This window comes from Triticum aestivum, chromosome 3D (genome assembly GCF_018294505.1).
Source record: "Triticum aestivum cultivar Chinese Spring chromosome 3D, IWGSC CS RefSeq v2.1, whole genome shotgun sequence".
NCBI lineage: Eukaryota > Viridiplantae > Streptophyta > Magnoliopsida > Poales > Poaceae > Triticum > Triticum aestivum.
This window is the reverse complement of record NC_057802.1, coordinates 505,804,811-505,876,899: the sequence shown is the minus strand read 5'-3', so window position 1 is coordinate 505,876,899 and position 72,089 is coordinate 505,804,811. Positions and strand designations below refer to the sequence as shown.

At 44.1% G+C, this 72,089-nt stretch overlaps 1 protein-coding gene across 1 annotated transcript; it reads left to right on the top strand.

The window, feature by feature from the left end:
* The first annotated feature begins 44,863 nt into the window (after positions 1 to 44,863).
* LOC123075105 (protein SENESCENCE-ASSOCIATED GENE 21, mitochondrial) lies at positions 44,864 to 45,711 on the top strand. The gene is made up of 2 exons (XM_044497782.1): positions 44,864 to 45,076; positions 45,193 to 45,711. Exons 1-2 carry the CDS (start codon positions 45,033 to 45,035, stop codon positions 45,419 to 45,421), a joined length of 273 nt encoding a protein of 90 aa, XP_044353717.1. The 5' UTR covers positions 44,864 to 45,032; the 3' UTR covers positions 45,422 to 45,711.
* Positions 45,712 to 72,089: the final 26,378 nt, after the last annotated feature.

Here is a 72,089-nt window from a genome sequence, read left to right as displayed (position 1 = left end):
TTGGCCAAAACTTAAGTCATATCGATGCACATAGTGGCAAAAAAAGGTACATGTGAAAAGTAACACATGTGTGGGGCCTAGAGCCCGGAACGTAGCTATATCAAGCTTCTGTATAAGAAGCCCCCAGGTATCATGAGCGCAGCTAGCGCGTCAATATTGTGTAGTCGAGACACATTTTAGCCTTTGAAGGCCTTAAAGAAAAAAAGAAAAGGCAAGAAAGAGAGAAAGAAAGAAAAGACAGATAATGAATATATAAAAAATTGACAGAGGTAAGGAGACGAACACCGAGTCCGGCACTAGGCGTAGAACCTTCGGAGTCTGGCTGCGTTCCATGGGTTTGGCTCGAGTCGATTATCCGATGCATCCCGCAGACGGTACGCTCCACCGGTCAGAATTTGGTCAATAACGAAGGGACCTTCCCATTTGGGCTTGAGCTTGTTCTTTTCTTCTCCGGTAGGCGTAGAACGAGTTCGCCAACGTTATAAGTTTTGGCCCGTACTTCTCTGCTTTGATACCTTCGAGCCTGTTGCTGATAGAATGCGGAACGGGCTTTTGCCACGTCACGCTCCTCCTCCAGGGCGTCCAAACTGTCCTGCCGATCAAGCTCGGCTTCTTTCTCTTCATACATGCGCACTCGAGGTGAGTCATGAATTATGTCGCAGGGCAGTACCGCCTCTGCGCCGTACACCATAAAAAACGGTGTGTATCCGGTAGTGCGATTCGGCGTGGTCCGCAGCCCCCATAGTACGGAGTCGAGCTCCTCTACCCAGTGCGTATCGGATTCCTTCAAGGATCGCACTAATCTGGGTTTAATGCCGCTCATGATAAGACCATTTGCTCGCTCGACTTGACCGTTAGTTTGCGGGTGATAGACAGAAGCATAATCGAGCTTGATGCCCATGTTGCTGCACCAAAGTTTTACCTCGTCGGCTGTAAAGTTCGAGCCGTTATCGGTGATGATGCTGTGGGGGACGCCATAACGGTGTACAACCCCGGATATGAAGTCTATCACTGGTCCGGATTCGGCCGTTTTAACTGGTTTGGCTTCTATCCATTTGGTGAATTTGTCCACCATGACCAATAGGTATTTTTTCTTATGGCTTCCCCCTTTAAGGGGTCCGACCATATCAAGCCCCCAGACCGCAAAGGGCCAAGTGATGGGGATTGTTTGGAGAGCGGTAGGCGGCATATGGCTTTGGTTTGCAAAAAGCTGGCAACCGACGCAACGTTGAACGAGGTCCTGTGCGTCTGCTCGGGCCGTCGGCCAGTAGAAACCTGTACGGAAGGCCTTGCTTACAAGGGCCCGGGCTGCGGCGTGGTGGCCGCCAAGTCCAGCATGAATTTCTGCCAAAAGTTTCCGTCCTTCCTCTTCGGAGATGCACCTTTGAAGGACTCCGGTAGCGCTTTTCTTATAAAGCTCTCCCTCGTGGACCTTGTAGGCTTTAGACCGCCGCACAATGCAGCGCGCCTCGTTTGGGTCCTCGGGTAGTTCCTGCCGAGTTAGGTAGGCCAGGAATGGTTCTGTCCACGGGGCGATGACAGCCATTATCACGTGGGCGGAAGGTGTTATTTCGGTGGCAGAGCCTCCGATTATGTCAGAGTGTTCGGTATCTGGTGTTGTGGCCGGGTCCGGACTATTGTTACCGGTCTCTCCTTCCCATACCACGGATGGCTTAAACAGCCTTTCCAAGAAGATATTAGGTGGGACAGGGTCGCGCTTAGCGCCGATGCGGGCGAGGATATCCGCCGCCTGATTGTTTTCCCGGGCCACATGGTGGAATTCAAGCCCCTCGAACCGAGCTGACATTTTGAGGACGGCGTTGCGATAAGCCGCCATTTTTGGATCCTTGGCGTCGAAGTCTCCATTTATTTGAGATATTGCGAGGTTCGAGTCCCCACGCACCTCCAGGCGTTGAATGCCCATGGAGACTGCCATCCGGAGACCATGTAACAGGGCCTCATATTCTGCTGCGTTGTTGGAGTCTGTGTATAGTATTTGGAGTACGTATTGGACTGTATCTCCGGTGGGGGATGTCAGGACGACGCCAGCCCCCAGACCAGCCAGCATTTTAGAGCCGTCAAAGTGCATAATCCAATTGGAGTACGCGCCGTACTCTTTAGGGAGTTCGGCTTCTGTCCATTCGGCGACGAAATCAGCCAGTACTTGTGACTTAATGGCTCGCCGTGGTTTGTATATTATGTCGAACGGGAGGAGCTCAATAGCCCATTTAGCAATCCGGCCCGTGGCCTCGCGGTTGTTTATTATGTTGTTGAGTGGTACTTCAGAGGCCACCGTAATTGAGCACTCTTGAAAGTAGTGTCGTAGTTTCCGGGATGCCATGAAGACCGCGTATGCTATCTTTTGATAATGTGGGTACCGTGATTTGCATGGAGTGAGGACAGTGGATACATAGTATACCGGCTTTTGAAGCGGGAACTTATGTCCGTCCATCTCTCGTTCGACGACGAGCACTGCGCTTACAACTTGGTGTGTTGCCGCTATATATAGCAGCATTGGTTCGCCGACGTTAGGTGCGGCCAAGATTGGGTTTGTGGCCAAAACGGCTTTTATTTCTTCTAATCCGGCCGTGGCCGCATCCGTCCATTCGAAGTGTTCGGTGCGCCGAAGAAGGTGATAAAGAGGCAGTGCCTTTTCTCCTAGTCGGGAGATGTAGCGGCTTAAGGCAGCCATGCATCCAGTTAGTTTCTGGATTTGCTTGAGGTCTGTTGGGATGGCCAACTGTGACAGAGCTCGGATTTTAGCCGGATTTGCTTCGATTCCTCTGTTGGAGACGATGAAGCCTAAGAGCTTTCCGGCGGGCACGCCGAAGACGCATTTTTCCGGATTGAGCTTAATGTCGTATGTTCGGAGATTGTCGAACGTGAGCCTCAAGTCATCTATTAGGGATTCGACGTGTCTGGTTTTAATGACTACGTCGTCTACGTATGCCTCCACTGTTTTGCCAATCTGTGTCTCCAAGCATGTCTGAATCATGCGTTGATAGGTTGCACCGGCGTTTTTGAGCCCGAAAGGCATGGTGTTAAAACAGAAGGGGCCGTATGGAGTGATAAATGCCGTTGCGGCTTGATCGGACTCCGCCATCTTAATTTGATGGTATCCGGAGTATGCGTCGAGGAAACACAATGAGTCGTGTCCTGCGGTAGCGTCGATAATTTGATCGATGCGAGGGAGGGGGAAGGGATCCTTTGGGCAAGCCTTATTAAGGTCCTTGAAGTCGACGCATAGGCGCGAGGATTTGTCCTTCTTTGGTACCATCACCAAGTTTGCTAGCCAGTCTGGATGTTTTATTTCTCGAATGAATCCGGCCTCCAGTAACTTGGCTAGCTCCTCTCCCATGGCTTGTCGCTTAGGCTCAGAGAAGCGCCGAAGAGTTTGCTTGACCGGCTTGAATCCCTTTAGGATGTTAAGGCTATGCTCGGCCAGCCTGCGTGGGATTCCTGGCATGTCTGAAGGATGCCAGGCGAAGATGTCCCAATTCGCGCGCAAGAACTCCCGTAGCGCGGCGTCTACTGTGGGGTTTAACTGTGCCCTGATGGATGCTGTTTTTGTAGGGTCCGTTGGATGGACTTGGAATTTGACTATTTCATCCGCTGGTTTAAAAGAGGTGGACTTGGATCTTTTGTCAAGTATCACGTCGTCCCTGTCCACTGTGGAGCGCAGCGCAGTTAATTCCTCGGCCGCGAGGGCTTCGGATAACGCCTCGAGGGCCAGTGCGGCTGTTTTATTTTCGGCGCGGAGTGCTATGTCCGGATCACTAGTTAGAGTGATGATTCCATTGGGCCCGGGCATTTTGAGCTTCATGTACCCGTAATGGGGTATAGCTTGGAAGATCGTGAATGCCTCCCGCCCTAGAAGGGCGTGGTATCCGCTATTGAACGGGGCCACTTGGAATGTGATTTCTTCGGACCTATAATTCTCCGGCGTGCCGAATACCACATCTAGTGTGATTTTCCCAGCACATCGTGCCTCCCGACTAGGGATGATTCCTCTGAAGGTCGTGCTGCTTTGCTTAATGTGGCTTCTGTCTATTTCCATTTTCGAAGAGTCTCCTCATAGATGAGGTTTAATCCGCTGCCGCCGTCCATGAGCACTTTAGTAAGCCGGAAGCCGTCCACAATTGGACTAAGGACCAAGGCGGCTGGTGCTCGGGCTGTTCGGAATTTAGGTTCGTCACTGGCATTGAAGGTGATAGCCGTATCGCTCCATGGATTTATTGCTGCCACGTGGCAGACTTCGGCAAGGCTGCGGAGTGCTCGCTTACGCCTATTATTTGAGGCGAAGGTCTCGAAGACTGTCAATACTGTATTGTTGTTCTCCACGGGATGGTGCTCTGCGGTATTGTTGATGAGGAGATCCTCACCGCTCTTGGCCACCTGCCGGAGTACCCAACATGCTCTAAGGCTGTGTGTTGGCATGGTATCCGATGTACTGTGAATTTTGCATGGCCCATTAAGCCATCCCTCCAATACGGTTCCACGCCCTGTAGTGGGCTTTTGCTTCTTTGTAATTGGATCGGGTGACTTACAAGAGTGCACCCTTTTAGTTCGGACTGGGGGTTTAATGAGGGCCGGAGGATCCTAGAATTTTGTTTGGGTTTTCCAGGCGCTTTCCATCGCATAGTACTTTCGTACTATGGCCGCCAACTGAGCGAAGTGTGCTATGTCACGTCGACTTATGGCGTTGAGGATTCCCTTGTCCGTGCAATTATTGCAAAATAATGAAATTGCGTCTTCCTCGCGACAGTCCTTAACCTTGCTCATTACAAGGCGAAATCTGGCCCAATAGTGGTGTACTGTCTCTTGGGGCTCTTGTCTAATGTGGGAAAGATCACTTATATCTGGGTGGGTGGGTAGATTTAGGTCCGAACCCTGACCCGATCTGAGACCCAGGGGCGGAGGAGTTTCCGATCTTGGAAGCTCGGGCTCCGGGACGTTGCCCGCAAGGTCTGGCCCGCTGTCTGATTCTAGGTTCAAGGCTTGGGCCATGTCCTCCCGTAGACGGGTATCCGGCTCGGAGAGCTCAGGAATCTGGACATAGTTCGTCCTCAAGATGGAGGAAGAATTGCTGAGTTGCTCCTCCACCACCGCTATCTGATGGGTGACCGGCGGAGAGTTAATCTCCCTTTGGTCGGGTTTAAGCCCAATCCGATCATAGTCCGTAGCGACTCCCAAAGCGGCGATGCGATCCAAGAGCTCGTTCAAGGAGGAGAGCTCCATTGGATCCATCTGCTCGGCGAATCCCGAGCCGATGCGGAGGCTGTTTTCGATGACCCGAGAAGTCATCGTCGGCGCAGCGGCCGAACGGGCGGTCATGACGAAACCGCCTAGTCGGAGAGTTTGGCCTACAGCCAGGGCTCCCCCAGAGGTGATGTTGTCCTTGACAACGAGACGAGCCATCCAGCCTTATGATGACGCACAGTGGAACTCTCAATGAAAGCACCAATGTCGGTGTCAAAACCGGCGGATCTCGGGTAGGGGGTCCCGAACTGTGCGTCTAAGGCGGATGGTAACAGGAGGCGGGGGACACGATGTTTACCCAGGTTCGGGCCCTCTCGATGGAGGTAATACCCTACTTCCTGCTTGATTGATCTTGATGATATGAGTATTACAAGAGTTGATCTACCACGAGATCGTAGAGGCTAAACCCTAGAAGCTAGCCTATGGTATGATTGTTGTTGTCCTACGGACTAAACCCTCCGGTTTATATAGACACCGGAGGGGGCTAGGGTTACATAGAATCGATTACAAGGGAGGAGATCTACATATCCGTATTGCCAAGCTTGCCTTCCACGCCAAGGAGAGTCCCATCCGGAGACGGGATGAAGTCTTCAATCTCGTATCTTCATAGTCCAACAGTCCGGCTGTCCGAGGACCCCCTAATCCAGGACTCCCTCAGGTTCAGGGGCAGACGGACCAGGGTTGAAGTTGAGTCCGAAAGCCTTCCTGTTCTTTTCAACTGACTCCTTTGCAAACTAAAAGTTGCGCTTGAAGAGATTGTCGTCACGACACCATAACAGAGATGATGGGTCGGCATTCTTAGGCTGAGGTCCTCGGACCATGCAAGGATAGAAACAGCTTCAGGCTTCGTCTTGGGTGGAAAATTCTTGTAAAGAATATCGCCCCATGGGCGCTTGATAGCATTCTTCTCAGCATATTCAGGAGTGACGAAGTTGTACTTGAACCACTTTTCTGCCAAATATCTTCGGATCCATTGGATTCGGGTCTTTCGCTGATTGTAGTTCTCCTTTGGATCGGTCTTGTACATCTCATACAGATTCGGAGGCAAATTTAGAGCAGTATTGCCACGGCGCTGCCTGCCACCCTTCCTTGCAGATTTCTCAGTGGCCATGATATTCAGAAAGATAGGCTTCAGAACAGTGAATGGCTTCCGTCTACTTGTCAAGCAAGAACTGGCTTCAGGGGAGTGAATATGGTGCTGTAAGAATTCTACAAATGAATGCAGACTATGAGAACCAAGGGATTCTCCCACGGACATGTACCTGTGACATCATTAGAGATGCGAGGGAAGGGGAAGAGGTCATATGCATTCTCAGGAGATTTTGAAGATAAATTAGTTTGAAGACATTGACCTCATAGTGCGAAGACATTCACTTATTTGAAGTGAGTTGGTTCCAGATTTGTACGAATCCTTGAATAAGTACAAGTGAGGAATCTAACTAGTTATGAAGCACAAGTGAACATACTTTGCAAGATAGGAGATTCAGAAAGAGACAAATCCAGATTTGGAAGTGTAGAAACCACTTTTGATTGAAGTGGATGGATTTGACAGATCAAAAAGACTGTAAAAAGTGAGATTTATTTACCACAGATGAACTGCTAGACGAGGCAGATGGGAGGCCGAGCAGTCCAATCTCCCGCGCCCTAACTTGGCGGCGGAAGACACCTACGGCGGCGGCGGAGAAGACGAGGTCCGCGGCCGGCGTGAGGACGGCGTCGAAGAGGCCGCGGCAGCTAAGTGCTTCATCTCCGGCATCGACGCGAGCTAGCGGTGGCGCTAGGGTTTGAGCGAGATGGCGAGGTGGAAGAGGATATAATGACCGCGCGGGATAGGTATTTATAAGGTAAAGGGCTGCACCGCACAATTACACAGGTGCCCCTGGCGGTTCACATCTGATGGACACGTGGCATGCATGCAACTCATGGGAAGTTGTTCCATGTTCCCACGCACACCTGGTTTGTCGGGTGGTCGTTCCGGCTTCTCCGGTATTCAGGCAAGAGAGATATAGCATTGAAAGCAATTTTAAATGTGTGTCTCTGTATCTTCAGCTGACAAGGACCAAGTGAAGACATTCGACACATTTCAACAGAATGCATATGACTAGATAGATAGAATTTGAGGAAGAAGCATAAAAGGGGTTAGGGTCCGACCACATTCACTTACTTCAGAAAAAACAAGTTTGAAGACATAGCTATAAATGAATGCTATGGAGGACAGAACACGTATATATATATACATCAGACCATATCAACATTGCGAAGATAAATCTTGAAGTCAAATCAATGTTGAAGACAAACAAAATGCGAAGATAATGCAATCATGACGCCAAATGAAAATCTTCGAGAAAGTTTGGTCGTGGCGTTACCCACCGTATAGGAAGTATTAGACCCAGACACGGTGCACAATTATCGTGGTGCTCCGAAGTCAAATTCCACGTCAATGTATTCACACTTAGAGTGTATGTCTTCAGTGATTGAAGATATACGTTACTTCATGTGTTGCACATCTAAGTCATCAACATGCATAAGCGTTAGGATGTGTGTCCAATCACAGGACATTTGAGGATTCTAAGATATTTAGCTCACACCGTAACTTGCAAAACCTTTTCTCATCCAAGGGCTTTGTGAAGATATCTGCCAATTGCTCTTCAGTGTTGACGTGAATGATATCAATATCTTCCTTCATGACATGATCTCTGAGAAAATGATGACGAAGCTGAATGTGCTTTGTCTTCGAGTGCTGAACTGGATTGTTGGCAATCTTGATGGCGCTTTCATTATCGCAATAGAGTGGCACATGCTTCAGGTGGATGCCATAGTCCCTGAGAGTTTGCTTCATCCATAGAAGCTGAGCGCAGCAAGATCCATCAGCAATGTATTCGGATTCAGCAGTGGAGAGTGATACACAGTTCTGCTTCTTTGAATACCAACAAACAAGAGATCGTCCAAGAAAGTGACATGTGCCTGATGTGGACTTGCGATCAACCTTGTCACCAGCATAATCAGCATCTGAGAATACAACTAGATCAAACTCTGAGCCCTTTGGATACCATAATCCTAGTGTTGGGGTGTAAGCCAAATATCGAAGAATTCGCTTCACAGCTAAGTGATGTGATTCCTTTGGTGCCGCTTGGAATCGGGCACACATGCAAACGCTAAGCATTATATCAGGCCTAGATGCACACAAGTAAAGTAAAGAACCAATCATGGAGTGGTATACCTTTTGATCGAACTCTTTACCATTGTCGTCGGGGCCCAATTGGCCTTTGGTTGGCATTGGCGTCATATACCCTTTGCAGTCTTGCATTCCAAACTTCTTCGGGCAATCTTTGAGATATTTTTCTTGTGAAATGAAGATGCCATTGCTCTGCTGACGGATTTGAAGACCAAGGAAGAATTTCAGCTCACCCATCATGGACATCTGATATTGCTCTTGCGTCATATGCCCAAACTCATCACTGTATCTCTTGTCAATGCAGCCGAAGATAATGGCATCCACATAGATTTGGCATACAAACAGTTCACCATCATATGTCTTCGTGAAGAGATTGGGATCTAGAGAACCAGGTTTGAAGCCTTTGGTCTTCAGGAAGTCTTTGAGTGTGTCATACCAAGCTCGAGGTGCCTGTTTGAGGCCATACAGTGTCTTGTTGAGCTTGTATACCATGTCAGGACGCTTTGGATCTTCAAAACCAGGTGGTTGTGCAACATACACTTCATCTTCAGTTTTGCTGTTGAGAAAGGCACTCTTTACATCCATTTGGTACAGAGGAATGTTGTTGTGGTTGGCATAGACTAGCGGTATGCGAATGGCTTCAAGCCTAGCCACAGGAGCAAATGTTTCATCGAAGTCAATCCCTTCAACTTGTGCGTAACCTTGAGCAATGAGACGAGCCTTGTTTCTGACAACTTGACCATGCTCATCTTGTTTGTTGCAATAGATCCATTTGGTGCCGACATTGTGCTTGCGAGGATCTGGACGCTTTACCAGCTCCCATACGTTCAGCTCGAACTGTTGAAGCTCTTCTTGCATAGCTTGAATCCAAGGTTCCATGAAGGCTTCATCAACTCTCTTGGGTTCAGATATAGAGAAATATGCAAAGTGCCCACAGAAATTTGCTAGCTGTGTTGCTCTTGAATGAGTGAGTGGACCAGGTGCATTGATGCTATCAATTATCTTCTCAATCTGTACTTCATTTGCAACACGAGGATGAACTGGACGAAGATTTTGCCCTTGCTGATCATTGTCTTCATCTTCAGCATTGGCTTCAGGCTGAGCAGTGGCGTCAGGCTGATTAGGTGCAGAAATGATGATTTCCTCTTCAGCCTGTGCCTCTGAAGGTATGATTTCTCCAGTACCCATAAGCTTGATAGATTCACTAGGTGTAGCTTCATCGAGCACATTTGGCAGGTGCTCTCTTTGCGAGCCGTTAGTCTCATCGAACCGCACATCCACAGTTTCAACCACTTTGTAGTGAAAGAGGTTGAAGACTCTGTAGAAGTGCGAATCCTTTCCGTAGCCACGCATAAAACCTTCATGTGCTTTCGGTGCAAATTTTGAAGTGTGATGCGGATCCTTGATCCGGCACCTAGCACCAAATACTCTGAAATAGCTGACGTTTGGCTTCTTACAAGTCTGAAGTCTTCTTTAGAAACTTGTGAAGGTAAACATGGTTGATGATGTGGCATGCAGTATCAATGGCTTCAGGCCGGAACTTCCTTGGAGTCTTGTACTCATCAAGCATCATCCGTGCCATCTCAATGAGGGTTCTATTCTTGCGCTCCATGATGCCATTTTGCTGACGTGTGTATGGAGCGGAGAACTCATGTGTGATGCCAAATGTATCAAGATAAGTGTCGAGGCCGGTGTTCTTGAATTCTGTACCGCTGTCACTTCTGATGTGCTTGATCTTGATGCCATAGTTGTTCATGGCACGATTGGAAAATCGTCTGAAGACATCCTGCACTTCAGTCTTGTAGAGAATTATGTGCACCCAGGTGTATCTTGAGTAATCATCAACAATGACGAAGCCATAGAGGCAAGCAGTGGTAGTGAGGGTAGAGTAGTGAGTAGGGCCAAATAAGTCCATGTGGAGCAGCTCGAAGGGGCGTGTCATCGTCATGATTGTCTTCGAGGGATGCTTTGCCCTAGTCATCTTTCCAGCTTCGCAGGCACCGCATAGATGATCCTTCTTGAACTTGACGCCCTCGATGCTATGACATGCTTCTTCTTCGCGGGAGTGTGCAAGTTCCTCATGCCAGCATGCCCTAGCCTCCGATGCCAGTGCCAGCACTCTGAAGCTTTTGCTAGAAGACATACGGCCAGCTGTGGTCCTGCAGAGAAATCTACCATATACATATCGTCTTTTCGATACCCTTCGAAGACTAGAGATTTGTCAGATTCCATAAGCACAAGGCAATGATATTTTTCCAAATATCACAATCATGTTCAGATCACAAAGCATTGAGACAGACATTAAGTTGAAACCAAGGGATTCAACAAGCATCACTTTATCCATGTGCTGATCCTTTGAGATTGCAACTCTACCTAGGCCCAATACCTTGCTTTTACCAGTGTCAACAAATGTGATGTGACTTTTGTTAGACGGACGTAGGGTTGAATCCATAAGAAGACTTCGCTCACCAGTCAAGTGGTTAGTGCATCCAATGTACATAATCCACTCAGAAGCCTTTGGTGTCGTACCTTAAAGTGCAGTTTGGGGGATAGGCTTCACCAAGGGAAATGTGAAGCATAAACATTTGACGAACAAGCATATTATCAAAGTTCAGATCCTTGTTAGGGTAGATAGGATGTTGTCAAGAAATCCTGGGACGAAATACATAGTAAGACCATTCTGGCATTTTATCTTGCGTCCCACAAGATGTTTTAGGTCCCCAGCATAAGCATCAGAAGCCTTTGGTTTCCGGCTGGAGACCTTTCCCTGCAAAAGAGAGTTAATTTTTCTTAACCACCCACATCTTCAGGGGTGGCTTAGAAGCAATGAGTCTAAGTGCAGCATCTGAGAACTTTGGCTTTGGAGCCCTAGCAAATAGCCTTGCAGGAGGTGAATAATACTCATAAGAATAAGCAGAAAAGTTCTTGGTCTTATGAACATAGCGGTTTGATGAAACAGGCTCATATTCATAAGTCTGAGTATGGTTTCCCTGCAAAACATTGGTGTTAGGGTGACTCTGGTGAGTTCTCTGTCTGTATGAAGCCTTTGGACCATATGAAGCCTTTGGTCTGGAGTTTGTCTTCTTCCCAGGTGGTGTCATGATGACATTCACAGGAAGCTTCTCAAGACAACTTTTGGGCACCCAGATCTTCTTCAAAGGTGGTCCATTCCTGCAGTTAGTACCAATATACCTGGCAAACACTTAAACAGTTTATAGTTTGCATCAAAGGATTCATAAATGATAATTGGGTTAGCACAAGTGAAGCCAGATAAGGTAGATGGATCCACTGAAGGTTCCTTTGCAGAAACCCATGTGGTTTTGGGGTACTGCTCAGGCTTCCAGTATGAACCATCAACATTCATTTTCCTCTCGAACCCAACACCCTCTTTCCTAGGGTTTCAGTTCAGAATCTGTTTCTTGAGGACATCACATAGTGTCTGATGCCCTTTGAGGATTTTGTACATCCCTGTTTCAAGCAATGTCTTCAACCTAGCATTCTCATCAGCAATAGTAGTGGTATCCTCTGAAGAGGGGTTAGTTACCACATCAGCAGTTGAAGATATTGCAACAGTAGCACCAGTAGAACATTCAGCAACAGAGACACCATTATCACGCTCAAGGCATTTTAAACAGGGTGGCTCAAAGTCTTCCTGAGCAGAACTGATCTGTTGAGCGGGAAGTGACTCGTTCTCCTTTTGAATATCTTCATGAGACGCTCTCAGGTTCTCAAGTTCTTGCTTCCTTTGAACATAATCATGGGAAAGCTTCTCATGAGTAGCTGAGAGAGTTTCATGATGACTTTCAAGTTCCTTGTACTTAACGTGAAGATTTTTAATATTTTCAATTAAGGACTGAGTTCGAGTCATTTCCGCGTCCAACAGGTCATCGCTTTTGTCTAGCAACTTTTGAATATGTTCCATAGCAGTTTGTTGTTCAGTTGCAATTTTAGAAAGTGTTTTGTAGCTAGGTTTAGATTCACATTCAGAGTCATCTTTCACTAGATGTTTAAAAGTAAGCATCGCGTGAGTTTACCTTGGCACCACGTGCCATGAAGCAGTAGGTAGGAGCAGAGTCATCCTCATCCTCATCATCAGCGTCGGCGATGAGGCCATTGTCTTCGGTGTTGAAGATGGACTTGGCGACATAAGCTGAAGCTAGAGCCAGGCTTTCCATGCCTGAATCGGATTCCTCCTCACACTCCACCTCCGCCTCCTCGGAAGCAGACTCCTCCTTTGAATCCATCTCCTTGCCAACAAACGCACGAGCCTTGCTGGATGAGCTCTTCTTGTGAGATGAAGACTTTGATGAAGACTTTGAAAAAGACTTTGAGGATTTTTTCCTCTTGTCATCAGAATCATATTCCTTGCTCTTCTTCTTCTTCTTGGTCTCATTGTCCCATTGAGGACACTCAGAGATGTAGTGACCAGGTTTCTTGCATTTGTGGCATGTTCTCTTCTTGTGGTCACAAGTGGAAGCTTCATCATTTCTTGAGCTGGATCTCGAAGATTTTCTGAAACCTTTCTTCTTGGAGAACTTCTTCACGAGCATAGCTAGCTCCTTTCCAATGTCTTCAGGATCCCCAGAACTGCAGTCAGATTCGTCTTCAGATGAGGAAACAACCTTTGCCTTGAAAGCACGAGTTCGGCCATAGTTGAGGTCATAGATATCTCACTTCTCAGATAACTGGAACTCCTGTGTGTTGAGCCTCTCAACTCTCAAGTATGTCAGACGGATCGAGATCTTTGAAGTCAGGACGTTCTTGAATCATCAGGTCCAGGGTGTCGAATGAGCTGTCAAGTGATCTCAGTAGCTTCTTGACAATTTCGTGCTTGGTGATCTCAGTGGCGCCAAGTGCGCCAAGCTCATTTGTGATATCAGTGAGGCGATCGAACATGAGCTGGACATTCTCATTGTCGTTTATCTTGAAGCGGTTGAAGAGGTTGCGAAGAACATCAATCCTTGAATCTCTCTGACTTGAGACGCCTTCATTGACCTTGGACAACCAGTCCCAGACTAGTTTCACAGTTTCCAGTGCACTCACACGGCCGTACTCTCCTTTGTTCAGATGACCACAGATGATGTTCTTGGCAGTCGAATCCAGTTGAATGAACCTCTTGACATCAGCAGCGGTGACACCTTCACCGACCTTGGGAACGCCATTCTTGACGACATACCAGAGGTCGACGTCAATGGCTTCAAGATGCATGCGCATCTTATTCTTCCAGTAGGGGTAATCAGTGCCATCGAAGACTGGGCACGCAGCAGAGACTTTGATTATCCCTGCTGTCGACATAGCTAAAACTCCAGGTGATTAAATGATACGTCTCCAACGTATCTATAATTTTTGATTGTTCCATGCTGTTATATTGTCAATCTTGGATGTTTTATAATCATTTTATAGTCATTTTATATCATTTTTTGGTACTAACCTATTGACATAGTGCCAAGTGCCAGTTGCTGTTTTTTCCATGTTTTTTACATCGCAGAAAATCAATATCAGTCAGAGGCCAAATGCCACGAAACTCCACGAAGAATTTTTATGGGCCAGAAGGAACACAATGGGCCCTGGCTGCGCCTGGGGTGTGCCCCGAGGGGGGCACAACCCACCAGGGCGCGCCAGGAGGCCCAGGCGCACCCTGGTGGGTTGTGCCCACCTCGGGTGCCCCCCGGACCGCCTCTTTGCTCTATAAATACCTCAATGTTCCAAAAGCCCTCAAGGCATCGACGAAATATTTATCCAGCCGCCGCAGAGTCCAGAACCACCATATCCAATCTAGACACCATCTCGGATGGGGTTCACCACCTCCATTGGTGCCTCTCCGATGATGCGTGAGTAGTTGTCTGTAGACCTTCGGGTCCGTAGTTAGTAGCTAGATGGCTTCCTCTCTCTCGCTGAATTCTCAATACAATGGTCTCTTGGAGATCCATATGATGTAACTCTTTTGCGGTGTGTTTGTTGGGATCGATGAACTTTGAGTTTATGATCAGATCTATCTTTTAATATCCATGAAAGTATTTGAGTTTCTTTGATCTCTTATATGCATGATTGCTTATAGCCTCATATTTCTTCTCCGATATTTGGGTTTTGTTTGGCCAACCTGATCTACTTATCTTTCAAATGGAAGAGGTGCTTTGTAGTGGGTTTGATCTTACGGTGCTTGATCCCAGTGGCAGAAAGGGAAATGACACGTATGTATCATTGCTACTAAGGATAAAACGATGGGGTCTATCTCAACATAGATAGATCTTGTCTACATCATGTCATCGTTCTTATTGCCTTACTCCGATTTTCCATGAACTTAATACACTAGATGCATGCTGGATAGCGGTCGATGTGTGGAGTAATAGTAGTAGATGCAGGCAGGAGTCGGTCTACTAATCTTGGACGTGATGCCTAGGTAATGATCATTGCCTGGATATCGGCATGATTATTCGAAGTTCTGTCAATTGCCCAACAGTAATTTGTTCACCCACCGTTTGCTATTTTTCTCGAGAGAAGCTACTAGTGAAAACTACGGCCCCCGGGTCTTCTTTCTCATATATTTGCCTTTGCGATCTACTTTTTCCTTGCATTTATTTTCAGATCTATTAAACCAAAAATACAAAAATACTTTGCTGCACCTTATTTTATTTATGATCTATTTATTCAATCTATTACAACTTTCTCCCTTCCACGCACCGTTTCTGGCGCCGTTACCCAAAAGGGATTGACAACCCCTTTAACAAGTCGAGTTGCGAGGTGTTGTTATTTGTGTGCAGGGGCTGTTTACGATGTGTTGCTTGGTTATCCTACTAGTTCCATAACCTTGGTTTCATTTCTGAGGGAAATACCTACCGCCGCTGTTCTACATTATCCCTTACTCTTTGGGAAAATACCGACATAGCTTCAAGCGACATCAAAAGGAATTTCTGGCGCCACTGCCGGGGAGGATCTTCAACATATACCAGGTTCCTAATCACAAATCTCATCTCCTCGCAATTCACATTATTTGCCATTTGCCTCTCGTTTTCCTCTCCCCCACTTCACAAAAAATTGCCGTTTTATTCGCCTCTCTTTTCCGTTCGCCGTTTTCTTGCTGGATCTGTTTTTGAGTGCAATCTTGTTGTGTGGTCAACATGACTCAAGAGAACACCAAGTTATGTGATTTCTCAAATACCAACAACAATGATTTTATTGGCACTTCGCTTGCTCCTCCCGCCACTAGTGCAGAGTCTTGTGATATTAATACTGCTTTATTGAATCTTGTTATGAACGATCAATTTTCCGGTACTCACAATGAGGATGTCGCGTCCCATCTTAATACCTTCGTGGAATTATGCGATATGGAAAAGAAAAAAGATGTGGACAATGATGTTGTGAAGATGAAATTATTTCCGTTTTCTTTGCGTGATTCTGCAAAAATTTGGTTCTCTTCTCTGCCTCGCAATAGTATCGATTCTTGGAATAAGTGCAAAGATGCTTTTATCACTAAGTATTTTCCTCCCACAAAATATATTTCCCTTAGAACCCAGATCATGAATTTCAAGCAACTTGAACATGAGCATGTTGCACAATCTTGGGAAAGGATGGAAATGATGCTAAGGAATTGCCCAACTCATGGGTTAAATCTTTGGATGATCATACAAAAAATTTATGCGGGTTTGAATTTTGATTCTGCCGTGGGTGGTACTTTTATGGAAATTACTTTGGGTGAAGCCACCAAATTTCTTGATAGTATCATGGCAAATTATTCATAATGGCATACCGAAAGGGCTCCTACTAGTAAAAAAGTTAATTCGGTTGAGGAAATTTCTTCTTTGAGTGAAAAGATTGATGCTCTTATGAAATTGTTTGCTAGTAAAACTGCCCCTATTGATTTTAATGATATGCCTTTGTCTACTTTGATTGAGCAAAATAGTGATGCCATAGATGTGAATTTTATCTCTGGAAATAATTTCAATAAGAATGCTTATAGAGGTAATTTTAATCCTAGGCCTTTTCCTAGTAATTCCTCTAATAATTATGGTAATTCCTATGGAAATCAATCTTATAATAATAATAGGAACACCTCTGATCTTGAGAATAATATTAAAGAATTTATCAACACGCAAAAAGCTTTCAACACTTCCATAGAAGAAAAGTTGAATAAGATTGATGATTTGTCTAGAAGTGTTGATAGAATTGCTCATGATGTGGAAAATCTCAAGATGAAATTTTTTGTGCCTAAAGTAGATGAATCAATTAATTCTCTTTATGTTTCTATGGATGAAAGTAAGAAAAGAACCGCTATGCTTAGAGCTAAAATAGAATTTTTCGAAAAAGCGTTTTCTAGTGATTTCTTTCGCAAAAGTGATGAAGATCTTAAAATGGTTGGTGTTTCTTCTATTGTTTCCTTGTTTAGTAAAGTTAAAATTGATGAAAAAGGGACTGGAGAAGAGTCAACTTTAGGTAGAAGGCGTCCCAATATTTTGGAGGGTGAAACTCTTGTTGAGAAAATTGATGAAAGTGGGTTTGGAGAGGTTAAAACTTTAACTAGTGATATGCCCACTCTTTTGGATTACAAAAACTTTAATTATGATAGTTGCTCTTTGATTGATTGTATTTCTTTGTTGCAATCCATTATAAATTCACCCCATGCCTATGAACAAAATAAAGCTTTTACTAAACATATTGTTGATGCTATGATGAAAGCTTTTGAAGAAAAATTGGAATTAGAAGTATCAATTCCTAGAAAATTGCATGATGAATGGGAACCTACTATCAAAGTCAAGATTAAAAATTATGAGTGTTTTGCTTTGTGTGACTTGGGTGCTAGTGTTTCTACAATTCCGAAATCTTTATGTGATGTGCTTGGTCTTACTAATCTTGAGGAATGTTCTTTGAATTTGCACTTGGTGGATTCTACTAGTAAAAATCCTATAGGAAGAATCAATGATGTTCTTATTCTTGCAAATAGGAATTATGTGCCCATAGATTTTATTGTTCTTGATATTGATTGCAATCCGTCTTGTCCAACTATTCTTGGTAGACTATTTTTACGCACTATCAGTGTCGTGATTGATATGAAAGAAGGCAATATCAAGTTCCAATTTCCTTTGAGTAAAGTTATGGAACACTTTCCTAGAACAAGAATTAAGCCACCCTATGAATCAATCATGAAGGCATCTGATGGATCGTGAACCAAAGATGACAAAACTTAGATCCTTGCTTTATGCCTAGCTAAGGGCGTAAAACTATAGCGCTTGTTGGGAGGCAACCCAATGAATAAAATTTTATTTTTGCTTTTTGTTTTCTGTTCTTGAGTGTTTACACAATTATTCCACTGATATGATTGTGTGTTTTTGTTTTAATTAGTGTTTGTGCCAAGTAGAACCAATAGGATCTTCTTGGGTGATAGTTGTTTGATCTTGCTGAAAAAGACAGAAACTTTGCGCTCACGAAAAAAATTCTCATTTTTTATCAGAAAGAGATTTTGCCCTGGTTCTTTTGCAGAATACAGTACTTATAGTAGTGGTTTGCTTTCTTACACTAACGGATCTCACGAAGGTTTTGTTGAGTTTTGTGTGATTGAGGTTTTCAAGTTTTGGGTTATCTTACGATGGATGAAGGAATAAAGGATGGAAGAGCCTAAGCTTGGGGATGCCCCAGCATCCCAAGCTATTATCCAAAAATGAGCAACCAACTAAGCTTGGGGATGCCCCCGAGTGGCATCCCCGCTTTATTCCAATGACTATCAGTATTTTACTCGAAACTATATTTGTATTCGTCACATGATAGGTGTTTTGCTTGGAGCGTCTTGTATGACATGAGTCTTTGCTTGTTTTATTTTGTGTTTTAAGTCATCAATCCTTGCTGGACACACCTATTTGGGAGAGCCAAAATTATGTCATGACTTGTTAGAATTGCTCTCTATGCTTCACTTAAATTTTTATGAGCAATGGACTTGCTCTAGTGCTTCACTTGTATCTTTTTGAGCATGGTGTGCTTAGTATTTTTTGAAGATATGGTCTCTTGCTTCACTTAGATTTATTTGAGAGTTAGTAAATTTTGAAGAAATTCTCTCTTGCTTCACTTAAATTATTTTGAGAGAAAGAAAAAGAATTATGCTCTTGATCTTCACTTATATTTGTTTGAGTTTATGAAAAGCAACACATGAAAATTAGTCCCAAAGTGATAGATATCCAAGAAGGATATAATAAAAACTTTCATGAAGATCATTGGACAAAATAAACTTGACTCTTAGTAATACTTTTGAGAAATGATGATGTGATATGTGAGTTGTGTTGATGAATAATTATGCTTTAGTAAGAATATTGGTGTTAAGGTTTGTGATTCCCTATGCAAGCACGAAAGTCAATAGTCATGCAATGAAATTATATCCTACTTATGGTGCATTATTCAGTGTTATTTATGCTTAATGCTTGTTTATGAGATTATCCGTTTCTTGGTTGGTCGCTTCTCAATCTTTTGCTAGCCTTCATTTTGCACCAAGTATGATCTCTACTTGTGCATCCAAAATCCTTTAAACCAGTTTTGCCAGATGAGTCCACTATATCTACCTATATGCAGTATTCTTTTGCCGTTCTAAGCAAATTTGCATGTGCCATCTCTAATTTTCAAAATAAATTTCTCTTTTGTGTGTTTGTTTCGCTCGCGGAGCGGTGAGGGGTGGCTAATATTTTCCATGCTGGATGTGTTATTCTCACGATGAGTGTTTATTCACTTGTCATTGCACGAGAGTAAGGCAAAGGTTTTAGGGATGCCCAGTCCCAAAATGCAAAAATGAATTTACTTTATGTTGTCAAATAATAAATTCCTTGGAAAGTGTTGGTATGGAGGGCACCCGTGGATACGGTTAGCCATGGAAAGTGAAAGTATGGTGAAAAAGGAATAAACTTTATTTTCTGTTTGGGAACCGCCTATGGCATATCTAGCATGGAAAGTGTTGGGAACTCTAAGTCGTTTTCATTGGCGGGATGGATAGACCTCCCAAAATGTTTTTATCTCTAAGTTTTTTCGCTTGGAGCTCTGGCACCTCTACAAATCCCTACTTCCCTCTGCGAAGGGCCTTTCTTTTACTTTATGCAATTTTTATTTTGAATTTTGAGTGTCCATCTTCTCTCATAAAAGCACCAACTAGGAGGCAATATGATCGTACTTAAGTATACGGTGTAGCTAATATTCGAGTGTGTTTCATGAATCGATCAATGGTTGAGCATGATGGGCAAGGGATAACTTATTTTAGCGTTGATATTTTGAAAGCCATGGTTGCTTGTTGATATGCTTGAGTATCTAAATTATTATGTCAAAACTAGACTATTGCTTTGAATCACATAAAAGTCCAATTGTCCATGCTATAAAGAAAAGAATATGATATGACATGTTATGCAACATTCCACATCAAAATTTTTGTTTTTATCACTTACCTACTCAAGGACGAGTAGGAGTTAAGCTTGGGGATGCTGATATGTCTCCAACGTATCTATAATTTTTTATTGTTCCTTGCTGTTATATTATCAATCTTGGATGTTTTATAATCATTTTATAGTCATTTTATATCATTTTTGGGTACTAACCTATTGACATAGTGCCAAGTGCCAGTTGCTGTTTTTTCCATGTTTTTTACATCGCAGAAAATCAATATCAGACGGAGTCCAAATGCCACGAAACTCCATGGAGAATTTTTATGACCCAGAAGGAATACAACGGGCCCTGGCTGCGCTTGGGGGGTGCCCCAAGGGGGGCACAACCCACCAGGGCGCGCCAGGAGGCCCAGGCGCGCCCTGGTGGGTTGTGGCCACCTCATGTGCCCCCCGGACCGCCTCTTTGCTCTATAAATACCCCAATATTCCAGAAACCCTAAAGGCATCGACGAAATATTCATCCAGCCGCTGCAGAGACCAGAACCACCAGATCCAATCTAGACACCATCTCGGATGGGGTTCACCACCTCCATTGGTGCCTCTCCGATGATGCGTGAGTAGTTCTTTGTAGACCTTCGGGTCCGTAGTTAGTAGCTAGATGGCTTCCTCTCTCTCGCTGGATTCTCAATACAATGGTCTCTTGGAGATCCATATGATGTAACTCTTTTGCGGTGTGTTTGTTGGGATCGATGAACTTTGTCTTTATGATCAGATCTATCTTTTTATATCCATGAAAGTATTTGAGTTTCTTTGATCACTTATATGCATGATTGCTTATAGCCTCGTATTTCTTCTCTGATATTTGGGTTTTGTTTGGCCAACTGATCTATTTATCTTGCAATGGGAAGAGGTGCTTTGTAGTGGGTTCGATCTTACGGTGCTTGATCCCAGTGACAGGAAGGGAAACGACACGTATGTATCGTTGCTACTAAGGATAAAACGATGGGGTCTATCTCTACATAGATAGATCTTGTCTACATCATGTCATCGTTCTTATTGCATTACTCCGTTTTCCCATGAACTTAATACACTAGATGCATGCTGGATAGCGGTCGATATGTGGAGTAATAGTAGTAGATGCAGGCATGAGTCAGTCTACTAATCTTGGATGTGATGCCTATATAATGATCATTGCGTGGATATCGTCATGATTATTCGAAGTTCTGTCAATTGCCCAACAGTAATTTTTTCACCCATCGTTTGCTATTTTGCTCGAGAGAAGCTACTAGTGAAACCTACGGCCCCTGGGTCTTCTTTCTCATATATTTGCCTTTGCGATCTACTTTTTCCTTGCATTTATTTTCAAAACTATTAAACCAAAAATACAAAAATACATTGGTGCACTTTATTTTATTTGCGATCTATTTATTCAATCTATTACAACTTTCTCCCGTCCATGCACCATTTCTGGCGTCGTTACCCGAAAGGGATTGACAACCCCTTTAACACATCGGGTTGTGAGGTGTTGTTATTTGTGTGCAGGGGCTGTTTAGGTTGTGTTGCTTGGTTCTCCTAATGGTTCGATAACCTTGGTTTCATTTATGAGGGAAATACCTACCGCCATTGTGCTGCATCATCCCTTCCTCTTTGGGGAAATACCGACGTAGCTTCAAGCGACATCATTAAACTGAACCACATAGAACAATGGAGCACCTTGCTCTGATACCAATTGAAAGTGCTAGTTATCGACTAGAGGGGGGTGAATAGGAGATTTTTATGAACGTCTTCAAAACACGAGGTCTTTGAAGACAAACAGTAGAAATGAACCTATTGATATGCAGCGGAAGGTAGACTACACTAGAAAAGCCATAGTCAATTAAGCAATGTAGTGAAAGCACGAAGACTATCAACAGCTAGGTATAATGGATCAGGATGGAAGACAGTATGAAGACAAACAATAAGTAGTCTTCACTCAGTGAAGTCAATCAGATCAGATAAGCAGGCAATGACTTCACGAAGACAAACTGTAAAGTAAGGGGAAGTGGAGGATAGAACCAGTTGCTTGATGAAGACAAGGATTTGGTAGACCAGTTCCAGTTGCTGTGACAACTGTATGTGTGGTTAGGGAGGCTGAGATTTAACTCATAAGACCGCGTCTTCACCTTATTCCCCTTGAGATAAGGACACCAGTCCTCGCCCAATCACTCTGGTAAGTCTTCAAGGTAGACTTCCAAACCTTCATAGACTTTGTTCACCAACTATCCACAATGACTCTTGGATGCTCAGAATGCGACGCCTAACCGGCTGGAGGATTCACAGTCCTCAAGTGTAACAAGGCTTCAGATCACGCGTACAGAAAGACTTCAGTGATATCTAACACTCTTTGGCTCTGGGTGTTTTGGGCTTTGTCCTTGCAAGGATCTCTCTCTCAAATGCTTCGGAGGTGGGTTGCTCTCAAACGACAAAAGCCGTGCACTAACTCTGAGCAGCCACCAATTTATGGTGTAGGGGGTGGGCTATTTATAGCCAGGAGGCAACCTGACCTAATTTGTCTGAAATGACCCTGGGTCACTAAGGAACCGACACGTGTCCAACGGTTGGATTTCAAACACATACGGTAGCTTGACTTGGGCTACAAGTAAAGCTAACTCATCCAGCTCTGGATAAGATTTGCTCTCATTGTCTTCGCTCGAAGACATAGGATTTTGGTTGAGCATCACATCAGTCACTCTGACTTTGTTCACTTGGACCCCACTTAACAGTACGGTGGTTCCTATGACTCAACATAGAAGAACAGGAAACTTTGAAACAACTATGTCTTCGCACTCCATAGTCTTCACATGAATGTCTTCTCATGTCATAATCTTCACCGTGAATGTCTTCACGAACCACCATTGTCTTCAATGGCTTCACACATTTTTAGGGATCATCTCTAATAGGTAAACCGAATCAATAAGGGACTACTACCTGTGTTACCCTGCAATTCTCACAAACACATTAGTCCCTCAACCAAGTTTGTCGTCAATACTCCAAAACCAATTAGGGGTGGCGCTAGATGCACTTATAGTAGAGCATAAGACTGAAAATCCTCTTTAGTTTCACGTACGAGACTCTAAATCCCAATTACGTTAGCTCTGCTGTTTGATTCCACAATAGAACGAACAATGTATGAATGTGGGCGGTCAACGAGGTAAGCCTATGCCGCATGAAAGAAAGGACCAGGGAGGGATTGAGAGTGCCACGAACATGTTGCTTTGGAGATGCATTTCTTCAATGAATCTTACTCAATATTGTATTCATAAGGGACATGTGTAAATCTCTTATCCAATCCTACTTTCATTCTGATAATAGGGAGATGGAATAGGTAGCCATTGCTTGCACAACTCTATATAGGGATAGACACATGGATCAAATTTACCTTCGTAGATATACGGATTCCTCCCTTACACACGAAATTTCACTCAACTTTGTCTCAGTCACTAGTAACTTGCATAGGAAGAATCCATATTTCTTTTCCATGGTCTGGTTATTCAGACCATTCGGATGAATGTTTGTATATGACCGACCAAGCCTCATCGTACTTTCTGGTTCGCAGATCCTACAGGATCAACATTGCTGGCATTTCCCAACAGAGATCAATGTCTTCCCAGTTGCATGCATGGATACTACTTTTTTAGTGATGGCACAAAACTCCAGCGACAACTACAATACTGCACCATTACCATGTGCGTGATGAAGAGGATGGACGATTCACCGAGGACTAGATTTTTTTCTTTTGTTTTTGGGGTTTTCTTGCAATGCTGTTGTTTGATTAATAATATACCTTTTCGGGTTCCTTAAAAGATACAGGATGTTAAGTAGTGCTCAACAAGAGTGATGCATCACTTGGCACATGCAAGAACTCTGGATCACGCAACACACAAGGTGTTGGGAACGCAGTAATTTCAAAAAAATTCCAACGATCACACAAGATCTATCTAGGAGATGCATAGCAATGAGAGGGGAGAGTGTGTCCACGTACCCTCGTAGACTGAAAGCGGAAGCGTTTAGTAACGCGGTTGATGTAGTCGAATGTCTTCGTGATCCAACCAATCCAAGTACCGAGCGCGCGGCACCTCCGCGATCAGCACACGTTCAACTCGGTGACGTCCCTCGAACTCTTGATCCAGTTGAGGCCGAGGGAGAGTTCCGTCAGCACGACGGCGTGGTGACGGTGATGATGAAATTACCGACGCAGGGCTTCGCCTAAGCACTATGACGATATGACCGAGGTGTGTAACTGTGGAGGGGGGCACCGCACACGGCTAAAAGATCAACTTGTGTGTCTATGGGGTGCCTCCTGGCCACATATATAAAGGAGGGGAGGGAAGAGGTGGCCGGCCCTAGGGGGCGAGCCAGGTGTGGGGAATCCTACTAGGACTCCCCAGTCCAAGTAGGATTCCCCTCCTCTTTCCTATTCCTAGTAGGAGAAGGAGGGAAGGAGGAGGAGAGAAGGAAAGGGGGGCCGCCCCCCAAACCCTAGTCCAATTCGGGTTGGGCTAGGGGGGGTGCCACTCCCTGGCCGGCCTCCTCTCTTCCACCACTAGGCCCATGAGGCCCAATAACTTCCCCGGGGGGGGGGGGGTTCCGGTAACCCCCGGTACTCCGAAACTCATCCGAAACGACCCGAACCATTCTGGTGTCCGAATGTAACCTTCCAATATATGAATCTTTATGTCTCGACCATTTCGAGACTCCTCGTCATGTCCGTGATCTCATCCAGGGCTCCGAACAACCTTCAGTCATCAAATCACATAACTCATAATACAAATCATCATCGAACGTTAAGCGTGCGGACCCTACGGGTTCGAGAACTATGTAGACATGACCGAGACACATCTCCGGTCAATAACCAATAGCGAAACCTGGATGCTCATATTGGCTCCTACATATTCTATGAAGATCTTTATAAGTCAAACTGCATAACAACATACGTTGTTCCCTTTGTCATCGGTATGTTACTTGCGCGAGATTCGATCGTCGGTATCATCATACCTAGTTCAATCTCGTTACCGGCAAGTCTCTTTACTCGTTCCGTAATGCATCATCCCGTAACTAACTCATTAGTCACATTGCTTGCAAGGCTTATGTGATGAGCATTGCCGAGAGGGCCCAGAGATACCTCTCTGACACTCGGAGTGACAAATCCTAATCTCGATCTATGCCAACTCAACAAACACCATCGGAAACACCTGTAGAGCATCTTTATAATCACCCAGTTACGTTGTGACGTTTGATAGCACACTAAGTGTTCCTCCGGTATTCGGGAGTTGCATAATCTCATAGTCATAGGAACATGTATAAGTCATGAAGGAAGCAATAGCAATAAACTTAAACGATCATAGTGCTAAGCTAACAGATGGGTCTTGTCCATCACATCATTCTCTAATGATGTGATCCCGTTCATCAAATGACAACACATGTATATGGTCAGGAAACTTTAACCATCTTTGATTAACGAGCTAGTCTAGTAGAGGCATACTAGGGACACTGTGTTTGTCTATGTATTCACACATGTACTAAGTTTCCGGTTAATACAATTCTAGTATGAATAATAAACATTTATCATGATATAAGGAAATATAAATAACAACTTTATTATTGCCTCTAGGGCATATTTCCTTCAGTCTCCCACTTGCACTAGAGTCAATAATCTAGATTACATAGTAATGATTCTAACACCCATGGAGTCTTGGTGCCGATCATGTTTTGCTCGTGAGAGAGGCTTAGTCAACGGGTCTGCAACATTCAGATCTGTATGTATATTGCAAATCTCTATGTCTCCCTCCTTGACTTGATCGCGGATGGAATTTAAGCGTCTCTTGATGTGCTTGGTTCTCTTGTGAAATCTGGATTCCTTTGCCAAGGCAATTTCACCAGTATTGTCACAAAAGATTTTCATTGGACCCGATGCACTAGGTATGACACCTAGATCGGATATGAACTCTTTCATCCAGACTCCTTCATTTGTTGCTTCCGAAGCAGCTATGTACTCCGCTTCACACGTAGATCCCACCACTACGCTCTGTTTGGAACTGCACCAACTTACAGCTCCACCATTCAATATAAATATGCATCCGGTTTGTGACTTAGAGTCATCCGGATCAGTGTCAAAGCTTGCATCGACGTAACCATTTACAACGAGATCTTTGTCACCTCCATTAACGAGAAACATATCCTTAGTCATTTTCAGGTATTTCAGGATGTTCTTGACCGCTGTCCAGTGATACACATCAGGTCTGGTACACAACATTGCATACATGATATAACCTATGGCTGAGGCATAGGGAATGACTTTCATTTTCTCTCTATCTTCTGCAGTGGTCGGGCATTGAGTCTCACTCAACTTCACACCTTGTAACACAAGCAAGAACCCTTTCTTTGACTGATCCATTTTGAACTTCTTCAAAATCTTATCAAGGTATGTGCTTTGTGACAGTCCAATTAAGCGTCTTGATCTATCTCTATAGATCTTGATGCCCAATATGTAAGCAGCTTCACCGAGGTCTTCCATAGAAAAACTCTTATTCAAGTATCATTTTATGATATCCAGAAATTCTATATCATTTCAATCAACAATATGTCATCCACATATAATATTAGAAATGCTACACAGCTCCCACTCACTTTCTTGTAAATACATGCTTCTCCAAAAGTCCGTATAAAACCATATGCTTTGATCACACTATCAAAATGTTTATTCCAACTCCGAGAGGCTTGTACCAGTCCATAAATGGATCGCTGGAGCTTGCACACTTTGTTAGCACCCTATGGATCGACAAAACCTTCTGGTTGCATCATATACAACTCTTCTTCTAGAAATCCATTCAGGAATGCAGTTTTGACGTCCATTTGCCAAATTTCATAATCATAAAATGCGGCAATTGCAAACATGATTCAGACAGACTTAAGCATCGCCACGTGTGAGGTCTCATCGTAGTCAACTCCTTGAACTTGTCGAAAACCTTTTGCAAAAAGTCGAGCTTTGTAGCAGTAATATTACCGTCAGTGTCGGTCTTCTTCTTTAAGATCCATTTATTTTCTATGGCTTGCCTATCATTGGGCAAGTCAACCAAAGTCCACACTTTGTTCTCATACATGGATCCCATCTCAGATTTCATGGCCTCAAGCCATTTCGCAGAATCTGGGCTCATCATCGCTTCCTCATAGTTCGTAGGTTCGTCATGGTCAAGTAACATGACCTCCAGAACAGGGTTACCGTACCACTCTGGTGCGGATCTTACTCTAGTTGACCTACGAGGTTCGGTAGTAACTTGATCAGAAGTTTCATGATCATCATCATTAGCTTCCTCACTAATTGGTGTAGGAATCACTGGAACTGATTTCTGTGATGAACTACTTTCCAATAAGGGAGCAGATACAATTACCTCATCAAGTTCTACTTTCCTCCCACTCACTTCTTTCGAGAGAAACTCCTTCTCTAGAAAGGATCCATTCTTAGCAACGGATATCTTGCCTTCGGATCTGTGATCGAAGGTGTACCCAACAGTCTCCTTTGGGTATCCTATGAAGACACATTTCTCCGATTTGGGTTCGAGCTTATCAGGTTGAAGCTTTTTCACATAAGCATCATAGCCCCAAACTTTAAGAAACGACAACTTGGGTTTCTTGCCAAACCACAGTTCATATGGTGTCGTCTCAATGGATTTAGATGGTGCCCTATTTAACGTGAATGCGGCCGTCTCTAAAGCATAACTCCAAAACGATAGCAGTAAATCAGTAAGAGACATCATAGATCGCACCATATCTAATAAAGTGCGGTTACGATGTTCGGACACACCATTACGCTGTGGTGTTCCGGGTGGCGTGAGTTGCGAAACTATTCCGCATTGTTTCAAATGAAGACCAAACTCGTAACTCAAATATTCACCTCCACGATCAGATCATAAAAACTTTATTTTCTTGTTACGATGATTTTCCACTTCACTATGAAATTCTTTGAACTTTTCAAATGTTTCAGACTTATGTTTCATCAAGTAGATATACCCATATCTGCTCAAATCATCTGTGAAGGTCAGAAAATAACGATACCCGCCGCGAGCCTCAACACTCACCGGACCGCATACATTAGTATGTATTATTTCCAACAAGTCTGTTGCTCGCTCCATTGTTCCGGAGGACGGAGTCTTAGTCATCTTGCCCATGAGGCATGGGTCGCAAGCATCAAGTGATTCATAATCAAGTGATTCCAAAAGCCCATCAGCATGGAGTTTCTTCATGCGCTTTACACCAATATGACCTAAACGGCAATGCCACAAATAAGTTGCACTATCATTATTAAACTTATATCTTTTGGCTTCAATACTATGAATATGTGTATCACTACTATCGAGATTCAACAAAAATAGACCACTCATCAAGGGTGCATGACCATAAAAGATATTACTCATATAAATAGAACAACCATTATTCTCTGATTTAAATGAATAACCGTCTCGCATCAAACAAGATCCAGATATAATGTTCATGCTTAACGCTGGCACCAAATAACAATTATTCAGGTCTAAAACTAATCCCGAAGGTAGATGTAGAGGTAGCGTGCCGACGGCGATCACATCGACTTTGGAACCATTTCCCACGCGCATCGTCACCTCGTCCTTAGCCAATCTTCGCTTAATCCGTAGCCCCTGTTTCGAGTTGCAAATGTGAGCAATAGAACCAGTATCAAATACCCAGGCGCTACTACGAGCATTAGTAAGGTACACATCAATAACATGTATATAAAATATACCTTTCACTTTGCCATCCTTCTTATCCGCCAAATACTTGGGGCAGTTCCACTTCCAGTGACTAGTCCCTTTGCAGTTGAAGCACTCAGTCTCAGGCTTAGGTCCAGACTTGGGCTGCTTCACTTGAGCAGCTACTTGCTTGCCGTTCTTCTTGAAGTTCCCCTTCTTCCCTTTGCCCTTTTTCTTGAAACTAGTGGTCTTGTTAACCATCAACACTTGATGCTCCTTCTTGATTTCTACCTCCGCATCCTTTAGCATCACGAAGAGCTCGGGAATTGTCTTATCCATCCCTTGCATATTATAGTTCATCACGAAGCTTTGTACCTTGGTGGCAGTGATTGAAGAACTCTGTCAATGACACTATCAACAGGAAGATTAACTCCCAGTTGAGTCAAGTGGTTGTGGTACCCAGACATTTTGAGTATATGTTCACTGACAGAACTATTCTCCTCCATTTTGCAGCTGTAGAACTTATTGGAGACTTCATATCTCTCAATCCGGGCATTTGCTTGAAATATTAACTTCAACTCCTGGAACATCTCATATGCTCCATGACATTCAAAACGTCGTTGAAGTCCCGGTTCTAAGACGTAAATCATGGCACACTGAACTATCGAGTAGTCATCAGCTTTGCTCTGCCAGGCGTTCATAACGTCCGGCGTTGCTCCTGCAGCGGGTCTTGCACCTAGCGGTGCTTCCAGGACGTAATTCTTCTGTGCAGCAATGAGGATAATCCTCAAGTTACGGACCCAGTCCGTGTAGTTGCTACCACCATCTTTCAACTTAGCTTTCTCTAGGAACGCATTAAAATTCAAAGGAACAGTAGCACGGGCCATTTATCTACAACAACATAGACATGCAAAATACTATCACGTACTAAGTTCATGATAAATTAAAGTTCAATTAATCATATTACTTAAGAACTCCCACTTAGATAGACATCCCTCTAATCATCTAAGTGATCACGTGATCCATATCAACTAAACCATGTCCGATCATCACGTGAGATGGAGTAGTTTTCAATGGTGAACATCACTATGTTGATCATATCTACTATACGATTCACGCTCGACCTTTCGGTCTCAGTGTTCCGAGGCCATATCTGTATATGCTAGGCTCGTCAAGTTTAACCCGAGTATTCTGCGTGTGCAAAACTGGCTTGCACCCGTTGTATGTGAACGTAGAGCTTATCACACCCGATCATCACGTGGTGTCTCGGCACGACGAACTGTAGCAACGGTGCATACTCAGGGAGAACACTTGTACCTTGAAATTTAGTGAGAGATCATCTTATAATGCTACCGTCGTACTAAGCAAAATAAGATGCATAAAAGATAAACATCACATGCAATCAAATAAGTGATATGATATGGCCATCATCATCTTGTGCCTTTGATCTCCATCTCCAAAGCACCGTCATGATCACCATCGTCACCGGCTTGACACCTTGATCTCCATCGAAGCATCGTTGTCGTCTTGCCAACTATTGCTTCTACGACTATCGCTACCGCTTAGTGATAAAGTAAAGCAATTACATGGTGATTGCATTTCATACAATAAAGCGACAACCATATGGCTCCTGCCAGTTGCCGATAACTGTTACAAAACATGCTCATCTCATACAAAAATTTATATATCATCACGTCTTGACCATATCACTTCACAGGAAGCCCTGTAAAAACAAGTTAGACGTCCTCTACTTTGTTGTTGCAAGTTTTACGTGGCTGCTACGGGCTTCTAGCAAGAACCGTTCTTACCTACGCATCAAAACCACAATGATTTTTCGTCAAGTGTGCTGTTTTAACCTTCAATAAGGACCGGGCGTAGTCAAACTCGATTCAACTAAAGTTGTGAAACAGACACCCACTAGCCACCTGTGTGCAGAGCACGGCGGTAGAACAAGTCTCATGAACGCGGTCATGTAATGTCGGTCTGGGCCGCTTCATCCAACAATACCGCCGAATCAAAGTCTGACATGCTGGTAAGAAGTATAACTATTATCGCCCACAACTCTTTGTGTTCTACTCGTGCATCTAACATCTACGCATAGACCTGGCTCGGATACCACTGTTGGGAACGCAGTAATTTCCAAAAATTTCCTACGATCACGCAAGATCTATCTAGGAGATGCATAGCAACGAGAGGGGAGAGTCTGTCCACGTACCCTCGTAGACCAAAAGCCGAAGTGTTTAGTAACGCGGTTGATGTAGTCGAACGTCTTCGCGGTCCAACCGCTCCAAGTACCGAACGCACGGCACCTCCGTGATCAGCACTCGTGCATCTCGGTGATGTCCCTCGAACTCTTGATCCAGTTGAGGCCGAGGGATAGTTCCATCAGCATGACGGCGTGGTGACGGTGATGATGAAATTACCGGCGCAGGGCTTCGCCTAAGCACTACCACGATATGACCGAGGTGTGTAAATGTGGAGGGGGGCACCGCACACGGCTAAAAGATCAACTTGTGTGTCTATGGGATGCCCCCTGACCACGTATATAAAGGAGGGGAGGGAAGAGGTGGCCGGCCCTAGGGGGCGAGCCAGGTGTGGGGAATCCTACTAGGACTCCCCAGTCCAAGTAGGATTCCCCTCCTCTTTCCTATTCCTAGTAGGAGAAGGAGGGAAGGAGGAGGAGGAGAGAAGGAAAGGGGGCCGCCCCCCAAACCCTAGTCCAATTCGGTTTGGGCTAAGGGGGCGCCACTCCCTGGCCAGCCTCCTCTCTTCCACCACTAGGCCCAAAAGGCCCAATAACTTACCCCCCGGGGGGGGCGGTCCGGTAACCCCCGGTACTGCGAAACTCGTCCGAAATGACCCGAACCATTCTGGTGTCCGAATGTAACCTTCCAATATATGAATCTTTATGTCTAGACTATTTCGAGACTCCTTGTCACGTCCGTGATCTCATTCGGGACTCCGAACAACCTTCGGTCATCAAATCACATAACTCATAATACAAATCATCATCGAACGTTAAGCGTACAGACCCTACGGGTTTGAGAACTATGTAGACATGACCGAGACACATCTCCGGTCAATAACCAATAGTGGAACCTGGATGCTCATATTGGCTCCTACATATTCTATGAAGATCTTTATCGGTCAAACTGCATAACGACATACGTTGTTCCCTTTGTCATCGGTATGTAACTTGCCCGAGATTCGATCGTCGGTATCATCATACCTAGTTCAATCTCGTTACCGGCAAGTCTCTTTACTCATTCCGTAATGCATCATCCCGTAACTAACTCATTAGTCACATTGCTTGCAAGGCTTATGTGATGAGCATTACCGAGAGGGCCCAGAGATACCTCTTCGGCACTCGGAGTGACAAATCCTAATCTCGATCTATGCCAAGTCAACAAACACCATCGGAGACACCTGTAGAGCATCTTTATACAGCCAGTTACGTTTGTGATGTTTGATAGCACACTAAGTGTTCCTCCGGTATTCGGGAGTTGCATAATCTCATAGTCATAGGAACATGTATAAGTCATGAAGGAAGCAATAGCAATAAACTTAAACGATCATAGTGCTAAGCTAAAGGATGGGTATTGTCCATCACATCATTCTCTAATGATGTGATCCCGTCCATCAAATGACAACACATGTCTATGGTCAGGAAACTTTAACCATCTTTGATTAACGAGCTAGTCTAGTAGAGGCATACTAGGGACACTCTGTTTGTCTATGTATTCACACATGTACTAAGTTTCCGGTTAATACAATTCTAGCATGAATAATAAACATTTATCATGCTATAAGGAAATATAAATAACAACTTTATTATTGCCTCTAGGGCATATTTCCTTCACAAGGGAACAACAAGTTTTGGAATTCCTCCCTAAAAAAGGGAAACACTCGCAAGCGTCGACGTCAGCATCCTAGAGAGCGTGACGTGTGTCCCCATTGCCTACCAACTGCTTATCTCTATCCCCAGCCTTATCTCTGCACGAGAACATTCACCCATTATCCTTCTGTTGGGGAACGCAGTAATTTCAAAAAAATTCCTATGCACACGCAGGATCATGGTGATGCATGGCAACGAGAGGGGAGAGTGTTGTCCACGTACCCTCATAGACCGAAAGCGGAAGCGTTAGCACAACGCGGTTGATGTAGTCGTACGTCTTCATGATCCGACCGATCAAGTACCGAACGCACGGCACCTCTGAGTTCAGCACACGTTCAGCCCGATGACGTCCCTCGAACTCCGATCCAGCCGAGTGTTGAGGGAGAGTTTCATCAGCATGACGGTGTGGTGACGATGATGATGTTCTACCAACGCAGGGCTTCGCCTAAGCACCGCTACAGTATTATCGAGGTGGACTATGGTGGAGGGGGGCACCGCACACGGCTAAAAGATCAAACGATCAATTGTTGTGTCTCTAGGGTGCCCCCTGCCCCCGTATATAAAGGAGCAAAGGGGGGTGCGGCCGGCCAGGAGGGGCGCGCCAGGAGGAGTCCTACTCCCACCGGGAGTAGGACTCCCTCCCTTTTCCTAGTTGGATTAGGAGTGGAGGGGAAAGAGGAGGGAGAGAGGAAGGAAAGGGGGGGCGCTGCCCCCCTCTCCTTGTCCTATTCGGACTAGGGGGGAGGGGCGCGCGGCCCTGCCCTGGCCACCTCTCCTCTTCTCCACAAAGGCCACTATGGCCCATTAAGCCCCGGGGGTTCCGGTAACCCCTCGGTACTCCGGTAAAATCCCGATTTCACCCGGAACACTTCCGATATCCAATTATAATCTTCCAATATATCAATCTTCATGTCTCGACCATTTCGAGACTCCTCGTCATGTCCGTGATCACATCCGGGACTCTGACAACCTTCGGTACATCAAAACATATAAACTCATAATATAACTGTCATCGAAACGTTAAGCGTGCGGACCCTACGGGTTCGAGAACTATGTAGACATGACCGAGACACATCTCCGGTCAATAACCAATAGCGGAACCTGGATGCTCATATTGGCTCCCACATATTCTACGAAGATCTTTATCGGTCAGACCGCATAACAACATACGTTGTTCCCTTTGTCATCGGTATGTTACTTGCCCGAGATTCGATCGTCGGTATCTCAATACCTAGTTCAATCTCGTTACCGGCAAGTCTCTTTACTCGTTCCGTAATACATCATCCCACAACTAACTCATTAGTTGCAATGCTTGCAAGGCTTAAGTGATGTGCATTACCGAGAGGGCCCAGAGATACCTCTCCGACAATCGGAGTGACAAATCCTAATCTCGAAATACGCCAACCCAACAAGTACCTTCGGAGACACCTGTAGAGCACCTTTATAATCACCCAGTTACGTTGTGACGTTTGGTAGCACACAAAGTGTTCCTCCGGTAAACGGGAGTTGCATAATCTCATAGTCATAGGAACATGTATAAGTCATGAAGAAAGCAATAGCAACATACTAAACGATCGAGTGCTAAGCTAACGGAATGGGTCAAGTCAATCACATCATTCTCCTAATGATGTGATCCCGTTAATCAAATGACAACTCATGTCTATGGCTAGGAAACATAACCATCTTTGATCAACGAGCTAGTCAAGTAGAGGCATACTAGTGACACTCTGTTTGTCTATGTATTCACACATGTATTATGTTTCCGGTTAATACAATTCTAGCATGAATAATAAACATTTATCATGATATAAGGAAATAAATAATAACTTTATTATTGCCTCTAGGGCATATTTCCTTCAGTCTCCCACTTGCACTAGAGTCAATAATCTAGTTCACATCACCATGTGATTTAATACCAATAGTTCACATCACCATGTGATTAACACCCATAGTTCACATCGTCATGTGACCAACACCCAAAGGGTTTACTAGAGTCAATAATCTAGTTCACATCGCTATGTGATTAACACCCAAAGAGTACTAAGGTGTGATCATGTTTTGCTTGTGAGAGAAGTTTAGTCAACGGGTCTGCCACATTCAGATCCGTATGTATTTTGCAAATTTCTATGTCAACAATGCTCTGCACGGAGCTACTCTAGCTAATTGCTCCCACTTTCAATATGTATCCAGATTGAGACTTAGAGTCATCTGGATCAGTGTCAAAATTTGCATCGACGTAACCCTTTACGACGAACCTTTTTGTCACCTCCATAATCGAGAAACATATCCTTATTCCACTAAGGATAATTTTGACCGCTGTCCAGTGATCTACTCCTAGATCACTATTGTACTCCCTTGCCAAAATCAGTGTAGGGTATACAATAGATCTGGTACACAGCATGGCATACTTTATAGAACCTATGGCCAAGGCATAGGGAATGACTTTCATTCTCTTTCTATCTTCTGCCGTGGTCGGGCTTTGAGTCTTACTCAATTTCACACCTTGTAACACAGGCAAGAACTCTTTCTTTGACTGTTCCATTTTGAACTACTTCAAAATTTTGTCAAGGTATGTACTCATTGAAAAAACTTATCAAGCGTCTTGATCTATCTCTATGGATCTTGATGCTCAATATGTAAGTAGCTTCTCCGAGGTCTTTCTTTGAAAAACTCCTTTCAAACACTCCTTTATGCTTTGCAGAATAATTCTATATTATTTCTGATCAACAATATGTCATTCACATATACTTATCAGAAATGTTGTAGTGCTCCCACTCACTTTCTTGTAAATACAGGCTTCACCGCAAGTCTGTATAAAACTATATCCTTTGATCAACTTATCAAAGCGTATATTCCAACTCCGAGATGCTTGCACCAGTCCATAGATGGATCGCTGGAGCTTGCATATTTTGTTAGCACCTTTAGGATTGACAAAACCTTCTGGTTGCATCATATACAACTCTTCTTTAATAAATCCATTAAGGAATGTAGTTTTGTTTATCCATTTGCCAGATTTCATAAAATGCGGCAATTGCTAACATGATTCGGACAGACTTAAGCATAGATACGAGTGAGAAACTCTCATCGTAGTCAACACCTTGAACTTGTCGAAAACCTTTTGCGACAATTCTAGCTTTGTAGATAGTAACACTACTATCAGCGTCCGTCTTCCTCTTGAAGATCCATTTAATCTCAATGGCTCGCCGATCATTGGGCAAGTCAATCAAAGTCCATACTTTGTTCTCATACATGGATCTCATCTCAGATTTCATGGCCTCAAGCCATTTCGCGGAATCTGGGCTCATCATCGCTTCCTCATAGTTCGTAGGTTCGTCATGGTCAAGTAACATGACCTCCAGAACAGGATTACCGTACCACTCTGGTGCGGATCTCACTCTGGTTTACCTACGAGGTTCGGTAGTAACTTGATCTGAAGTTACATGATCATCATCATTAGCTTCCTCACTAATTGGTGTAGTAGTCACAGGAACAGATTTCTGTGATGAACTACTTTCCAATAAGGGAGCAGGTACAGTTACCTCATCAAGTTCTACTTTCCTCCCACTCACTTCTTTCGAGAAAAACTCCTTCTCTAGAAAGGATCCATTCTCAGCAACGAATATCTTGCCTTCGGATCTGTGATAGAAGGTGTACCCAACATTTTCTTTTGGGTATCCTATGAAGACGCACTTCTCCGATTTGGGTTTGAGCTTATCAGGTTGAAACTTTTTCACATAAGCATTGCAACCTCAATCTTTAAGAAACGACAGCTTAGGTTTCTTGCCAAACCATAGTTCATACGGTGTCGTCTCAACGGATTTAGATGGTGCCCTATTTAACGTGAATGCAGCTGTCTCTAATGCATAACCCCAAACGATAGTGGTAGATCGGTAAGAGACATCATAGATCGCACCATATCTAATAAAGTACGGTTATGACGTTCGGACACACCATTACACTGAGGTGTTCCAGGTGGCGTGAGTAGTGAAACTATTTCACATTGTTTTAACTGAAGGCCAAACTCGTAACTCAAATATTTCATCTCTGCGATCTTATCGTAGAAACTTTTATTTTCTTGTTACGATGATTCTCCACTTCACTCTGAAATTCTTTGAACTTTTCAAATGTTTCAGACTTGTGTTTCATCAAGTAGATATACCCATATCTGCTCAAATCATCTGTGAAGGTCAGAAAATAACGATACTTGCCGCGAGCCTTAACACTCATCGGACCGCATACATCAGTATGTATTATTTCCAATAAGTCAGTTGCTCGCTCCATTGTTCCGGAGAACGGAGTCTTAGTCATCTTGCCCATGAGGCATGGTTCGCAAGCATCAAGTGATTCATAATCAAGTGATTCCAAAAGTCCATCAGCATGGAGTTTCTTCATGCGCTTTACACCAATATGACCTAAACGGCAGTGCCACAAATAAGTTGCACTATCATTATTAACTTTGCATCTTTTGGCTTCAATATTATGAAAATGTGTATCACCACGATCGAGATCCAACAAACCATTTTCATTGGGTGTATGACCATAGAAGGTTTTATTCATGTAAACAGAACAACAATTATTCTCCAACTTACATGAATAACCGTTTTGCAATAAACATGATCCAATCATATTCATGCTCAACGCAAACACCAAATAACACTTATTTAGGTTCAACACTAATCCCGAAAGTTATATGGATTGTGCGATGATGATCACATCAATCTTGGAACTACTTCCAACACACATCGTCACTTCATCCTTAACTAGTCTCTGTTCATTTTGCAACTCCTGTTTTAAGTTACTACTCTTAGCAACTAAACCAGTATCAAATACTGAGGGGTTGCTATAAACACTAGTAAAGTACACATCAATAACATGTATATCAAATATACTTTTGTTCACTTTGCCATCCTTCTTATCCGCCAATTATTTGGGGTAGTTCTGCTTCCAGTGACCAGTCCTTTTGCAGTAGAAGCACTCAGTCTCAGGCTTAGGTCCAAACTTGGGCTTCTTCACTTGAGCAGCAACTTGCTTGCTGTTCTACATGAAGTTCCCTTTCTTTCCCTTTGCCCTTTTCTTGAAACTAGTGGTCTTGTTAATCATCAACACTTGATGCTCTTTCTTGATTTCTGATTTCATCATCATGAAAAGCTCGGGAATCGTCTACGTTATCCCTTGCATACTATAGTTCATCACGAAGTTCTACTAACTTGGTGATGGTGACTAGAGAATTCTGTCAATCACTATCTTATCTGGAAGATTAACTCCCACTTGATTCAAGCGATTGTAGTACCCAGACAATCTGAGCACATGCTCACTGCTTGAGCTATTCTCCTCCATCTTTTAGCTATAGAACTTGTTGGAGACTTCATATCTCTCAACTCGGGTATTTGCTTGAAATATTAACTTCAACTCCTGGAACATCTCATATGGTCCATGATGTTCAAAACATCTTTGAAGTCCCGATTCTAAGCCGTTAAGCATGGTGCACTAAACTATCAAGTAGTCATCATATTGAGCTAGCCAAACGTTCATAACGTCTGCATCTGCTCCTGCAATAGGTCTGTCACCTAGCGGTGCATCAAGGACATAATTCTTCTGTGCAGCAATGAGGATAAACCTCAGATCACGGATCCAATCCGCATCATTGCTACTAACATCTTTCAACTTAGTTTTCTCTAGGAACATATAAAATTAAACGGGGAGCAACATCGCGAGCTATTGATCTACAACATAGATATGCTAATACTACCAGGACTAAGTTCATGATAAATTAAAGTTCAATTAATCATATTACTTAAGAACTCCCACTTAGATAGACATCCCTCTAATCCTCTAAGTGATCACGTGATCCATATCAACTAAACCATGTCCGATCATCACGTGAGATGGAGTAGTTTCAATGGTGAACATCATTTATGTTGATCAAATCTACTATATGATTCACGCTCGACCTTTCGGTCTCAGTGTTCCGAGGCCATATCTGTTATATGCTAGGCTCGTCAAGTTTAACCTGAGTATTCCGCGTGTGCAACTGTTTTGCACCCGTTGTATTTGAACGTAGAGCCTATCACACCCGATCATCACGTGGTGTCTCAGCACGAAGAACTTTCGCAACGGTGCATACTCAGGGAGAACACTTATACCTTGAAATTTAGTGAGAGATCATCTTATAAAGCTACCGCCGAACTAAGCAAAATAAGATGTATAAAAGATAAACATCACATGCAATCATAATATGTGACATGATATGGCCATCATCATCTTGTGCCTTTGATCTCCATCTCCAAAGCATGGTCATGATCTCCATCGTCACCGGCATGACACCATGATCTCCATCATCTTGATCTATATCAATGTGTCGTCACATGGTCGTCTCGCCAACTATTGCTCTTGCAACTATTGCTATCGCATAGCGATAAAGTAAAGCAATTATTTGGCGCTTGCATCTTATGCAATAAAGAGACAACCATAAAGCTTTTGCCAGTTGCCGATAACTTCAACAAAACATGATCATCTCATACAACAACTTATATCTCATCACGTCTTGACCATATCACATCACAACATGCCCTGCAAAAACAAGTTAGACGTCCTCTACTTTGTTGTTGCAAGTTTTACGTGGCTGCTATGGGCTGAGCAAGAACCGTTCTTACCTACGCATCAAAACCACAACGATAGTTCGTCAAGTTAGTGCTGTTTTAACCTTCTCAAGGACCGGGCGTAGCCACACTCGGTTCAACTAAAGTTGGAGAAACTGACACCCGCTAGTCACCTGTGTGCAAAGCACGGCGGTAAAACCAGTCTCGCGTAAGCGTACGCGTAATGTCGGTCCGGGCCGCTTCATCCAACAATACCGCTGAACCAAAGTATGACATGCTGGTAAGCAGTATGACTTGTATCGCCCACAACTCACTTGTGTTCCTACTCGTGCACATAACATCAACGCATAAAACCTGGCTCTGATACCACTGTTGGGGAACGCAGTAATTTCAAAAAAATCCTACGCACACGCAGGATCATGGTGATGCATAGCAACGAGAGGCGAGAGTGTTGTCCACGTACCCTCGTAGACCGAAAGCGGAAGTGTTAGCACAACGCGGTTGATGTAGTCGTACGTCTTCACGATCCGACCGATCAAGTACCGAACGCACGGCACCTCCGAGTTCAGCACACGTTCAGCCCGATGACGTCCCTCGAACTCCGATCCAGCCGAGTGTTGAGGGAGAGTTTCGTCAGCACGACGGTGTGGTGACGATGATGATGTTCTACCGACGCAGGGCTTCGCCTAAGCACCGCTACAGTATTATCGAGGTGGACTATGGTGGAGGGGGGCACCGCACACAGATAAAGGATCAAACGATCAATTGTTGTGTCTCTAGGGTGCCCCCTGCCCCCGTATATAAAGGAGCAAGGGGGGAGGTGCGGCCGGCCAGGAGGGCGCGCCAGGGAGTCCTACTCCACCGGGTAGGACTCCCTCCTTTCCTAGTTGGATTAGGAGTGGAGGGGAAAGAGGAGGGAGAGAGGAAGGAAAGGGGGGCGCCGCCCCCCTCTCCTTGTCCTATTCGGACTAGGGGGGAGGGGCGCGCGGCCCTGCCCTGGCCGCCTCTCCTCTTCTCCACAAAGGCCCACTATGGCCCATTAAGCCCCCGGGGGGTTCCGGTAACCCCTCGGTACTCCGGTAAAATCCCGATTTCACCCGGAACACTTCCGATATCCAAATATAGGCTTCCAATATATCAATCTTCATGTCTCGACCATTTCGAGACTCCTCGTCATGTCCGTGATCACATCCGGGACTCCGAACAACCTTCGGTACATCAAAACATATAAACTCATAATATAACTGTCATCGAAACGTTAAGCGTGCGGACCCTACGGGTTCGAGAACTATGTAGACATGACCGAGACACGTCTCCGGTCAATAACCAATAGCGGAACCTGGATGCTCATATTGGCTCCCACATATTCTACGAAGATCTTTATCGGTCAGACCGCATAACAACATACGTTGTTCCCTTTGTCATCGGTATGTTACTTGCCCGAGATTCGATCGTCGGTATCTCAATACCTAGTTCAATCTCGTTACCGGCAAGTCTCTTTACTCGTTCCGTAATACATCATCCCACAACTAACTCATTAGTTGCAATGCTTGCAAGGCTTAAGTGATGTGCATTACCGAGAGGGCCCAGAGATACCTCTCCGACAATCGGAGTGACAAATCCTAATCTCGAAATACGCCAACCCAACAAGTACCTTCGGAGACACCTGTAGAGCACCTTAATAATCACCCAGTTACGTTGTGACGTTTGGTAGCACACAATGTGTTCCTCCGGTAAACGGGAGTTGCATAATCTCATAGTCATAGGAACATGTATAAGTCATGAACAAAGCAATAGCAACATACTAAACGATTGAGTGCTAAGCTAACAGAATGGGTCAAGTCAATCACATCATTCTCCTAATGATGTGATCCCGTTAATCAAATGACAACTCATGTCTATGGTTAGGAAACATAACCATCTTTGATCAACGAGCTAGTCAAGTAGAGGCATACTAGTGACACTCTGTTTGTCTATGTATTCACACATGTATTATGTTTCCGGTTAATACAATTCTAGCATGAATAATAAACATTTATCATGATATAAGGAAATAAATAATAACTTTATTATTGCCTCTAGGGCATATTTCCTTCACCTTCCTCTCTGCACCAGTTGTATCTCTCTCATCCCCTCAGATCTCGCCACATCCCTTAATTGACTGTCCCATAGCGGGCCGCCAGACTATTAATGTTCTCGAGTGGAGGCCGGTGTTGCAAGTATGCCGCTCGGAGAGTGATGGAGTAGAGGCTAGTGTGATGAAATGAAGGGCAGAGGAGAATGTGACTTGCTTCCAACGCAACCGTTGGGCATCAAAATACCAACAGTTGTCAGCCGGGCTGGTCGTTCTGGTATATCACTGCAAAGAAGCTGCTCGGAGGTGCTAGAGTGGAGGCCAGTGTTACAAGGTTCTATTCCGATCCGTTGGCTGGGGACCATGCGGGCGTTGCTGGTGGGTGTGGTGCAAAACCTGCGACAGTGCTGCTTGAGGCTGATGCAAGCCTACTTGTTACTGCTAGTGTTGCAACTGAGCGCGTGCGCGCCAGCCGGTACTACGAGGGTGGAGTCATTATGCGAGGGTGCTCATCGGTGCATGATGGGTTGTAGAGGACATTGGGGGTTGCAACCTCTCATGTATTGCGGTGTCACACGAGTCGTGTTGCAAATGTTCTTGTACAAAGCGCAACATAGGTCATACTGCAACCGACGAGCACAACATAACTCATGTTGTAAATGGGTCAGATAACAGAGCGGTGAATGCCCACGAATGTTTTTCCGGCGCAACATGATCCATGTTGGAACCGGCGAGTGCAACATTTCTCATGTTACTAGTGTGGCCAGAATACATGATAGGGACAATCATGAATGTTTTCCTGAACGCGACATGAGTCATGTTGCAACCGATGAGCGTAAGATGGCTCATGTTGCAGACGGATGGATCACAGTAAACGACTGCCGCGGCTAGATGGGATGGTGGTCGCGCGAGATCCAACTGCTCTAAGAGCATCTCCAGCCGCGCCCCCAACAGGCCCCCCTAGGCCACTTTTTCGGCGCCGACGCCAAAAAATCACCCCAGTCGCGGCCCCAGGACGCCGAAAATCGCCGGTTCGGCCCTTTTATCCGCCCGACGGTCACAGGACGAACCTGGCGAACTGGGGGGCAATTGGGGACTCCGGCGCAAGGGAAAAGCGCGGCTGGCCCACACCGTCAGGGGAAAAGTCAAGGTTTTCTTCCCCGACTCGCCTCCCACCCCCCGCGCCCTCGGCCGCCACTAGCTATATCCCGGCGCCGCCCGCCGCCCTTCACCGCTAGATAGCCATTCCCTGCCGGAAAAATAGCAGAGCTTCGCCGCGGCATCCCCTCCAACAGTAGCTGGGCGTTTCTGGCCACCGTTTCCGGCCGCAGAGGGGCAGTTTAGCGGCGGGTACACGCCCACCGGGCGCAAGGTGTTCGGCGATTTGCCTGCCTCGGCGATGGACTCGGATGACGAGGAAGCGCTCGCCGCGCTGCTGGAGGAGGAAGCCCAGGCCGACGTCCAGGAAGAAGAGCATCTCATGGTGCTCGCCGCCCTCGCCCAGCTGCTGGCGAGCAATGAAAAGCCGCGGCGAGGTGGGTCGGTGCCGGGGCGGGTGAAAGCAAAGAACCGGCATCGTCTCGAAGGCTACTGCATGCTCTACTCCGACTACTTCGCCGATGCTCCACTTCACGGCGAGAAAACATTTTAGCGCCGTTATCGGATGAGCCGAAAGCTCTTCCTCAGGATTGTGAATTCCATCCGGGAGTTCGACAACTACTTCAAGTGCAAGATGGATTGCACCGGCGCCCTTGGATTCACCTCCATCAAAAAGTGCACGACAGCGATGAGGATGCTTGCATACGGAGCTCCCGGTGATTCACTCGACGACTATGGGCGCATGGCCGAGTCCACCAGCATATAGTGTTTCTACAAGTTTTGTCGGGCAGTGGTGGCAGTGTTTGGACCGCAATACTTGAGAACACCCAATGCGGAAGACACTGCTCGGATCCTAGCACAGAATACAGCAAGAGGATTTCCTGGGATGCTTGGAAGCATCGACTGCATGCATTGGAAATGGAAGAATTGCCCATTTGCTTGGCAGGGGATGTACAAAGGCGCCAAAGGCGGTTGCGGTGTGGTACTTGAGGCGGTGGCCACACAGGACCTCTGGATTTGGCACTCCTTCTTTGGTATGCCAGGAACTCACAATGACATCAACGTGCTGCAGTGCTCTCCTGTCTTTGCCAAGCTTGTTGAAGGTCATTCTCCTCCGGTGAACTTCGAGATCAATGGGCGGCACTACAACAAGGGGTACTATCTAGCTGATGGCATCTATCCGAGATGGTCGACATTTGTGAAGACGATCTCAAACCCTGTGGCAGGAGGCAAGAACGCCTGGTTTGCGAAGATTCAGGAGGCTTGCAGGAAGGATGTCGAGCGGGCATTTGGTGTGCTCCAATCTCGATTTGCTGTTGTCCGGTACCCCGCTCAGACCTGGTCCAAAGATCAAATGTGGGAGATTATGACTTGTTGTGTCATCTTGCACAACATGATCATCGAGAGCGAGCAAGAAGACCCAGTGTTTGATACTGAACCATACTACAGGCAGGGTCCTCTAGCCGAAGTTGATCACCAGCTACCGGCAACCTGGACTGCCTATCTCAGTATGCGTCAGGAGATCCGAGACCCACAGGTGCATCATCAACTGCAGAACGATCTGATTGAGCACCTATGGAGGCTCAAGGGAGACGCCGTGTGATGAAATATGAGTTTTTATTTGTTGAACTATATAATTTGTATTGAACTATTTGTTGTTGTACTATTTTGTTGAAGTATTTGATTTTTCTGTGATGAAATATGTGATAAGAACAAATTGTGTTGATAATTGAACGCCGAGACACGGCGAACCACGCCGAATATGGGCCTATTCTCGCCCATATGGGCCCTTTATTCACCGAAATGGGGCTGAAAAGTGGGCCAATTTCGGCGCCTGGGGGCGACGACTGGGCGCAAAACCGCCCCCAGCGCCTATTGTATCGCCGGCTCGTCTCCAGGGGGCGATTTTTATGCGTTCTTGGGGGGGGGGGGGGGGGGGGGGCAACGGCTGGATGCTCTAAAGGCGTCCGATCAGATGGGTACGTGAGCGCAACTTAGCTAGGGAGGGCTGCCTTTTAAATTTATGCAAAACTTGGTTTCATATTTCTCCGTCTGGTATTAGAGATGTCATATATGGTGGCTGATATTGTCACGAACTAATAAGTAATAACAAGGCAGCAGTTTCCTCTAAAAAAAGAAGATCGGTACGTGAGCGCCTAGAAGAATTAGTCCAGGAATTCCCGGGCCGTGCCGTGCCCAAACATTTCGGATCTCGCACGTACAAACCGTTAATTCGGCGCCGCATATTCGCATGAGGGCGCACCGAACAAAAGCACATACTACCACGATGCCTTTTCGTGACACACACCTTAGGTTGTAGCATCTGTTCGAGCGTGACACCGAACCTTTGGAGGCAACATTGAATGGACCTGCCGGTTCGGCGTGCGATCCGTGTTGGCGCGCCGAACGAACGAGCGAACCTTTGAACCGTGGCCACGACAATACAAAAATCTACCGAAATTCCATTCCCGGCGAGAGAAGGCGCGAAAGCTGTCGTGGCTTTTTCCCCCGGTTGGTTGGCCAGCGAATTTTGGCCTACAATACATGGCCAAGGTGGCTCCTCCACCTACAGGCCAACTTGCCCGCCACGGATTCCAGGATCCCAGCCGCTTTGGCCTACACGTGGCCAACGACCTTTGATTCGGTAGGCGTATGGCCGTCTTCCATGAGCCTTCGTATCCAACTCCTTCCGTGGCTCTCAGAGTTCGAGCTCCTCTCTTCCTGGCCTATATAACAAGGCCCTCCCCGCACGCTTCCCCCTCACATCGCACATAATTTAGAGGCATTTTACAAGAGAGCACAGCGAGAGAAAATAGAAGAGAAGAGAAGAGGAAGATAATCCTGACCCCATGGAGAGAGTCGCGTCGCGCTGTGTCAGCCTCCTCGCACAAAGGTCTGCAATCTTTGCCGTGATACGAGATGCAGTTGGATTCATGCCATGTCTGGTGTTGTTTCATGGCATATCTGTAGTTCCATACTAATGGTTCTTTGTTGATGTTGCCCGTGTAGGAGGGGCTACTGTGCGGCCGCGGCCATGGTGAAGGGAGCAGGGAGGAGCGCCGCTGCTGAGGAGAAGACCGCCGTCGCGGCGAAGAGCGCAATGGCTGCGAGGAAAGACGTGGGCGCTGGCGTGGAGAAGGCGGCGTGGGTGCCGGACCCGGTGACCGGGTACTACCGGCCGTCGGGCGCCGCCAAGGAGGTGGACGCGGCTGACTTGCGCGCCAAGCTGTGCTGCTAAGCAAAGCAAGGGAACTAATTGACGGCCGCCCGTCAAGAACATATTTTCCCTTAAGCGTAAGCGTAAAACTGAACACTGTGAGGCGTTTCCACAGCTCTGATCGAGCATGGCTTTGCCTTAGGATACGTGCTCTCATCTCATTGATCGCTATAGTCCACTTTCTCCTAGCGCGGCGTGTCCAGGAGAATTCGCCTTCCCGTTTCTCTTCTCGATGTTCGCATGATACAAGAATATATAATTTTGTACTGATTGATTAAATAATGAGTAAAGTGTTCCCGCAAAAAAAAAGAGTAAAGTGATTAAACAGCGTGGAGTTCGTTCATCAACACCGTTTCTGCCTAGCGTGTTTCAGCAAGTAAGTATGATCTACTCATATCAGCATGGTACAGAGCAAAACGTACAGGTTGTTCTCACTATTAAATGTGATATGGAGCTCGACAAGAGTGAACTCAAAAGCATCCCACAAAGTCATGATTTGCATTTTCTTCAAGGAAATCAATCGTACGAAGGGCTGAGGACAGTTTATGTTTGTTTGCTTTTTGCGGGGGAGGACAGTTTATTGTTACCGTTGACAGATACAAGCACAAGCTTCTCCAACAAATTCTTTAATACTTCCTCCGTCCCATAATGTAAGACATTTTTTAACACTACACTAGTATCAAAAATCGTCTTATATTATAGGACAGAGGGAGTACATGTATAGAAACCATTTCACAAAGTCCAGATTTAAATAAGTGCCATGCACAGACATATATTTAGAGCAAGTGTAGCAGAGCCGCTATTAGCGGCCCGATCATAATAACTGCCCGTATTGCAATTTTGTCAAAAAAAAAGCAGGTCTAGCATAATCTTATCCCGCGCTCGGCGTTCCATCGCCATACTTCTTGGAGGCTGCTCCATATTCAAGGTGACACCGTTGGAACAACGCCGCGTTGAGAACAAAACCTACTACAGAAAGGACGAGAGACGAGGACAGAGGCGAAAGGGATTGTCTGTTTTAATTTTTGAGTCAATTACACCATCGGTGCTTAAACTTGACAAGAAAAGTCACTTCAATGCCAAAAATCCGCATCATACACTAGTGCCACAACTTGGCTCGGACGGTGGGGATTCGGACCCTCAACAAGCTGCTCGCATGCGTGCGTGGCTAGCCAGTCGGCCCAACACATTTGTTGTCATTTATGGATTCTTAATCTTTATATACATATGGCTAAACAACATAAATTAAGAATTTATTCCAGCAAAAGTTATACCGGGTCGATGATTCAAAAAAGAAACCTAGGGCAATATATAGCGGCCACGGACAGCACTCCAACCAACGAGATCTCACGTAAAAAATGAAAAATTTCTCTTTATAACATAACACGCTCGTTTGGCTAAGACGTACAGCAGTGCAGCCCATTTCCAACATGCTAGGCTTTTTCATTTATAAAATTTTAAAAAAAATATGTAAATTATAATCTGTGTTATAAAAAATATACATATAAATAAAATAAATTGTATAATTTTTTCCCATGTAATGTCATAAATTATCTATGAGATAATTTTAACAAAAATACATATAACTAAATTATGAATTATGGAAATATTTTATAATTTTAAAAGTTTGTGTATATTAAATAAAATATTAAAGTAATTTTAGAAATGTACGTATCTCATAGAAGTTTAAAATTTTCCATCCTTTTAATAAAATGTTCATGTATTATATAAAAATGTTCATGCTTTAATAAATATTTTAAGTTGTTTAAAAATATAGTATATAAAAGTTTACGTGTTTTCTAAAAATACTACAAGACTAGTGCGCCCTCAGATTGCAGTTCCTCACACTAATACTATTTGTATTATATAAACATTTTAATTCATTTTAAATTTTGTGAATATGTTTTAAAATAACACGTGAATTATTTTTAAATGACATAAACATTTTAAATTGTTTTTAAATTATGTTTGGTATATTGTCATAAAGTTTAATTATACTTTAAAAAGATGAGATCTCGTTGGTTGGAGTGGTATCTCCGGCTTCTCTATAACCTTTGGCCGTATGTTTGAATCACAGACCCCGCACTGTTTTTGCTGAATTAAATTTCTTTAGTTTATGTTGAGTATTAAAGTGACTTTTCTCGTTAAATTTAAGCACCGGTGTTGTAATTGACTCTTATTTTTCGTACAGTTAGCAATGGACCACTTGTACTAGATCCGGACCATGGAGTTGTAATTCAAATTATGCAATTAGATTTTTGATTGTTTAATACCTTTATGTGAGCATAACTTAGTTTCAATAGGGTATATTTTTCTATGAGGTTACTATCAACCATGCCCTCTTATTTTGTATAGACGCATGGGCTCGCATAGCATGCTTCTCTGCCGCCTTCCTAACAAATGAACACTAACTGGTATGCATATTGGTTCCATTACATATTGCCAATATACCTAAGTCACATCAAAATAACATGGTTGTAAAAATCCTTAAATTTTCTAAGTAGTGAGTGTTATGGGGTTTTCTAGGGAGGTGGATCCTGCTGGTCAGTTCGAGATCGCGATGTGGGCCTTGTAGGTTAGTCATGTGGAGCAATGCTCCCCGCTTGGTCAAATTGCATGTGTTGTGTGTTAGCCCAATGCTAATCTGAGTGTTGTTGTGTCTCTTCCACATTCTAATGTGTGTTTGGAGAGAGAGCGTAGGCGATTTAGCAGGGGGGTCCGTTATCAGTGATCATAACTTGTGTGGGTTGTTGCACCCAACTGCCTCGGGTCATTGCAGTTGGAGGAGGTCCACCACGGTTGTCGTTCCGCCCATCCGTGTTTTTGGGTGTGGCTGCATCTTGCTTGGTCCCGGCGGTCGATTGGCCCAGTGAGTGTTCCTACGCCTTTTTCCTCTCTGTGTGGACTTGCATCTCGGCCTCCTTCGTCCACTGGTGTGCCGTGTCAGACTATTGGTTATATTTTTTGAAAAATTGGATGTGTGGGGTTGGTGTGTCTGTGATCGGTGGTGGCAGTAGAGAGTTACCACTCGTTCACTTCCCAGTTTTGTGTTGATGTACAGTGATCTAAAAGGTCTTATATTAGTTTACAGAGGGAGTAGCAATCTTTTAAATGACGACAGTTTCTACGTGTTTCTACGTTCCCTGGGAGGGGGTGGCAACCAAAAGCATTTTCCTGTCAATTTTAGTTGCGACGCGAGATCAAACGACGACAGTTTCTACGTGTTTTGCCTCAAAATTTCCTTCTTTCCAGAAACTGCCATGCGTATGTGAGAGAAAATGACAACCCTTAGTCTCCTCCAATATATATTAGTAAGTTTCTTTCTCTCAGATTTGTAGTCCTAATTAAGTTTCGCATCCTTCAGGATGAGAGATCTTTACCATTAGTGGTGGATGACTATCTTCATTTGAAAACATTTGCATCGAGTGTCTTTGCTAAAACATGCATATTCGATGAATTTGAGCTTGTCATGAAGATGACTACATGCTCCAAAACTCAAATAGAGAAAAGCCAAACAAGAACCAAGAAAGATGATGCCAAGGATGCAATGGTTTGAGCTCTCTATGAACGATATAATCAAGCTACTCACTCGAGAGCCCCCCCCCCTTGATAGTACGACAATCAATTCTATAACCCGGTCTCTCAACTAACACCATGAGCCCGGTAAAGTAGAAAACCTATCAAGGTCAAACCTTTGCCTTGCGCATAATCCACTTGAGCTAGATGATGTCGATCTTGTCCTCCACAAGTTGGACCACCTTCCTTGATTGCGCTGACTCGATGAAGACTGATAGATCGCTCCCCCATGCTCCACTATGGGTGAGCCTCTCTTCTGCACATCTTCACAAGTCCATTATCACCAGAATGGACAGAAAGCTTCAAGCATGTGATCTCTTCGTGATGCTCCACTTGAACTTGCACAACACAACCTTGATGACGATCACGCTTGATGTCATCCTCCATGTGTTATATGAAATCTTCCTCTTGATGCAAGCCCATGGAAAAGTACCTAGCCTCACATAAAACCACCACACAAATGGATGATGGGTTAGTACACAAATTGTAATGGACAATGCTTACCATACCGTGAGATCAATTGATCTCACTCGGTATATCTTCTATGCCTTGTGTGTTGATCAACTTGAATCCACTCTTTGTACTTAGTCTTGATCAACCTTGTATCTTATCTTCTCTTTTCATAAAAGTGGTGTCTTAAAGGTAACATGAATGATCACACATTTTTCTTCCTCAAGGCATGCTTGCAATATGCTCAACTCTCACATGACCAATCTTTGGATAACTCCATGAATAACACATTGGTCAACAAATAATATTCTTCTTTAAACCTTGAAACAAACGTATGGTCTTCAAGCAAAGCCTATGGACAAACTTTAAAGTATAGCTCAAAGCAACCATTAGTCCACAGTGATTGTCATCAACTACCAAAACCAAACATGGGGGCACCATGCTCTTTCAATCGTGTTGACAAGCCGACATGTAATATTTTGAACTATTCTTATTTTCCTTCAGCCGTATCAGTATTAGCTATTTGAAGTCTCACTAACACGCTCCAAGTGAATGTGCTTATTTTTGGAGAAACACCGCCCAAAAAAACCTTGTGTGTTGCGAGCAACTTTTTTTTAGATTCTCAGTATTTGGTGAGCATCAACCTGATGTAAGTGTAACATGTTGAATTAATGATGTCCACATGTATAAATAAATCTTTATTTAAGCCTAATATGCTAAGGTCTACAATTTTACTATGTAATGTTCAAATGTTTAGAAATATATGTATTGATGGGGACCGAAGCATGAAAATAAAAAAAATTCATGTGAACACCCAAGATCTATCTAGGAGAAGCATAGCAACGAGAGGGGAGAGTGTGTCTACATACCCTCATAGACCGAAAGCGGAAGCGTATATAACGTGGTTGATGTATTTGTACTCTTCGCGATCCGATCATGATCCAACCGATCTAGTGCCGAACGGATGACACCTCCGAGTTTAGCACACGTACGGCTCGATGATGTCTCCTCCTCCTCCTTGATCCAGCAAGACAAGGCGGAGAAGTAGACGGGATCACAACCAGCACGACGACATGGTGGTGATGGTGGTGGTGGAGCTAATTCAGTAGCGCTTCGCCAAGCGCTACTAGAACGAGGACGGAGGAACTACGGAGTAACGGGGGAGAGAGGGGCGCCAAGGGCTTGGTGTGTCCTCTTGGGGTGCCCCTCCCCTTTATATATAGGTGGAGGGGCATGGGGAACAGCCCCTCCAAGCCCTAGGGCGCAGCCAAGGGGGAGAGGACTTGGACTCCAAGCACAATCCTATTCCTACTAGGACTCCCCCTTTTCCCCTTCCCTAGCCACATGGGCTTTTGAGGACTTGGTGCGCCTAGCCCACTAAAGCCAGGGCGCCTCCCCTCAGCCCATGACAGCCCTTGGGTCGTGGTGGACCCACTTTTGGACTTCTGGATCCCTCCGGAATCCTCTAGAACCTTCTAGAAGCTTCACAGTACAATAGCGAAAAAACTGCATCTTATTCCGAAACCCAAAATATGACTTCCCATATATAAATATTTACCTCTCGACCATTATGAGACACGTCGTGACGTCCGGGATCTCATCCGGGACTTCGAGCAACATTCGGTTACCAATCATCAAATATCCCAATACTACTCTAGCGTCAATGAATGTTAAGCGTGCGACCTTGCGGGTTCGGGAATCATGTAGTGATGACCGAGACACCTCTCCGGTCAATAACCAATAGCGGGACCTAGATGCCCATATTGATTCCTATATACTTCACGAAGATCTTTATCGGTTAAACCATGATGTCAAGGATTCGATTAATCCCGTATGCAATTCCCTTTGTCCGGCGATATGTTACTTGCCCGAGATTCGATCGTCGGTATCTCCATACCTAGTTCAATCCCGTTACCGGCAGTCTCTTTACTCATTCTGTAATACAAGATCCCGTGACGAAATCATTAGTCACATTGCTTGCAAGCTCTTTAAGATGTTGTATTACCGAGAGGGCCCAGAGATATCTCTCCGTCATACGGAGTGACAAATCCCAGTCTCGATCCATGCCAACCCAATAGACACCTTCGGAGATACCTGTAGAGCACCTTTAAGATCACCCAGTTAAAAAGTGACGTTTGGATACACACTAAGTATTCCTCCGGTGTCAAGGAGTTATACGGTCTCATGGTCTAAGGAACATACACTTGACATGAAGAAAGCTATAGCAAATAAACTAAACGTTCTGATGCTAAGCTTACAGTTGGGTCTTGTCCATCACATCATTCTCCTAATGATGTGATCCCGTTATCAAATGACAACTCATGTCTATGGTTAGGAAACCTTAACCATCTTTGATCAACGAGCTAGTCTAGTGGAGGCTCACTAGGGACATAGTATTTGTTTATGTATTCACACATGTATTTAAGTTTTCGCTCAATACAATTCTAGCATGAATAATAAACATTTATCATGAATAAGGAAATATGATAATAACCAATTTATTATTGCCTCTAGGGTATATTTCCAACAGTCTCCCACTTGCACTAGAGTCAATAATCTAGCTTACATAGTTATGAATCTAACACCCATGGAGTCTTGGTGCTGATCATGTTTTGCCCGCGGAAGAGGTTTAGTCAACGAGTCTGCCACATTCAGATCCGTATATACTTTGCAAAGTTCTATGTCTCCATCCTTAACATAATTACGAATGGAGTTCAAGCGGCGCTTGATGTGCTTGGTTCTCTTGTGAAACCAGGGCTCCTTGAAAATGGCAATAGCTCTAGTGTTGTCACAAAATATAGTCATTGGATCCGATGCACTAGGTATTACACCCAGATCGGATATGAAATCCTTCATCCAGACTCCTTGCGATGCTTCCGAAGCAGCTATATACTCCGCTTCACATGTAGATCCCACCACGATGCTCTGCTTGGAACTACACCAACTGACCGCTCCACCATTTAAAATAAATACGTATCCGGTTGGGTAATTAACAACATATAGATCATTGAACTAATTTCCATTCAAGATGAATATTTTAGGAAGTTCAATGAATGGCATCGCATGGACTAGAAATGTGGTCCCCTCAAAATGCTAAGGACACATATTGGTAAAAGCTCAAGACTCTTCATCTTTATTTTAGTGATCCAAGATCACATTGAGTCCATAGGAAAGCCAATACTATTAAAAGGGGATGAGGCGTTGCTTAATGGTCTACTTGCTCAAATGCTTAGTGATATTGCTCCAAAACCCTCAACCACTTTCTCCATCCAAATATGTCAAAACCCTAAACTCCAACTCGGCCCCACCGATTGTTTCTATTCGGCGCCACCGAGTTCATATGACATAGCCACGGCCAGAAACCCTAATAGTTCAGTCACACTGATACGGACCTCGGTCTCAATGAGATGAACTTGCCAACTCACTGTTATCAGTTGCAATTATTTCGTTCTCACTGAAATTGCAATCGGTCTCACCGAGATGGCTTGACTAATTCTCTGTTGCCCTATTGCTTCACTTAGCTCTCACCGAGTTGATGCAATTGGCGCCACTGAGATGAGGTTTGCCCTAAAGCCTAGCACATCGGTTCCACCGAGTTGTTCCAGTCGGTCGCATCGAGATTCCTAACGTTCACATTTGAACTAACCGGTCCCACCGGTTTTAGCTATTCAGTCTCACCGAGATGGGTCAAATGGGTGTAATGGTTGGATTTTTGTGGAGGCTATATATACCCCTCCACCCCCTTCTCCATATGCGAGAGAGCCATCAGAACGTGCCTACACTTCCACCATACATTTTCTGAGAGAGAACCACCCACTCATGTGTTGAGATCAAGATATTCCAATCCTACCACAAAAATCTTGATTTCTAGCCTTCCCCAAGTTGCTTTCCACTCAAATCATCTTTCCACCATATCCAAATACGTGAGAGAGAGTTGAGTGTTGGGGAGACTATCATTTGAAGCACAAGAGCATGGAGTTTATCATCAACACACCATCTATTGCCTTTTGAGAGTGGTGTCTCCTAGATTGGTTAGGTGTCGCTTGGGAGCCTCCGTCAAGTTGTGGAGTTGAACCAAGAAGTTTGTAAGGGCAAGGAGATCGCCTACTTCGTGAAGATCTACCCGAGTGAGGCAAGTCCTTCGTGGGAGATGGCCACGGTGGGATAGACAAGGTTGCTTCTTCGTGGACCCTTCGTGGGTGGAGCCCTCCGTGAACTCGTGCAACCGTTACCCTCCGGGGGTTGAAGTCTGCATCAACGTGGATGTACGATAGCACCACCTATCGGAACCATGCCAAAAATCTGCGTGTCTTCACTGTGTTTGCACTCTCCAAACCCTTCTCTTTACCTTCATATGCAATGTTTTACTTTCCGCTGCTATACTCTTGGAATTGCATGTGTAGGTTGATTGCTTGAATTGTGTTAATTGCTAAAATCTGCCCACGACTAAAATTGGGAAAAGGTTAGATTTTTATTTGGTCAAGTAGTCTAATCACACCCCTCTAGACATGCTTCCGGTCCTCCAAGTGGTATCCGAGCTTTGGTCTCCATTTGCCTTGATTTCAATAGCTTTGGTGATCATAGCCTTGGTTTCACAACCTAGGAGAATATGGCGTCTAGCAAGGGGAAATTACCATCGTAGATGTCTTTACTTTGATGGTACTAATTTTGCTAGTTGGAAGCATAAGATGAAAATGCATATTCTTGGTCATAACCCCGCCGTTTGGGCTGTAGTGTGTATTGGCTTGCAAGGTGATTTCTTCGAGGATGGAAAAGAACCGGATCGTGAAGCGACAACGGAAGAAATGAAGATGTTACAATATAATGCTCAAGCTTGCGATATTCTCTTTAATGGATTGTGCCCCAAAGAATTCAACAAAATCAGCCGTCTTGAGAATGCAAAGGAAATTTGGGATACTTTGGTTGATATGCATGATGGTACCGAGTCCGTCAAGGAATGCAAGTTGGATGTGCTTCAAAGTCAACTTGACAAGTTCAAGATGAAGGATGGTGAAGGAGTCACCGAGATGTACTCTAGGCTTGCTCTCATCACAAATGAGATTGCCGGCTTAGGAAGTGAAGAGATGACCGAAAAATTCATCATCAAGAAGATCCTAAGAGCCTTGGATGGAAAATATGATACCGTATGCACCTTGATCCAAATGATGCCCAATTACAAAGATCTCAAGCCCACATAAGTCATTGGTAGAATTGTTGCTCATGAGATGTCACTCAAGGATAAGGAAGAGCTCCACAACAAGTCATGTGGCGCTTACAAAGCTTCAAGTGATGCTCCTACAACATCGAGTGAGAAGCAAGTCTCCAATGAAGAATTGAGCTTAATGGTGAAGAGCTTCAACAAGTTCTACAAGAATAGAAGCAAAGGGAGAAGCTCCAAGTCAAGGTCCTACAATGACAAAATATCTTCTAGTCATGATCGTAATTGCTACAATTGTGGAAGACGCGGACACTAATCCAATGAGTGTACGGCTCCCTACAAGAAAAGAGAAGATTCACCAAAAAGTAGAAGTAGAAGAGATGAATCACCTCCAAGAGAGAGAAGCAGTAGAGATGATCATTATGAACGAAGAACCTCTCATAGAAGCAAGGATTCGAAAAGGAAGGACGAGTCATCAAAGATCTACACAAGACGAAGACATCAAGCTCATGTTAGTGAATGGGTATCCGATTCCAACTCCGACGACTACTCTGAGGGAAGTTATCACTCCGACTTCGACTATACTCAAGATGAAGGTGTTGCCGGTCTCGCACTTGTGTCATCCAACTCCTATGACATATTTGACTCACCTAATGAAGGAATTAGAAGATGCTTCATGGCTAAAGGCCCTAAGGTATCACACCCTGAGTATGCTGATTTCAATAGTGATGAAGATGATTTGCTAGGTGATGATGATTTACTTGTTGACAATGCTAGTGATGAAAACTATGATGAGCTTGCTAGTAATCATGCTAATCAAGATGAAACGAATGAAAATGATAAGGAGATTGAGCGTCTAACTAAAGAACTAAACACTCTTAAGTTAGCTCATGAAACAACTCTAGAGGATCATAGAGAGCTCCTAAGGACTCATGAGAAGCTACGCTTCGAGAAGCTAAATTTAGAGCAAGAGCATGAGTTTCTAAAAGCTATCAATGATGATCTTCGAAGGAAGAGTTCTTCTTATCTTGCCAAACGTCTCCTCTTGTCTACTTATATGCCACAAGTAAAATCTATCAATAAGAACAAGAAAGATTGTTCCTCTAGTAGTAACAATAACCATGTTAAATCCAATGTTGTTGCTTCTAGTAGTTCTCTTGATTCCACTAATGATTCTCTTAGCCAAGTTACACTTGAGAAAGAAAATAGCTTATTGAAGGGAATTATAGAGAAAGGTGTTTACAAGAGCCTTGCTAGAAGTAAGCAATTCGAGGAAATTGTACGCAAGCAAGGAAGGCACCAGAAGAATCAAGGTGTTGGTTTTGGACGAAAGTTCAATGCCAATGGAGTTGAGTGGGAAGAATATCAATACCCCAAGACGAAGTTTGTTCCTCAACAAGAGAAGTATGACCCCACTTCTTTCAATGGAACACAAGCTCAAGACGATCTTCCACCACAAGACCACAAGCTAAAAGGCAAGGACACGCTTCAAGAAGAGATTGACTCATTTGAATAAGCTCCTAAGGCCATGTTCAAGTGGGTTCCCAAGACTACGTCAAGTTCTACTTCATCAAGTACGACTACAACTCCAAGGATTCCCATCAAGTTGATGTGGATCCCAAAGAAGAAGAACTAGAGTGTTCTTGAGGGTGACTCCACCAACATACTTCACTCATATTCATTTTGGCAAGGACATGTGCAATCAACTTTCATATCTTGCACTAGTTCATGGGGTCACAAACCCTCTTGTTGGTAAGACAATGGACAAGGTGACCTAATGCTTTCATGGACATCATCATATATGCAATTCACTCTATGTCTATGGATATCCTTGTATGTTCCTTGTGGGACTAACCCATGTAGGTATTGAAAGTGCAACACTCCAATGGATTGCTCCAAAATATCTACATCAACATTGAGCATCCACATCTTCAACATCTAGATGAAGTCATCATCGACAAAACCCAAGGTTAGTTCATCCCTCTTAGGGGGGATACCACATCTAGGGGGAGCTTTGCTCTAAGAATTGAGCCAAAGCAACTCTAATGGTGTGAACACATTAATGCTTTATGTAAAAGTGGTAACCCCACTTGTGCTTAAACGATGAGTATGACCTATGATCAAATGTTCTCATTTGACTATTAAGTCAATATACTCATATATAGATGACCTAGTCATCGCCAATTGCTTGATAGATGCTAGAGTTTTTGTGCATGCTTTGTCACATATTTTATTTGCTATCATATTGTGTGAGCATGTTGATTGCATAATTTCTCCATTCGAGGACATCCATTTGTGGTTTTGATTGTTTGGATTTTATTGGCCAAATGGATGGACAAGAATGCCTAAGAACCTCCTCTAGCTATTGATACGTCTCCATCGTATCTATAATTTTTGATTGTTCCATGCCAATATTCTACAACTTTTACATAATTTTGGCAACATTTTATACTATTTTTGGGACTAACATATTGATCCAGTGCCCAGTGCCAGTTCCTGTTTGTTGCATGTTTTTTGTTTCGCAGAAAATCCATATCAAACGGAGTCCAAATGGGATAAAAACTTACGGAGATTATTTTTGAAATATATGTGATTTTGGGAAAAAGAATCAACGCGAGACGATGCCCGAGGGCCCCACAAGGATGGAGGACGCGCCCCTCACCCTTGTGGCCACCTTGTAAGTCAGTTGGAGGTGTCCTTTGGACGCAAGGAAGCTAATATCCAGATAAAAATCGTGTTAAAATTTCAGCCCAATCGGAGTTACGGATCTCCGGGAATTTAAGAAATGGTGAAAGGCCAGAATCTGCGAGCGTAGAAACAGAAGGTAACAGAGAGAGAGAGAGAGAGAGAGAGAGAGAGAGAGAGAGAGGGAGAGAGAGAGAGATCCAATCTCGGAGGGGCTCTCGCCCCTACGCCGCCATTGAGGCCATGAACCAGAGGGGAAACCCTTCTCCCATCTAGGGGGAAGGTCAAGGAAGAAGAATAAGGAGGGGGGATCTCCCCCCTCTCTCTCCCGGTGGCACCAGAACGCCGCCGGGGCCATCATCGTGCCAACGATACACCAACAACTTCACCGCCGTCATCACCAACTCTTTCCCCCGCTATGCAGCGGTGTAAAACCTCTTCTCCCAGCTGTAATCTCTACTTGAACATGGTGCTCAATGCTATATATTATTTCCCAATGATGTATGGCTATCCTATAATGTTTGAGTAGATCCGTTTTGTCCTATGGGTTGATTGATGATCATGATTGGTTTGAGTTGCATGTTTTATTATTGGTGCTGTCCTATGGTGCTCTCCGTGTCGCGCAAGAGTGAGGGATCCCCGCTGTAGGGTTTGCAATATGTTCATGATTTGCTTATGGTGGGTGGCGTGAGTGACAGAAGCACAGACCCGAGTAAGTAGGTTGTTTACGTATGGGAATAAAGAGGACTCGATACTTTAATGCTATGGTTGGGTTTTACCTTAATGATCTTTAGTAGTTGCGGATGCTTGCTAGAGTTCCAATCATAAGTGCATATGATCCAAGAAGAGAAAGTATGTTAGCTTATGCCTCTCCCTCATATAAAATTGCAATAATGATTACCGGTGTAGTTATCGATTGCCTAGGGACAAATAATTTTCTCGTGAAAAAAAGCTCTCTACTAAAACTAACTTAGTTGTGTCATTATCTAAACAGCCCCTAGATTTTATTTACGTGCTCTTTATTATCTTGCAAACCTATCGAACAACACCTACAAAGTACTTCTAATTTCATACTTGTTCTAGGTAAAGCGAACGTAAAGCGTGCGTAGAGTTGTATCGGTGGTCGATAGAACTTGAGGGAATATTTGTTCTACCTTTAGCTCCCCGTTGGGTTCGACACTCTTACTTATCGAAAGAGGCTACAACCGATCCCCTATACTTGTGGGTTATCAGCTATCTATGCTTTTTCTCTTCTCATGCTATATCACAAAATTTGAACAATTCTTTTTTGGACCCTCCGGGTGAGGAGCACTTGGAGCCACCGATCCGTCAAGGGCTTACCTACAAAACCTTCTTGTGAATTTCGATCAGACTAACACACTCGTACCCAGTCCCACCTAAACCACTAGATTGATCTAGGTTTTCACTTCGGTGCTACCGATTAGAATGACTCGGTCTCATCGAGTTGCAGTAACTGCATGCGGTTTTGCATCTCGGTGCCACCGAGATGCGTCTAGGTATATATACTCTACGTACCCATACGGTTGAAAAATTCTTCAAACCGTACAAGCCCGCGCCCCAGCACTGCCGCCCATTGGTCTCCGGATCGTCGCCGTCTCCGCCTGTGCGCCGTCGCCGCAGGTCTCCGCGGCCGTCAACGGGATTCCTCTCCGCCGTTGCCGCCGTAGCGAATCGTCACCAAGTTAGGGTATGGTTCTATTAGTTTGTGTCTATTTCCCCTTCCGATTCTTTGCACAAAGTCAATGCCTGGATTCTCGCCATGAATGAGAACTTTCTATCCACACAAAAATTCCTTTAGACTAGATTCGATGAAAAATCTTAGGGTTAGGTTTCCGTCGAGCTCATCTCGGACCGATCGAAATGTACTTTCCGGTCCCATCGGTTGGCCCTGGCCATTGCACTCAGTACAACTCGGTCTGACCAAAGTGTACTGATCGGTGAGACCTAAAGCAAGTTCTCTGTGAAACCCTAGCATCTCGGAGTCACCAAACTGCAACTCGGTCTGACCGATGTTGTATGTTTAGACTCTGTTAAGTGCTTCGGTGTCACCGAGATTTTCATATCGGTAGCTCCGAAATGCTTTCTGCAGAATACTAAAACTAAGATTTTAACTCAATTTTTGCAAAAAAAAACAAGCTGCTTTTTGTGATGCTCATCCACTCTGCCCATATCCATCTATTCACAGGGTCAGTTTGCAGAGATGTCAGAACCAAGTGACAGTTAGAACAAATCAGAGGAGCAAGTCAGTGTCAGTGAGGGTACAAGCCCAAGTGGAAGCTATGATGAGGGTAGAAGAAGCACCCCTAGCAACCTGCCTAAAGCTGCTACCAGACAGAGGAAGAAAAGAAACTCAAACAATGAGGATGAAGATTTTGTTGTTGAGGAAGAAGTGACCTCAAAGAAGGAAGTGCTCAAGAAGGAGTATGCTGCAGCTGCTGCCACCAAGCCAGGTTTTTAGAAGAAGGCTCTTGCCATGAGAGCTCCCATGTCTAAAGCCATAAGGTCAACTACTACACAAGAGACTATGGAGTTAACTCTTGAGCCAAGAGATGAAGGAGAAGCTGCTGATGGGAAGAAGAAGAGAAAGGAGAGAGTCAAGAAAACCATTGCCAGAGTCATTGGTAGACCATCCATGATGATGATGAGGATGAGGAGGAGGAAGAACCTGTTGCACCCCCAGCCAAAACTCAGAAGTTAATGACAGCTGCCAGTAAGACTGGTGCACCCTCCAAGCCTAAGTCAAAAGCTCCACCTGCTGCACCCAAGACTACAGCTCCAAAGAGATCCACCAGGAACATTCCTGCTGTAGAGAAGAACAAGGCCCCAAGCCAGAAGTTCAAGAAGATGATGAGCCCCAAGGGCTCAGAAAATTGAAGCCCAAGATTCTAGATCATGATGATGCTCATCTAGTGGCTGGGAACATGAAGTTGAGAAAAGGACAGTGGTCTGATGCTTGATGTCTACTACGCAACTTGTTCTTGTAGACTTGTGTTGGGCCTCCAAGCGCAGAGTTTTGTAGGACAACGGCAATTTTCCCTCAAGTGGATGACCTAAGGTTTATCAATCCGTGGGAGGTGTAGGATGAAGATGGTCTCTCTCGAACCACCCTGCAACAAAATACAAGAAATCTCTTGTGTCCCCAACACACCCAATACAATGGCAAATTGTATAGGTGCACTAGTTCGGCGAAGAGATGGTCATAAAAGTGTAATATTGATGGTAGAAATATACTTTTATAATCTGAATAAATAAAAACAGCAAGGTAGCAAATAGTAAACGGGCACGTAAACGGTATTGCAATGCTTAAAAACAAGGCCTAGGGTCCGTCTTTCACTAGTGCAACCTCTCAACAATGCTAACATAGTTGGATCATATGATTATCCCTCAAAGTGCAGTAAAGAATCACTCCCGAGTTCCTATTAGCAGAGAACAAAAGATAGGAATTGTTTGTAGGGCATGAAGCTACCACAAAGCTATTCTTTCTGTTCGATCTATTCAAGAGTTCGTACTAAAATAACACAAAGCTATTTTTTCCGTTCGATCTATCCTAGAGTTCATACTAGAATAACACCAAAGCAAATTCATATTCATAATACTCAATCCACACAAAGAACTATAAAGAGACCCCAAAGTTTCCGTCGGAGAAAAACGTGCATCAACCCCTATGCATAGATTACCCCAATATCACCGCGGGAATCCACGAGTTGAATGCCATAACACACATCAAGTGAATCAATAGGATACCTCATTGTCACCTCAAGTATTCATATTGCAAGACATATATCATGTGTTCTCATCTCTGAATATTCAATCCGACAAGACAAAACTTTGAAGGGTAAAGATTCAATTCATCATATCAAGAGTATAGAGGGGAGAAAAATCATATGGTCCGACTATATTAACAAAGCCCATGATATAGATCACGAGAGAGAGAGAGATCAAACACATAGCTACTGGTACAAACCCTCAACCCCGAGGGTGGACTACTCCCTCCTCATCGTGGTGGCCGCTGGGATGATGAAGATGGCCACCGGAGATGATTGCCCCCTCCGACAGGGTGCCGGAACGGGGTCTAGATTGGTTTTCGGTGGCTACAGAGCCTAGCGACGGCGGAACTTCTGATCTAGGGTTACCCCGAAGGGTTTCGGAATATTTGTGAATTTATAGGGCAAATAGGGGGTGCAGGAGGCGACCGAGGTGGCCACAACCCACCTGGGTGCGCCCTGGTGGGTTGTGCCCCCCTCGAGGCACCCCCAGGTGCAGCTCGGGCCCATTGGGTTCCTTCTGGTCCAGAAAAAATCTCCGTAAAGTTCCGTTGCGTTTGGACTCCGTTTGATATTGATTTCCTTCGATGTAAAAAACAAGTTAAAACAAGCAACTGGCACTGGGTCAATAGGTTAGTCCCAAAAAATGATATAAAGTTGCTATAAAATGATTGTAAAACACCCAAGAATGATAAAATAACGGCATGAATACTTCATAAATTATAGATACGTTGGAGACGTATCAGCATCCCCAAGCTTAATTCCTACTCGTCCTCGAGAAGGTAAATGATAAAAGAAATAATTTATGAAGTGTGAATGCTAGCAAAGTGCATAAGTTTGATCAATGATAATTTCAATCACTTTTTCTAGCATCATAACAACAATTTTTTCTTATAAAACTTCTCATGTTATAGTAGCAACCAATTGACATGTTAAGGTTCAAACAATGAACTCTCTTGAAACTCAACAACCTATGTTCTCAGTCACCAAGCAATTGCAATTCAACTTATTCAACAGAGTTTAAGTAAGAGCTACACATACTCAACCATCATATAGTCTCCTATGATTGCTAACACTCACCGCATACACATGAGCAAAACGTTTCAACTGGACACATAGAAAGATAGGGGCTTATTGTTTTGCCTCCCGACGTATTCACCTCAAGGGTGATGTCAACAATAATAACTCATGCTACCCATATTCAACTGGATATATGTGCCTAGATCTTTTCTCACCACATGATGCTTGCCAAAAGAGAAAAATAAAAAGGAATAGAGAGAAAAACTTTGAATCTTGCATGAAAGTAAATACATAGAAGTAAAAGATAGGCCCTTCGCAGAGGGAAGTAGGGATTTGTAGAGGTGCCAGAGCTCCAAGCAAAAATTGAGAGATAAAAACATTTTGAGAGGTATACTTTTCCCACCAACGAAAACGACTTAGAGCTCCCAAGACTTTCCATGCTAGATATATCATAGGCGGTTCCCAAACAGAATATAAAGTTTATTCCTTTTTCCACCGTACTTTCACTTTCCATGGCTAGCATCCACGGATGCCCTCCATACCAACACTTTCCATGGCTAGCATTTCGGGACTGGGCATCCCTAAAACCTTTTCCTTACTCTCGTGCAATGATAAGTGAATAAAAACTCATCATGAGAATACCACATCTAGGATGGAAAATATTGGCCACCCCTCACCACCTCGCGAGCGGTACGAGCACACAAAAGAGAAATTTATTTTTGAAAATTAGAGATGGCACATACAAATTTGCTTAGAACGGCACGGAAATACCGCATATAGGGAGGTATGGTTGACTCTTGAAAATAAGATTTGGGTTTAAGGGTTTTTGGATGCACAAGTAGTATCTCTACTTGGTGCGGAATGTTTGGCTAGCAAAGATGGGGGGCAAGCACCACATGTTAAAGGATCTATGACAATATGACTTCTATGTTATGTTGTCTTCCTTGTCCAACGTCAACAATTTTGGTATATAATATTTTGATGGGGGCTCACAATCACAAAAGATTTCCATGATAGTGTATTTGCATGTGAAAGTTCTCTTCCTTATACTAAATATTTGTGAATTGCTTGTATGACCAATATTGTGATTGTCAAGCCTCAAAAGATTTCAGTTTCTAAACCCAATATGAAGCTACCACTAGGCATGATATGATTTCAACTTCATGACATTCAATTCATTCAAAAATTTACTAATAGGATATCAGTGAAGCAATAGAGTAAATGACAAATGTGACGCCCTCAATTCAATCATACACTAATCATACACGCAAATGGGTACAATCAAGATCGAGGACTCACAGGAAGATATCACAACACAACTCTAGACACAAATTAAAAATAATACAAGCTTTATATTACAAGCCAGGGGCCTCGAGGGCTCGAATACATAAGCTCGAATACACAAGAGTCAGCGGAAGCAACAATATCTGAGAACAGACATGAGTTAGACAAGTTTGCCTTAAGAAGGCTAGCACAAAAGCAACATCGATCGAAAAGGCAAGGCCTCCTGCCTGGGAGCCTCCTAACTACTCCTGGTCGTCGGCGGTCTCCACGTAGTAGTAGGCACCCTCGGTGTAGTAGTAATCGTCGTGGTGACATCTGGCTCCTGGACTCCGACATCTGGTTGCATGAACCGGAAAGAAGAAGAAAGGGGGGAAAGGGGGAGCAAAGCAACCGTGAGTACTCATCCAAAGTACTCACAAGCAAGGATCTACACTACATACGCATCGATATCAATGAATTGGGCTGTATCTATGGACTGAACTGCAGAATGCCAGAAGAGAAGGGGAAAGCCTAGCCTATCGAAGACTAGCATCTTCAACAAGCTCCAAGCATCTTGCAGCATCAAACGAGATAAGAGTAGCATAAAGTAAAGTAGTAGTAGTGTTATCAACCTCGGCCAGAGATCCTTTCTCGACTCCCTGCGAGAAAGCAATCCCAGAGCCATACTATCCATTTCTCATCACAATCCATTTCTCATCACAAGTATCCAGTTCTAGTTGTATCGATCGGGATACAACTCCAAGTGTCCGTTACTGTATGACAGGCTATCGATAGATGTTTTCTTCCCTGCAGGGGTGCACCAACTTACCCACCACGCTCGATTAACTCCAGCCGGACACACTTTCCTGGGTCATGCCCGGCCTCGGCCAAACAATACGCCGCAACCTGACCTAGGCTTAATAGAGAGGTCAGCACGCCGGCCTAAACCTATGCCCCCAGGGGTCATGGGCCATCGCCCCGTGAATTCCTGCACGTTGCGAACGCGGCCGGTGAGCAGACCTAGCTACCTCCTTCGAAAAGGCAGGTGCTTACGCAGTCCAACCCGGCGCACGCCGCTCAGTCGCTGACGTCTATTAAGCTTCAGCTGATGCATACGACGCAGAACGCCCATACTATGCCCACGTGATGGTTAGTGGTATCAGGTCAGAGGCCCCTCGGATCAAATATCCAAATCGTAGTGGATTAGGAACGCGCGGTAACAAGTAGAGACTCACGAAAGATGTGACCCCGTCGCCCCGTCTCGAGGACTTGCGGCAAGGGCTAAGAATGCCCGGCCGCGCCTCGTAATTATCTCGCGGGCACCCTCCAGGTCAACCCGACTCCTCATCACTTGCAAATATGCTCGCGCGGGTACCCCTTAGGGCCGACCCGTCTTTAGTAACATGGTTCAGTGTAAAGTCATAGTAACCATAGTAATGTGCGGTGCCGGGGCCTGGTCTTCGATCCCGTTGATCGGGTCTTCTGATAATCCAGCGGGACAGTCGGGACAAAGTGGGGGTCTCTCATGGGTCTCTACCCAACCTATACTAAGCAGTTTAGGATAAGCAGGTAGGTAACAATAAGAAGGTTACAAAAGCAGGCTATGCATTAGAATAGGAGCAATCAATTACAGTAGCAAAATCTAATGCAAGCATGAGAGAATGGAATGGGCAATATCGGGATGATCAAAGGGGGGCTTGCCTGGAAGCTCTGTTGCAAAGGAAGAAGATTCGCCGGTGACGTAGTCGGTCACAGGGGCAGCATCGGTCTCGGGGTCTACCGGAGAGAAGAGGGGGAAGAAACAATAAATATAAAGCAAACAAAGCATCATAAAGCATAACATGGTAATACGACGTGCCGGGTGGGACCTAACGTATGTCTACACGAATAGGTGAAAGGGGAATTCAACCGGGAATGGTTTCCCGGTTCCGGACCTATGTCAGACAGTTGATCGGAGGGGGAAAGTTCCATGTTCAGATAGTTAGAGGCATCTGACAGGTAAATGGACCCCGAATTCGGATTTGCCTTGTTTTTCTGAGCAACTTTCATGTATAAAGTTTTTTGAGCCGAGCTACGATTTATTTTATACGATTTTTGCAAGTTTAAAAGATATTATGAAATTATTTATATTGACAGAAAAGGAATATGACGTCAGCATGATGTTAGCAGCCAACAATGCGTTTGACTGGGTCAACTAATGTGTGGGGTCCGCATGTCATAGGCTGCCTAGTTAGCCGGTTAATTAAACAGAGTTAATTAGTTTACCTAATGATTAGGTTAGTCTAAACAGAATTAATTAAGTTAATTAATTAATATTACTTTTATTTATCTGTTTATTTTCCTTTTTTAATAAAAATGTTCTGGGGTGGGGCCCCCTTGTCATAGGCCCCTGGGGGCCTTAACGGGCACGGGTACGCGAGCGCTAGGAGCGGGCACTAGGCACCCGCCCAGGCCGACAGGGGAGTGACGGGCGCTGGGCGCCGGGCGGCCACCGCGACGAGCGGTAGTAGCGGCGCAGGGGGCCAGCTCTGCGCGTCGACGCGGCGCAGCAGAGCTGCTGCGGGACGGAAATGGCAGCGGGCGGCGCGGTGGTTGCCGAGGTCTGGTGCGGGGTGGAGGTGGCCGCGGACGGGGCTGATACGTCTCCGTCGTATCTACTTTTCCAAACACTTTTGCCCTTGTTTTGGACTCTAACTTGCATGATTTGAATGGAACTAACCTGGACTGACGCTGCTTTCAGCAGAATTGCCATGGTGTTATTTTTGTGCAGAAACAAAAGTTCTCGGAATGACCTAAAAATCAACGGAGATTATTTTTGGAAAATATAAAAAATACTGGTGAAAGAATCAAGGCCAGGGGCCCCACACCCTTTCCACGAGGGTGGTGGCGCGCCTGCCCCCTGGGCGCGCCCCCTGCCTCGTGGGCCCCCTAGAGCTCCACCGACCTCAACTCCAACTCCATATATTCGTGTTCGGGGAGAAAAAAATCAGAGAGAAAGATTCATCGCGGTTTACGATACGGAGCCGCCGCCAAGCCCTAAACTCTCTCGGGAGGGCTGATCTGGAGTCCGTTCGGGGCTCCGGAGAGGGGAATCCGTCGCCATCGTCATCATCAACCATCCTCCATCACCAATTTCATAATGCTCACCGCCGTGCGTGAGTAATTCCATCATAGGCTTGCTGGACGGTGATGGGTTGGATGAGATTTATCATGTAATCGAGTTAGTTTTGTTAGGGTTTGATCCCTAGTATCCACTACGTTCTGAGATTGATGTTGCTATGACTTTGCTATGCTTAATGCTTGTCACTAGGGCCCGAGTGCCATGATTTCAGATCTGAACCTATTATGTTTTCATGAATATATGTGAGTTCTTGATCATATCTTGCAAGCCTATAGTCACCTACTATGTGTTATGATCCGGCAACCCCGAAGTGACAATAATCGGGACTACTCCCGGTGATGACCGTAGTTTCAGGAGTTCATGTATTCACTATGTGTTAATGCTTTGGTCCGGTACTCTATTAAAAGGAGGCCTTAATATCCCTTAGTTTCCATTAGGACCCCGCTGCCACGGGAGGGTAGGACAAAAGATGTCATGCACGTTCTTTTCCATAAGCACGTACGACTATATTTGGAATACATGCCTACATTACATTGATGAATTGGCGCTAGTTCTATGCCACCCTATGTTATGATTGTTACATGATGAACCGCATCCGGCATAATTCTCCATCACCGATCCAATGCCTACGAGCTTTTCACATATTGTTCTTCACTTATTTACTTTACCGTTGCTATTGTTACAATCACTACAAAACCCAAAAATATTACTTTTGCTACTGTTACCGTTACTTCCATACTACTTTGCTACTAAATACTTTGCTGCAGATACTAAGTTATCCAGGTGTGGTTGAATTGACAACTCAACTGCTAATACTTGAGAATATTCTTTGGCTCCCCTTGTGTCGAATCGATAAATTTGGGTTGAATACTCTACCCTCGAAAACTGTTGCGATCCCCTATACTTGTGGGTTATCAAGACTATTTTCTGGCGCCGTTGCCGGGGAGCATAACTCTATTCTTCGAGTCACTTGGGATTTATATCTGGTGGTCACTATGAAGAACTTGAAAGACGAGAAAACAAAAATTTATCCCTCAACTACGAGGGGAGGTAAGGAACTGCCATCTAGCTCTGCACCTGATTCACCTTCTGTTTTGAGTAAGCTTGCGACACCTAAACCTGCTTCTGCTGTTTATTCTGATATGTCGCATGTTATTGATGATGCCACTTCTGCTATGCATGATACTTATGATGAAACTACTTCTATGCTTGATACTACTGTGCCACTTGGTGAATTTCTTGATGAACAACTTGCTAGGGCTAGAGAGAATGAAATTATTGAAACTGATAATATTGATGAAAGTGATGATGAAGATTCTCCCCCTAAATATGAATTGCCTGTTGTGCCTGAGGGCTATGTTATGGATGAAGAAACTGCTAGAGACTTTCTTGCTTGCAATGATAGAAGTGATCTTAAGAAATTATTAGCTAAGCTGAAACAAAAAACTCTGAATGCTAGAATGAAATATGATCCTGCTTATGCTACTTCACCTATCTTTGTTACTGATAAGGATTATGAATTCTCTGTTGATCCTGATATAATTACTTTGGTTGAATCTGATCCTTTCTATGGCTATGAATCTGAAACTGTTGTGGCACATCTTACTAAATTAAATGATATAGCCACCCTGTTCACTAATGATGAGAAAACTCGCTACTATTATATCCTTAAAATATTTCCGTTCTCATTAAAGGGTGATGCTAAGATATGGCTTAATTCTCTTAATCCTGGTTGTGTGCGTAGTCCCCAGGATAAGATTTATTACTTCTCTGCTAAATATTTCCCTGCTCATAAGAAACAAGCTGCTTTAAGGGATATATATAATTTTGTGCAAATTGAAGAAGAGAGTCTCCCACAAGCTTGGGGGAGGCTTCTCCAATTACTTAATGCTTTGCCTGATCATCCTCTCAAGAAAAATGAAATACTTGATATCTTTTATAATGGACTAACCGATGCTTCCAGAGACCACCTGGATAGTTGTGTTGGTTCTGTTTTCAGGGAAAGAACACCAGATGAAGCTGAAATTTTATTGAATAATATGTTGACCAATGAAAATAATTGGACACTTCCTGAACCAACTCCTAAGCCAACTCCGAAGAAAAGGGGCGTTCTATTTCTCAGTCCTGAAGATATGCAAGAGGCAACGAAATCTATGAAAGAAAAGGGTATTAAAGCTTAAGATGTTAAGAATTTACCTCCTATTGAAGAAATACATGGTCTTAATTTACCGCCTATTGAAGAAATATATGGTCTTAATTCATCACCTATTGAAGAAACACATGGTCTTGATAACCCGACACAGGTAGTAAAGGTAAATTCTCTCCATAGATATGATAAAGCTGAAATCCCGCCTACTAAGTTTGCTAGCCGATGTTTGGATGAGTTTGATAATTTTATGGTTAAGCAAGAAGATTTTAATGCTTATTTTGGTAGACAATTGAAACAAAATGCTTATATGATTGAACACTCGGGTGATTATATGTCTAGAGTTAAGGGTGAACTTAAACTCATTAGTAAACATGCTTCTATGGTTACCACTCAAGTAGAACAAGTACTTAAAGGTGAGAATGATTTGCTCAATGAATTGAATAATAAGAATAATGATTTTGCTGTTAGAGTGGCTACTAGAACTGGTAAAATGACTCAGGAACCTTTGTATCCTGAAGGCCACCCTAAGAGAATTGAGCAAGATTCTCAGAGAAATAATACTGATGCACCTAGTTCTTCTAAAAAGAAGAAAAACAAAAATGATAGGACTTTGCATGCTTCTAGTGAACCTGTTGTAGACACATCTGAGAATCCAAATGATATTTCTATTTCTGATGCTGAAACACAATCTGGCGATGAACATGAACCAAGTGATAATGTTAATGATCATGTTCATGTTGACGCTCAACCTAGTAATGATAATGATGTAGAAATTGAACCTGCTGTTGATCTTGATAACCCACAATCAAAGAATCAACGTTATGATAAGAGAGACTTTGTTGCTAGGAAGCACGGTAAAGAAAGAGAACCATGGGTTCAGAAACCCATGGCTTTTCCTCCTAAACCATCCAAGAAAAAGGATGATGAGGATTTTGATCGCTTTGCTGAAATGATTAGACCTATCTTTTTGCGTATACGTTTAACTGATATGCTCAAAATGAATCCTTATGCTAAGTATATGAAAGAAATTGTTACTAATTAAAGGAAGATACCGGAAGCTGAAATTTCCACCATGCTTGCTAATTTCAAGGGTGGAATACCTAAGAAACTAGGAGATCCAGGAGTACCAACTATACCATGCTCCATTGAAAGAAATTATGTTAGAACTGCCTTATGTGATCTTGGAGCCGGTGTTAGTGTTATGCCTCTCTCTTTATATTGTAGACTTGATTTGAATAAGTTGACACCTACTGAAATATCATTGCAAATGGCTGATAAATCAACTGCTATACCTGTCGGTATTTGTGAGGATGTGCCTGTTGTGGTTGCAAATGTTACTATTTTAACGGACTTTGTTATTCTTGATATTCCCGAGGACGATAGTATGTCTATTATTCTTGGAAGACCTATTTTGAATACTGCAGGGGCTGTTATTGATTGCAACAAAGGCAATGTCACTTTTCATGTTAATGGCAATGAGCATACGGTACACTTTCCGAGGAAACAACCTCAAGTTCATAGTATAAATTCTATTGGAAAAATTCCATCGATTATTTTTGGAGGTTTTGAATTTCCTCTACCTACTGTCAAGAAGAAATATGATATTCTTACTATTGGGGACGTGCATATCCCCGTTGAGGTAACATAGTGTTATTCGAAATTTCTCCGGTTCCATGTTATTCAGAATGAGTTTGTTAACAAGACTTGATCAACCTTGTTAGTGGATTCCTTTTGATGAGCATGAGATGGATGAAGTTAGAAAGCACAACTTTTTGTACCCTTCTTTTACTTTATGTTATTTAGTTGAAATAAAGCAAAAATAGTTTTTTTTTGTCAGTTTTCTGAATTATTCATGCAATAAAAAATACCCGAAAATAAAAGTTCTCCCAATGCCCCGAAAATGAAATATGATTTTTTCTAGAATATTTGAGAATATCTGGCATTGAGAACACATCAGGGGGAGCAAGCACCTGGCCACGAGGGTCCAGGGCGCGCCCACCCCCCTGGGCGCGCCCCTGCCTCATGGGCCCATGGTGGCTCCCCTCCACTTATTCCTGCACCCACACACTCCTTCTTCCTCCCAAAAAAATCACCAACCAGCTCAAGCACGAGTTCTAGCTCATTTTGCTGCGATTTTCGATCTCCTTGCTCAAAGCACCTCTCACAAAACTGCTTTGGGGGATTGTTCCTTGGTATGTGACTCCTCCAATGGTCCAATTAGTTTTTGTTCTAGTGCTTTATTCATTGCAAATTTGTGCTGCCTAGGTGACCATGTTCTTGAGCTTGCATGTCAAATTTATATGGTTCCAAGTAGTTCTAATGCATGATATAGTCTCTAGGCACTTGTGGGAGTAGTTGCTATCAATTTTGTTGAGCTTGGTTCACTTTTATTTGAAGTTACTAAAAATTTCAGAAATTTTCAGAAAATGATGAAGAGATTTTTGAGGGGCTCTTCGAGCCGAAGCTCGAAGGATAAGCAAAGTGAAGAAGAAGAGAGGCCCAAATATAATCTGCCTCGCACCACGGAGGTTCGGCCGTGTGAATGGCCTTGTGATGATTTCTTGGGAGCAGCCGGGATTTATGACGATTTTTATGAATTGGCTGAGAATGCAGGCCTCACCGACTTCCTCCGCGACCAACGCGAACAGTATCTCTTACTCACTAATACCTTTGTGCAAAATTTTCATTTCCATTCTAGGAGGTCACCACCTACGGTGGATTTTTATTTATATGATGAGTATAAGGAGATGACCCTTCGTGAATTTTGTGAGGTTTGCAAGTTGCCCTTTTCGGGCATCATAGAGGAACCACATCGTGCCGATGTGGATGGGTTTATTGATACCATTGCTGTAGGGGAAACAAGGAAGGTTTCTGACGCACGAATTACTAGCATACACTTTCCTGTTCTACGTTTCTTTGCTATATTTGCTAGTAGATGCTTAATTGGTCGCGGAAACTGTGGCAACCTAAGTGCCCCTGACATTGTTATTTTGTTTCATGCCTTGTTTCGTGATGACACATTTAGTATGGACGCTATTGTTGCAAAGTGGTTAAATCTTAACTGTACTAAGGGCCCTATCTTGGGAGGCATCTTCGCCTCGCGCCTCGCTGCATACTATAACATACCTATTAGGCATTATGAGAAAGAAGAAAAGTTGCTGCCTCCTGTTTATCTAGATTATAAGAGTATGGTAGCGCATGATTTTATTGTTAAGAATAGGGAAAAGGCGCTTAAGTACAAACTCTTATTTGATAAAAATCACCCTGAGACTATTACCTTGCCTGCTCCTTCCCTGTTTGACTTATCTGCAGGCAAGTATCTCGTTCCGCTGGCGGCCATCCACGCCTACCGGAACCCTACATCAGCTACAGAGCCAAAGCCGGAACCACAATTTGATCCTCCACGACAGTCTGATTACCAGTGGGATCCGGAGGTGATTGCCAACCAGTGGCAATCCGAGGCTTCTTCACAGTACGACCCC

What these genes read in the sequence shown, in the direction of transcription:
- LOC123075105 (XM_044497782.1), top strand. Translation starts at nt 45,033, where the DNA reads ATGGAGAGAGTCGCGTCGCGCTGTGTCAGCCTCCTCGCACAAAG. An exon ending in GTCAGCCTCCTCGCACAAAG is followed by an intron (nt 45,077 to 45,192) that starts GTCTGCAATCTT and finishes TTGCCCGTGTAG; the next exon opens with GAGGGGCTACTGTGCGGCCG.